This window comes from Pan troglodytes, chromosome 11 (assembly GCF_028858775.2).
Source record: "Pan troglodytes isolate AG18354 chromosome 11, NHGRI_mPanTro3-v2.0_pri, whole genome shotgun sequence".
In the NCBI taxonomy this organism is placed as follows: Eukaryota; Metazoa; Chordata; class Mammalia; order Primates; family Hominidae; genus Pan; species Pan troglodytes.
Genome location: NC_072409.2, coordinates 86,189,329 through 86,261,417, shown reverse-complemented (window position 1 = coordinate 86,261,417; position 72,089 = coordinate 86,189,329). Strand labels below are relative to the sequence as shown.

At 35.6% G+C, this 72,089-nt stretch overlaps 1 long non-coding RNA gene across 2 annotated transcripts; it reads right to left on the bottom strand.

The window, feature by feature from the left end:
- Nucleotides 1-41,933: 41,933 nt before the first annotated feature.
- Nucleotides 41,934-61,998, bottom strand: LOC107976850 (uncharacterized). 2 transcript variants are annotated; one of them, XR_010148496.1, is made up of 3 exons: nucleotides 61,910-61,998; nucleotides 43,524-43,621; nucleotides 41,934-43,362 (listed from the first exon to the last, which is right to left on the bottom strand). It is a non-coding gene; the product is annotated as an uncharacterized LOC107976850 (long non-coding RNA). The 2 variants fall into 2 exon arrangements; XR_001721134.3 differs by lacking the exon at nucleotides 61,910-61,998 and adding an exon at nucleotides 47,323-47,349.
- Nucleotides 61,999-72,089: the final 10,091 nt, after the last annotated feature.

Sequence of the window (72,089 nt, the reverse complement as noted above, 5' to 3'; positions counted from 1 at the left end):
ACTCCAAATGTACAGACTCCATTCTGGTGTCACCTAACTGTGCCCCTTTTCAGCAGGAATTAGCCAGGTTGACTGTGTTGCGCACCCTCCATAGAAATTGAATGGAATTTGACAGTGGGGAGTTGTAAACAAGTAGTTTAGCTTCAAAATGCATTTAAATGTTGTTTCCTTCTTTCTAGTCTTAGCCTTGAAATATACTTTGAAATTGTTTGTTTTCCTCTCTTCCCACTGGATACTCCTTGCACTGTGCCAGTTTATCTAGAATTGTGCTTGCTTATAAATTCCAAGGGCTATATTGAAACAAGCCAGACAGGGAGACCCAGCTGCAGAATCCTCCCCATCTAGAGATTATCTCAAGGCAGTTAAAGTACAACTCTGCTGGCTGGGCGCAGTGGCTCATGCCCGTAATCCCAACACTTTGGGAGGCTGAGGCGGGCAGTTCACGAGGTCAGGAGTTCGAGACCAGCCTGACCAACACGGTGAAACCTTGTCTCTACTAAAAATACAAAATTAGCTGGGCCCTGGTGGCGAGCGCCTATAATCCCAGGTATTCAGGAGGCTGAGGCAGGAGAATCGCTTGAACCTGGGAGGCAGACGTTGCAGTGAGCCGAGATCAGGCCATTGCACTCCAGCCTGGACAACAGAGTGAGACTCTGTCTCAAAAAAAAAAAAAAAAAGTACAACCCTGCTACCCCTGAGATGGCACTAGCTCACTAGCTTGCACCTCAGGTGGACAACAACTCAATGTAGCCATTGGAACAAGACACATAGACCCTGTACTCTGCACTACTCCCTCATATTTCTCATATACTACGTTTCCCTTCTTTAGCCACTTACTCAGCTCCAAATATGAAATTGTCTTTCAGAAGCATGAGCCTTGCCATTTCCCAAGTAGTAGCACTTGAATAAAGTTGCTTCTTTTTCATCACACCTTGTTTCTCAGGTTCTGTCCTCTCAGTGGCAAGCAGCTGAATTTGAGTTGGTTACAACATATTTAAATCCATCAATGGGCATAGATCAAGGGAAAATGTTGCAGAATGTTGAATATACAGGGAGCATGAATGACACCATGGCATATGATAGGAGACATATTAAAAGACATGGAGGGCCAGGCGTGGTGGCTCATGCCTGTAATCCCAGCACTTTGGGAGGCTGAAGTGGGGGGATCACAAGGTCAGTAGATCGAGACCATCCTGGCCAACATGGCGAAACCCCATTTCTACTAAAATACAAAAATTAGCTGGGTGTGGTGGTGTTTGCCTGTAGTCCCAGCTACTCGGGAGGCTGAGGCAGGGGAATCACTTCAACTTGGGAGACGGAGAGATTGCAGTGAGCTTAGATCACTCCACTGCCTTCCAGCCTGGTGACAGAGTGAGACTCCGTCTCAAAAAAAAAAAAAAAAAGACATGGAGAAAAGCTGGGCTGTTAAACAGACTGTGTTAATTCAACCGTATTTTTTCTTAAATACAGAATGAAGAAACAAAAACATATGTATTTTGAAGTGCTTGGTGGGGGGTGGGGAATGATGAAGGCTAAATTCTCACTTCCTGTATTAAGAAATAAAAAGATCTTGTATTGAAGTGACTAAAGGCAAGAAAATTTCTCAGGTAACATTTTTTTAAAACTGAAAATATTTGCCTCTAAATGTAAAAATCAGGGATAGGATGGAATGAAAGTGGGCCCTATATTTTATTATAATCTTACTTCAGTTTTCCAAATAATATGCATGGGTTGCTTTCTTGAATATGAATATTAATTTTTTAAAAAAACATTAGAGACTTTTGCTGTCGTTTGAAATTTCAAACTGGCATCTCATTTCCTATAAACATTTAGAAAAAATTAATGTATGTTGTGATGTTTAAAACACTTGCAGCACTGAGTACATGACACACATTTCATATAACTATGCCTGATGAACCTGAACTTTTATCAGGGCATTTAAAATCTACCAAGTTCATCCAGAATTATAAATGTAAAATCAGAGATAAATAATTGCTAAAACTTTTAAGGATAATGACTACGTATTGGGTCATATACATTAAGTCAAAATCATGCGTTACTATTAATTCAGAGACAATAGAGGGGTTGAGAAACCATAGTCTGTGGGCAATATCTATCCTCCTTGTTTTCATATGCTCTACAAGCTGAAAATGGCTCTTACATCTCTGAAAGACTATACAGGTGCTTAATGTTGTCAATCTTGCCTTTTGGCCCACAAAGGATAAAATATTTTCATTCTGACCCTTTAGAGAAAAATTTTGCCAACCTCCTGTCTATAGAATAATAAAACACATGTAAATTTGGTCAATTTTGAGAAAAAAAACTCATCAAATTGCTTGTTTAGCTAAATTTCCAACTGTTTTCAATAGTGCAATTAATTAAAAATAGCTGATCCAGGTGTTCCAAGTAAGCACAATCTGTAATTTGCCCCCCAATGCCTGAACTAAGAAATGCTGCTACTCAAACTATGTTAAAAAATGGATAAGTTCCAGCTTTGGAATGTACTAGCAAATATATTTTAGACAGGGACTATACAGATTTATCCAGAAGCAAGGTAAACATCTGTTCTATCAGTTGATACAAAGTTTATATACTTGGCAGATTCTGATGATCAACTCTGCTAATGCATATGTCATAGCTCTTGACTTCAGAGAGTTTATTAACTCATTTTTACTTGGGACACATCAATAGTCCAGATAATCACTTTATAGACACTACACTTAGGGTGGCTGTATAACTGGTTAATGGATAATACCCAAAGAATTATCAGTATAAAAATTCTGGCTTACAGAATGTAGTACACATTCAGCTTCATTTCTATTGTAAAAATTTGTGGAAGTAGAATTTGTATAAAATATTATTTGATACATCCAAAAATTAAACCAAAGGTGAAGAATATGATGTAGAACTGCATTGTTCAATAGGCAGCTACTAGCCAAGTACAGCTGTTTAAACTTAAACTCATTTTCTCAGTTGCAACAACTACATTTCAAGTATCAATAGCCACAGAAGTCTAGTGGCTACCATTTTGGACAGCAAAGACTTAGAACATTTTCATCATTACCCACATTTCTGTTAGATGGAGCAGATACAAAAGATAAAATGAAATTCAGACCAAACTCAATCATGTCTGGAAATGGTGAAAAAAAACCTCCATAGAATAGATACTTGCTTAGTCTGACTGGTAATATACATCTGACTCTGGATGTGAGGTAGTGAGTTTTAAATGTATTTAATTTGAGTATTTGTGGTATATATCCTAGTGGAGATGTCCAATAAACAAGTGAAAATATAGTCTGAAACTCAAATGTCTTTTTTTTCAAATAGAGAAAAAAAATTGGTGGTTATTAACTTATGGGTTTTAGCTGAATCTGTGATAAAGTTAATGGATATACCTTTGAGAGACACTGTCTCAGTCATAATAGTTACTAACAATAGAAACCATTGTAGCTAATTCATGTAGCTGAAAGCATATTTATGACTGCTAGAGATTCAGGCTTAGAGGCTATGCAGCCAAAATTCTCCCAACTATATCATAGAAATGCACCAGCAAAGACTCAGACATGCAACAGGCATCATTGGTGCTTGTCCCCACCCATGACCCTCACTGTGTTGTGCCTGTAGACTGCATACCTCCACCTTCATCCTCACCCACTTTTGTTCCTCCTTTCCCAAGTAAAGTCTCAGATAGGTGCACTTGATTGGCAGAACATAATTTCCATGCCTACACTCTATTAGCTATAAAAAAGCCAAAAGAGTAAGTTATCCAACTTCTCCCTTAGGGTTGCACAACTCAAATTTATAAGATGTCCTAAAACATAGACATCGTTTCCAAAAACTGCTAGAAATGTTGACAAAAATTCATGATAATATGGATGTCTGCATGCATATGCTTGATCAAGGAAGAATAAAAAACTAAGATATCAAAAATATTCACCACGAACAATACTGTGAAAGCCAGAAAACATCTGTATGAATGATGATGACATTGACCACTTGGGATGCAGCATTCTTTTTTTTAAGTTCTGGTATACATGTGCAGAACATGCAGGTTTGCTGCATGGGTATATATGTACCATGCGGTTTGCTCCACCTATCAACCTGTTATGCAGGTTTTAAGCCCCACATGCCTTAGGTATTTGTCCTAATGCTCTCCCTGCCCTTGCCCCCCACACCCCAACAGGCCCCAATTGTGTAATGTTCCCCTCCCTGTGTCTGTGTGTTCTCATTGTTCAACTCCCACTTATGAGTGAGAACACGCAGTGTTTGGTTTTCTGTTCCTGTGTTAGTTTGCTGAGAATGATGATTTCCAGCTTCATCCACGTCCCAGCAAAGATAGGAACTCATCCTTTTTTTATGGCTGCATAGTATTCCATGGTGTATATGTGCCACATTTTCTTTATCCAGTCTATCATTGATGGGCATTCAGGTTGGTTCCAAGACTTTGCTATTGTAAATTGTGCTACAATAAACATACATGTGCATGTGTCTTTATAGTAGAATGATTTATAATTCTTTGAGTATATACCCAGTAATGGGATTGCTGGGTCAAATGGTATTTCTGGTTCTAGATCCTTAAGGAATCACTACATTGTCTTCCACAGTGGTTGAACTAATTTATACTCCCACCAGCAGTGCAAAAGTGTTCCTGTGAAACCCCGTCTCTACTAAAAAAAATACCAAAAAAAAAAAAATTAGCCATGTGTTGTGGCAGGTGCCTGTAGCCCCAGCTACTCAGGAGAGGTTGAGGCAGGAGAATGGCCTGAACCCGGGAGGCGGAGCTTTCAGTGAGCGGAGATTGCGCCACTGCACTCCAGACTGGGCGACAGAGCAATACTCCGTCTCAAAAAAAAAAAAAAAAAAAAAAGTGTTCCTATTTCTCCACATCCTCTCCAGCATCTGTTGTTTCCTGACTTTTTAACGATCACCATTCTAACTGGCGTAAGATGGTATCTCATTGTGGTTTTGATTTTCATTTCTCTAATGACCAGTGATGATGAGCTTTTTTTTTCCATGTTTGTTGGCTCCATAAATGTCTTCTTAATCATGTAGTTGTTTTCATTTTTATTTCTCATACACTTATAATTATGTTATTTTTATTTATCTTATTTTCTTGGTCTAATGTCTTGACTTCAGTTACAGTTTTGGTTTAATTCCTAGCATTATCATTCAACCACAGATTGAATGAATAGCCTGTCAACTAATCAATGAACAGTTATTTACTGCCCATCATGTGTCAGGCATTTTGTTTCGTTCTATAAACATAAATAGTGAGCACGGTAGTCATGGGCCCTTTCTTCACAAAGCTTAAATCTCTAAAAGTAAAAATTAAACTCCACACTTAAAATTATACTGACAGTTAATAAATCAATGCATCTACAAGGTTAGCACAGAGGTGAGTGGCTGATTTATTTACTCACTGATGAATTTATTTAACCCATTTCAACTATTCATTCCTTATGGTCGTGATCTTATCTTGGCAATTTCTTCTGAACTAGGCTTTTGAAGTTCCTGGAGTTGTTTCTGAATCCCAGATTGGTCCAATTCCTGTGGATAAATACATTTGGTCCCTTATATCTACATGTTCTGTATCTGCAGATTTAACCAATCCTGGATCAAAAATATTCAATAAACAACTTTTTAAAATATATAGTATAACAATTATTTATGTAGTATTTACATTGCATTAGGTATTCTAGAGATTTTACTTATCCTAGATGCATAAGTAATTTAGTGATTATTTAAACTATATAAGAGGATGTGTATAGGTTGTATGCAAACACTTCTCTATTTTATATCAGGAACTTCAGTATCAGCGGATTTTGGTCCACAAGAAGTCCAGGAACCAATTCCCTGAGGATATCAAGGGACAGTTGCATTTCTGGCAAGCTACATGTCTAACATTCTGTTTTTGGTGTTCCCGTGATGTTCAGTCAACTATTATCTCCTCCCCTCTGGTGCTTTTGCTCTTTATCCCTTAATGAACTTCTTTGAAGGACTAGTATGTCTTCCTCTTGCCAAACAATAAAATATTTAGAATTATTTTCATCTTCTGATGGCCTAAATGCTCCCAGTTTTTTTTCTGTTGAGTCCTGTGGAGGCCATAGGCTATTGGCACCCTAAGAGTTTACTGAAAATTTACTGACATAAGGCAGGTTGATTGACAGAAGAAAAGGCATACAAATTTATGTAATATGTATACACGTGAGCCTTCAGAAGGAAGATCCAACTTTCTAATGAGTAACAGAAGCTTATATACCACCTTGAGGTTACAGAAAGAAGGAGGGCTTGTGATGATATAATTTTAGAAAACCCTAATGACTCCTCCAAATGATTCCTAGATCTGATAAATATACTGTATTTGGAGATAGGGCCCTTAAAGGGGTGATTAAATTAAAATGAAGCAAGTCGAGTGGGCACTAATTTAATATTATGGCCTGAGGGCTTAGGTGGGGCTCTAGATACTGATGAGACCCCAGCACCAGCTGCTGTTCCAAATTCTTAACACCATTGCAAGAAAGAATTCAGGGACAAGTCAGAATAAAGCAAATGGCAAGAAACTTTTTATTGCAAAGCCAAAGTACACACTCAAGAGCAGGAGCGTGGGCATACTCAGGAGAGTGAGCTGCAAATAGAGTTTGGTTTTCTAGTTTTATGGGCTCTTTTAATTAGGAGGTAGAATAATCATGAGGTTTTCTAGGATAAAAGGTAGAGATTTCTTAAAATTGAGGTGCCACCCATTTTTGTATTAAATATGGACATGCTCAGATCTGTCATGGCACTGGTTGGTGTGTGATTTAGTATGAAAATGAGCATATAATTAGGTCTGGGGCAGGGAATGAGTCCCATCCAACACTATGTTGGACCTAGATGGTTTTAAACCAGCTTAGCCCAGATCCTATTGGTTAGGGTCTTATCAGCCCAGGCTTATCCTTGTTTTTATAGCTAATTTTAACAGCTCCTTTCTTGCTATGTGAAATGGCTGTTTGATATTTTCCCACTTCTCCTGTGACCATTCAGTATTCCTATTTTTTGGATATTTCTTTAATTATGGAGTGGAATAATCACTAGGTATTCCAGAAAAGGAGGAGATTTTAGAGACCCCAAGTTACTGATCCCTTTCTCTGTTACTTGAGTTTGCCTGGAAGAGACAGAGACATGTCACTGTGACCAGGGGTTGGGCCATCTTATCTGTCTTATTTTGGATTTTCTCATCTTGTAGTTTCTTTGCTTAGTTTTTGTTTTAGCTGTTTAGGTTTTTCTACCTGCCTGCAACCAACCACCCAGTACTACTCTTGTCTCAATGTGACTGGCCATATAAAAAGAGGACATTTGAACCCATAGAGCCTCCAGTATACATACTAATAGAAAAAAAAACAAGAGAAGACACAGCAAACAGGCAGCTATCAGCAAGCCAAGGAGTGAGGCTTCAGAAGAAACCAAACTTTCTGATACTTTGATTTTGAACTTCTCACCTCTCTAAGTGTGAGAAAATAAATTTCTCTTATTTAAGTCACACATTCTCTAGTATTTGGTTATGGCTGTTCAAGTGAGCTAAAGCACTTGGTAAATGAAGCTGATAGTATCTGTGTTTTGTCCATGGTCAACCAACTCAGGGAGAAGTGGGGAACATGACTCAAACATAGATCTGTTTAATCTACGTAAATGCTCTTTCCTGTTTCACCACGTTGGCTCACAAAAACAGCAGCAGTAATATCTTTAGGGTATTATGAGGAACATTTTGTTGATGATGGAAGTTTTTATATATTCTCAAAGGAGAGCATAACATTTTCTCTATAGAATTTTGTAAGTCAAGGTTCAGTAAGGGTGGAGGAATTGACAAAATGGCCCACGTTTCAGCGCTCATTCATCTATGGTTCAATGTTTTCTTCCAATATCTACTGGACACATAGACTTTTTTCTTTCTTTAATTTTCCAACCGAGGGGATTATTTGTCAGTGAAGTAAGGCAGGAACTGATTTTTAAATATTAGTTTTTCTCTTTATTTCATTAGAAGGCAGAGAGCAGAACCAATATCATTTCTGTGATCTGTGCCACGTGTTTCACCTCCAAGTTTTCAGACACTATAAGCAGATAGTCAATCCACAATGTAAAGCTGGAAACTGATTACCAATAAGCAATTTTTTATTGTCACTCATCTAACCTTTACTATGTAAGAAAAACTCAACTCTGATTTCACTTATTTTTAATGTTTCTTGGGATTGTAGAAAAGTCCTTGAGCCTTGTCTATTTATGTGGGAGTCAGCATTTTCAGAAACATGATTCACATAGGGTAGAATCACTTTCAAGGAGTGTGACATTCTGAGTCCACAGTCTCATAATGCTAAGGTGAAGAAAAAGAGGAAAAAAAGATGTCATATCTATAATGAATTTCAGAAGGCAAATTATAAATAACTCAGAACTTTTACCAAGTTATTACATAAGCTTACATTTGCAGTTTGAATTCATAATCAAAATAATGAAGGTGAAACCTTCTATTAGAAAATGATACATTCTTTAGATTGAGACACTGAACTGTAACCAACTACGAAAACAGAATGTCCTAATGAAGCTGAAGTTGTAAGATTAATTGCTCCCTTATATTCACTGTTAATGAAGAATAACAATTGACTTGACAAGCTAATTATTATAATATTCTAGGTCCACAGTATGTAATAAGAGTTATAATGTACCAGTCAATCAAAATCATTAACTTCCGTTATTGGGCTTGAAATCCTCAACTTTGTTTGTCTTGTTAACTAAATGACATATGAAAGTTACTAAAGGTGTTATTCTTAAGAAAATAGAAGCATGAAATATTCTGCACATGGTTCTATTGCAATTGATGTTGTAAAATGGTTTTGGGTACATTGAACATGCATTCTTTCCAACTTTATATTAGCATGAGGCATATTGAAATGGAAATTTTGATAAGATACAATAAATCTTAGTGCATTCTTAATGTTAGACGGTATGGGCTTTTATAGACTCAAGGGAGATTAGATAAAATTTAAAATATAAACCTCTAATAAAATGTATGTTGGAGGGTATTATGATATATAGAAATCATTGCCGATGTTGCTGCATGCTTTTCATATAAATTTTTAGCAGCTCTCTGCTTTCACTTTAAAAAGTAGACAAGGTATATTTTCTAAGGAATTTATTTTTTTAAGAGCTTATATTTATAATTTATAAACTAAATGTGTACAAGCCTTCTTTCCATTGCAATTCCATTTTTCTGATGTATTTGCCCAGTCATGTTTCTACAACACCTTCGCATTTATTTTTCAAAGCTCCTGCCATAAAAACACAGAGAGGAAACTACAATAGAAAGAAGGAATATGAAGGAGTCAGTCCAGGAGTCCAGCATCTAAGAAGATGGAAATGTAAAAGCTTGTTTAGTAATACAATGTGAATAAGAATTCAAGAAAGATTTTCTAGATGTCAACAAGGTATTACTGAATAGAAAAGTGCTGATGTATTCCCAAGAGATATCTTCACATCATATCTGATGGGAAGAAGTAGAAATTTTGTATAGCTTCTCAATTAAAATACTATCCATTTTAAGTTACCACTACCAATTTTACTAACTCAGCACTTTCTAATCAATTGAAAATGTTACTTTATTATTATTAAAAAAGCCTTTTATTTTTGCATCTTTCTTTTATTTTCAAGGTTTATTTTAGATACCAGGGTATACGTGCATGCAGGTTAGTTACAAAGGTAATATTGTGTGATGCTAAGTTTTGGAGTATAATTAAACCTGTCACCCAGGGAGTAAGCACCATAACTAATAGGTAGTTTTTCAATGTGTGGCCCCCCTTCTCCCGTCCCTGTCCAGTGTCTACCGCTCCCAACTTTATATCCACGAGCATTCAATGTTTAGCTCCTACTTTTTTTTTGAGACAGGGTCTTGCTCTATTGCCCATGCTGGAGTACAGTGATGCAATCGTAGCTCACTGCAGCCTTGACTTCCCAGGCTGAAGCGATCCTCCCACCTCAGCCTCCTGAGTAGCTGGGACTACAGGCAGGTGCCACCACGCCTTGCTAATTTTTTATATATATTTTTAGAGACAGGGTTTCACCATGTTGCCCAGGCTGGTCTTGAACTCCTGAGCTCAAGAGATCCACCTACTTAGGCCTCCCAAAGTGCTAGGATTACAGGTGTGAGCCACCATGCTCAGCCTAGCTCCCACTAAGTACTTACACGCAAAATTTGGTTTTCTGTTTGTGCTTTAGTTTGATTAGGATAATGGTTTCCAGCTGCAACCATGTTGCTGCAAAGGACATGATTTTGTTCTTTGTCATGGCTGCATAGTATTCTGCAGTGTATACATATCACATTTTCTTTATCCAATCCACCACTGATGGGCAAACTGGGTTGATTCCCTGTCTTTGCTATTGTGAATAGTGCTGTAATGAACATATGGGTGCATGTTTCTTCTGGTAGAACAATTTTTCTTTAGTTATATACCCAGTAATGTGATTGCTGGATTAAATGCTAGTTCAAATCTTACTTCTTCGAGAAATCTCCAAACTACTCTCCACAGTGGCTGAGCTAATTTATATTCCCACCAACAGTCTATAAGTGTTTCCTTTTTTCCACATCCCCAGCAACACGTTATTCTTTGACTTTTTTTAAAAAGTCATTCTGACTGTTGAGAGATGATATCTCATTGAGTTGCATTTCTCTCATAATTAGTGGTCTTGAGCATTTTTTTTATATATTTGTTGGCTGCTTGTATGTTTTTCTTTGAGAAGTGTCTGTTTTTGTACATATTTTGGCAAATATATTTGTTGTATACCACTCTTGAACATATAAAAAGGAAATGTAAGAAAAATTAAGTAGTCAAATGATTCCTAAACTTTCTTCCTAATTCAAGTTTTCTGAAACATAGTTTGACTTGAAGTAAGAAATTTCTATAATTGCTGCACATTATTGTTCTCTAGGACATAAAGATAGTTGGTAATGCAGCATTCTTAAAACAATGCTTACTATTGTGTTTGTGTTTACATTGCTGGCATTTTTTTTTTTTTGGTATATTGGTGCTGTTTCTTTCTTCTCACTAAGAGATGTCAACAGAAGGTAATCAGACAACAAACAAAGCTCCTATAGGTTTCTGAATTGTATGTGTGGGCGTGTGGGCGTGTGTTTGACTGAAATATGGAAGAGTTCTATTTTTCTGCTCAGATAACCAGGAACAATAACCAAGTTTGTGCACATGCAAGGAATAAGTACATCATGTCCATGACCAGACCAAGAGTAACTATAACATGTAATCACATAGTAAGATGTAGGCCAATTTTAGATATATTAAAATAAGAAAAGCAATGTCATTTAAACTTGAAAAAATATAAATTCCACCAGGCTTATTCCATATGAGTTTAATACTTCTAAAAACATATCCTTATTCTATAAACAACTAAATAATATAATTATTTAATTTTACTTACTACTGAAATTTCTGCTCAAAATAAGAGATGAGAAAAGATGGGCTCTTTCCTTGAGTACCACATAAAACGTCATTTCCTACAACTTGTGGAGTTGCAGTCATTCTTCTATATACAAAGGAAATGATTACTCTTTTTCAAAATAGGGCTCTTTTAATTGGATCTCAAAATTTAATATAGTATCTGAAATTGATCCAATCATATTGTTTATACATGTATATTTATTAAATAAAGCAATCTTAAAATATGAACAAGGGTAATGCATTAGTTTGATTCTGATCGTGTTCCACTAACTTCGTCTCACTAAGCTGCTGTTAAATGTACACTAGCTATGAATAAATAAGAAAACATCCCAGGCCAAATCTTGGATATTATTCTTTTCAACTTTTCTCCATTTTTGGCTTTTTGGTATACCTTAAAGGGAGCAACAATCATTTTGCAATACAAATCTTATTCCAAAGTCTTTGCTCCACTAAACAAAGATAATTGCTTTGGTCCTGCTCTTGATTCAGATGTTTTTGCTGATCTCAAGACTACATTAAGTCTATTTTCCATGTGCTCTCTTATGATGCTTCATCCTTTACCCATCCATGGGCTATATTTTTTTGTACGTAGCTGGTTACTCTATATTTTCTCTACCGAGTTAGTCAACTGTGTCCCTTCCACTCAGTGCCTCTCTCTCTCTCTAGAAGTGTGTGTGTACTGCTCTACTAATTTTTCCTGATTGTTTTTTACCCAACCTTTGCTCATACATGAATAGATCATTAATCAACAAACCTATACTTAATAACATTACTAATAACATAGCAGAGAGTAGGAGGAAAACTTTCAATTATGCTTTTGTATTTTTATTTACTTGCTTTTATATTTTATTTTTCAATCCGTATGTCTTTAAAGGAATCATTTAAAACCATTATTCTGGCCAGGAATGGTGGCGCACACCTATAACCCCAGCACTTTGGGGGGCAGAGGAAGGTGTATCACCTGAGGTCAGGAGTTTGAGACCAGCCTGACTAACATGATGAAACCCCATCTCTACTAAATACAAACAATTAGCCAGGGGTTGTGGCGGGTGCCTGTAATCTCAGCTACTTAAGTGGCTGAGGCAGGAGAATCACTTTAACCCAGGAGGCAGAGGTTGCAGTGAGCCAAGATCGAGCCATTGCACTCCAGCCTGGGCAACAAGAGTGAAACTTCGTCTCAGAAAAAAAAAAAAAAAAAAAGAAAAGAAAAGTAAAAGAAAGCCATTATTTGGAGGGTAAATGTAGTTAAAACTAGATAAGATAGTCTAGAAATCCCTTTAAGATTTATAAGTTGTGATATCCCAATAACACTAAAAACTTATTAGTGAGTATGAGCCTCTGAAACTCTTGAGTTGTAGATCTTTCTTCTTTAATCAGAATTCCTCTCATCAGTGACATATTTGACACAGGATCATCTGACATAATAACTATGGGGGCTTTCAGTGTGAAGTCTTCTATTAATTATACATGAACTCTAACTTTTAAAAATACATATATAGACAGAGATATTGATATTGTATATTCTGTCCTCATTTCAGTGGACATTCTCATAGTCTCTAGAATGCACTGACTCCACGTGGAGAGCACTGCTCTAATGTAAGCTTCTTGGCCTTGTCACAAGGTCAGTGATGTGAATATTTATATCTTTCTTCAATTCTTCTGGGTTGATTGACCTCTGCATACGTAGACTTTACTAGTTGAAAAATTTTGGTATTTTGCAAAAAGCAAACCGAAGAGCAACAGAGAAAATTTTGTTTCTATGTTGCTTTCTTGTCCCTGGATAAATGTTACCCCTCGGGTAGTAAACAAGAAAAAATGATTAAAATATGCCAACTTGCTTTGAAATATTGCAATTGCTGATAGAATGTAATATCTTTGGCTTTTTTTCTTATCTGCTATGAATAAATTACATAAGCAAATTTCTCTTCCTGCATTTTTCTTTCTTTCTATGGGATGGATAACATCAGTAAAGAGGTTAAATCAGCCTGTTTCTTCTGGGTATTCTTTTCTTCTTTGCAATTTGTATGAACCTTTTTACAATTACATATTTTTGAAATAATTCTGGCTTTCCTATTTTGATAAGAAATTAGCCAACTCTCAATATTCAGTTACATAACCATTTATTGACTATTAACTCTGTGTGAAGCATATGTTAGAAATTAGAGATGAAAATGTGGTTGTAAAGCCCTTATAGAACTGAGTCTGGTGAGAAAGACAAGTGCACAAACATGTAATACTAATAAAATCTGCTATACGTATTCTACTATAAGAACAAAATCAAGGGAAGAATTAATTCTGCTTCAAAAGCAGAGAAAGCAGTTTTGTCTTGAATGATGAATAGCCATCTGCCTGGAAGACAAGAAAAGCAGGAGAAACTACATGGGGTATTAAAAATACTTGGTTCCATATTATGTTTAGTGAGTAAGGAAGGAAGAGAGAATGACTGAAAATGAAGTTCAATACATTTAGAAATTTTTTATTCAAGTGTAAAAAACTTATACTCATTTAAATTGAGATGATTTATAATTTTATGAATAAATTATTTTATAGTTTTGGAGATATAATACAAATATAAGCTAGAGCTTTTTTGATAAAGAACATACAAATATTTCTGATTAACTTATTTATAAAATAAATTTGAAGGCAACTGGGTAGCTAAAAAAAAAACTAAAGAGAATCATAAGATCTAAGAAAGGGCAGGCTGAAAACTTGTGTAGAAGGAAGTAATGTACATTTTCTTCAATATGTTTTCATTAGAATATCCCAGTTTCAAATAAGTTATATTGTTGTGTCTTTCTTGTAAAGTTTAACTTTCATGGGAGAAAGTGCCCAGTTGAATTAGCTTGGGTCATAGACTCACAATTTGACCAGGTAGAAACAGGGGCAGCCCACATGAGACTGGGCAGGGTAGTTTTCCAAAAGTCATTATTACCAAAAAAGGTTGGAAATAAAAATATACTTGGAAAAACAACACTTATTCACCCACTGCATTCCTTGGCTTCTCAACATAAACACAAAATCATTTTGTTTTATTTTAACAATTTAACTTACTTAGCATCCTTTCTATTTTATATATACATATGTGTATATATTTCATATTACTATATACTATTGTACTATCCTATGTCATATATGACAAATATATATTTCATATATATATATATTTCATATATATATATATATATTTCATATATATATATATATATTTCATATATATATATATATCCTCCTTCCCTCCCCAAAAGTCCGTCAACCCAAACTCCAAGTTTCTGCAGAAGCTTCATGATCTGTAAATGATGTGAATTCTTTTTGTTCTTTTTTAAAAAAATAATATTTTGAAGTTCCGGGGTACATGTGCAGGATGTGCAGATTTGTTATGTAGGTCAACACGTGCCATGGTGGTTTGCTGCATCTGTCAACACATCATCTAGGTATTATGTGAAAGATTGTATGGCGATTCCTTAAAGATCTAGGACCAGAAATACCATTTGACTCAGCAATCCCATTACTGGGTATACAGCCAAAGGAATATACATCATTCTATTACAAGCATACATGCACGTGAATGTTCATCGCAGCACTATTCACAATAGCCAAGACATGGAATCAACCCAAATGCCCATCAATGACAGACTGGATAAAGAAACTGTATACATAATCATCATGGAATACCATGCAGACATAAAAAGGAACGAGATCATGTCCTTTGCAGGGACATGGGTGGAGCTGGAAGCCATTAACCTCAGCAAACTAACCCAGGAACAGAAAACCAAACACCACATACTCTCACTTATAAGTAGGAGCTGAAGAATGAGAACACATGGACACAGGGAGAGGAACATCACACACTGGGGTCTGTTGGGGAGTGGGTGGGGAGAGGGTTCTTTATAGATATCTTACAGCCACATGTGTCTACAATCAGTGTTTCCTTTATTAGCAGTATAAAGAAGAGGAAATATACACTAATTTTAGTAGAACCTGATAAGGAAACACCATAATACTTCCACAATTGTACAAATCTATAACTTGTATTTACAGTGTTCCTGCCCTTACTTTCCTCTTCCTAGTGTCTAATAACTTAGCTGTTTGAAATACTTTGCCTAAAACTATTTGAAAAAACTTGAAATAATCCAGCCTAAATAACACTTTAGAATTTACAATCTTTTAAAATTTACAACTGCTATGTTAGTTTAAAATAGCATACCCCTAATCTTACATTTTTCTTTACTTCCTTTGTCTAACAGAAAAGCTATTTACCAGCAATTCAAATTATTTTTTGTCTATGGATCTGGTACCATGAAATGCCTAAAACGGCCACATAGCATTATCAACTTCCAATGTAATGTAACCATGTTTGTTTGCCCTATTGGAAGCCGACTCTAGAGTGGCAAAGATGGGATTTACTTTAGAGAAGAACAAGGAATGTACTTTACAGTCACCATTCCCACGTTCCCATATCCATTTCTCGGCTCCTGGTCTTATATAATCTGGCTTTAAGAGAAACAGCACCATACAGATAAATGGTTTAGAAAATACAGCATATCCTCCATAACAGTACCCAAACCAAAAGGTGTTGATAACAGTGTCTGGTATCACACCATCATTTGTTAAACTTTTATAAGAGTCTAGTAGCACATCAAGAGATATTTCTCTGAGGTTAACTACGAAAAGGATGGCTTTTCTTTCTCAACGTGGGATCCTACTCTCCAACTGTGAGAGCAACGCTTCTCAAAGACTATCTCCAGTTGGCCATAGATACTTTGAGAATCACTGCCTCCGTCGTGTCTTCAGACTAGTTGAAAAACCATCAGCAATGTAACCTGATATTGCTTTGTCTAACTGTGTGACCCACAATTTTCACAGTTTTTTATTGCACCAGATAAATGGGTTATAGCAGGACATCTTGTTGTATTTAAAACCCTAAGTAGCTTTCCAAATATTAGGCTTTTTAATTTGAGATGGAGCCTCTGTTGCCAGGCTGGAGTGCAGTGGCATGATCTCTGCTCACTGCAACCTCTGCCTGCTGGGTTCAAGCGATTCTCCTGCCTCAGCCTCCTGAGTAGCTGGAACTACAGGCACGTGCCACCATGCCCACCTAATTTTTTATTTTTAGTAGAGATGGGGTTTCACCATGTTGGCCAGGATGGTCTCGATCTCTTGACCTCATGATCTGCCCACCTGGGCCTCCCAAAGTGCTGGGATTATAGCATTTCACTTACTACAGAGGTCATATCTTGATCAGCCTACCGAACATTCAAACTCCAGAAATTTTCCTGAAATAAAATACTTTTAAGATCTTCTGTTTCGCTGGGTTATCTCCCACCCTATAATACTCTTGTTTGTACACATCTATATGTAACATAAAATACTCCTCTAGGATTAACATCATAATATTCTCATTGTTATATGATGGTTACTGTAAGAGTAAGGCCACACTAGGAATGAAATTGTGATACAGAGCAAGGATACAGGAGCGTGAGAGGCTGACAGCTCCAAAATACATCCACACTGTAATCCCTATAACCTGGAAATACATTTTTTACATACAAAAAAGTCTTTGCAGAGATGATTAAATTCAGGATTTTGAGATGGAGAGATTACCCTATATTAACCCAGTGCACAGAAGGTCATCACTAGGGTGCTTATAAGAGGATACCAGGAATTTCAGAGTCAGACAGAAGATATGATGAGGGAAGCAGAGGTTGGAATGATACATTGCCACTAGCTAAGGAATTCAGACAGCCTTTAGAATGTGGAAAAGACAAACGAAATGATTTTCTTCAGAAAGAATGTAGCCTTGCTTATCCATTTTAGACTTGACATCCGGGACTTTAATACTTTTTTTTGTTTTAAACCACCACATTTGTGGTAATTTATTAAAGTAGCAGTAGAAAACTAATACAAAGGGTAAAAGGATACTGTTGGTTTTACTGGGAAAAATTAAGTTATTAAATAGCCAATACCAATAACAAGGAGCTGTCTTAGTTTATCCCAGTAAGGCAACAGCATTAGCGATAGTGGATATAGTTGGAGCATTCTTTATTAAGTTTCTAGAATCCAATAATTTTTCTAAGATTAGAAATTTTTCAAGACAAATGAAAGATTTGTATATAGATGATTTGGAGGTATTCACCCTGATGTACTTTAGGTCTTTTATGGTGGCTCTGATATCTTCAAATAACCCAAGAATGCGTTGTTGCTTTTGTAGGAAGAGGTGTCTCCAGTGGCTTCCTCCTGACCATTCCTTCAATAATAATTCTTACTATATCGTCAATGGAGGATTCTGCCATTTCCTGATAATTTGTATTTAGATTATTACTGTCAGGAAAATGAGAAAACCAGAACAAAACGAAACACAGATCGGTTTGGGGTCAGAATCAGGCATTCTCTATCTGCTGAACCCCATTAGCCAGTACCACTTTTACCTGCAGGCCACAGTGATATTCTGGACCTTTATGTACCCAGTGTTCTCTGAAACTTTCAGGTATTTCTTATTATCCAGTATAAGGTTGTTATGGATATTGATACAGGTTTCTTTACAGAGGGCTAACAAAGGATTCAAAGTATATATTTCTGGATGTAAAGTATATATAGTTTTCTTTTTCTTCAAGAGACAATAATTTTATTTCTAGTAGTCTACTGGCTCTTTGTCACAGATGTATGCAGATCTTAACCATCCATGTGATCTGGTTATCTTTCAATCTATTGTGTTCAAAATGAAAACTACAGTGAGTAAATGGATACACATAAAAGATTCCATCCAGTCTTCCAGCATCTCAAAGTTTGTGACAATACCTCCTCTAAACACGAAGAGAGATTTTTGGTCTTCCAATGTCAGCTAGCAAATTGGATCCAGATTTGCTTTATCTAAACCAGATCAGCAGCTGGCTACTTGAACTAGCTCACTGAATGCAAGAACTCTTCTGAGAGTAACTACTGTGATAAATCCAGTCTGATCCAAAATCATAATCCCCAGACCCCTCCTTGACATTGCTTACATTCTCAAAATCCAATCTTACAAATAATTTCCGGGCTTTAAGTATAGAAATTAACAAATTCCCATAAATCCTTCTGGGACTATTAGCTTCACTATTTGAATTCTGTATTTCAGTATCTGTATATATTCCTGATTTTGGCTACAAGGTTCTCCATACAAAGATTATTTGATGTCTCTTGCAAGAGAAGATGGATTCTTTCTATAAGGGGATATATCACAAGGATTTGAGGGATCAGAGTTCTCCAACTGATCTTATTTTCCCATATATTGCACTCTAATGCTTCCAATTGTTGGGGCTATATTAGTTCTAGAGCTGTGCCTGAACTTTACATGAGAGAGCTAAAAAGGTTGTAAATTTGACTGACTTAATTCAGCACAGTACAAAATTAATCTCTGAAGTTGTTTTTTTCAGTGATCTTAGCCCTAAAGCTATAAGACAGAAGAGGTTCTTTCAACACAGTCACAGAAAGACCCTGAGTTTCAGTCCATGCCTTGAGGCAAGAATTTTAAGATTTGAGCTTGTCATTCATTTGCTTTGCTTTTAAAATATCTAATACTGTCAGAAACAACTCTCCTTACCCATGCTTGCAGAATTATTCAACCTCTCTAAGCTTTTCTGACAGCAGTTAGTAACCCAACGCTGTGCTTTTGTTGGACGCATGGTTCCAGGTGACCACAGGGAAATACTTAATTAGTTATTTCACTGCTGATTACCTTGGGGCAGTTAATTTTCATTTCTGGAATGCTGATGGAAATCTCAAAAGTCATTTCTTGCATTTCAATGCCATAAACCATTATAAATACCCCAAATTTCACTGAGGATCTGTTGTTTGAATTTCATTCTGAGTTTTCATATCAGTAATTTTGAATACTTCCTCTAGGTAAATTTACTATGGGTAACTTAAACTTTCATAATCAAAGATAAAATTAAAGAAATACATTTAAGAAAGATAAGTACCAGGAAAGCTCATATGATTTATGTAGAGGGCACTAACTGGCAGTCTCTTTGCTTTATAGACATTAAGATGATATAATTCCAACAGTTTTTTATTATTGGGTAGCTTTCCTTAAAATTCAAATATGTCAGTGTGCTTTGTCTAGTTTGTGTCATTGCTTGCCACCATGACTAGGTGTTGATGGTGGGGGCTGACATCTTGATTTATAATACCAGCAAGGGGAAAGCAGTGTGCTATGAAGAGTGAATAGAAAGAAAGGGATGCTGATCAGGCAAAAATCAATAAATATTCAATGAAGTTTTGGATATGTGAGCTAATTTTTGAAATTTTAAATACAGCTTAAAATAGCTCTTAGATATAAACTCCATTTAAATAATGGGAGAATTATTTCTTCTATTGATATTAGCTTTTACACAGACATATAAATACTAAAAGCTTCCCCAGGATGCCATCTAATAAATAGCCTACAACTGGTAGATACCTTATTTAAATTTTTCTCATATCACATAAATATCACATTTATTTATATATGTGAGAATCTATTTATAATTTAATTGTAGTACATGCAAAATGAATAACTTCATTTACATGTTCCAAATTAGAGTGAACAAAACCTCCAATCTGGATAGTTAAAATCTAAAATGAATATGAAAGCAATGTATTACTTAAAAAAAAAGAAGAAATAATCTGGAAACTAAAGATTAGAACTACTATCGGGCTTCTTCACTTCTCAAAACTTGTATAAATCTTTGAAACTCATTTTTAAGTTTACATTAAATAATTACTTTCAAATATGGCCAAACCAAGACTAATCTCCTATCCACTGGTTAAAGATTGATACCTCCTTAGTGAGAAGGGGCTAGAGAGTAATATCAGAAACTAAACTTTCTCCGATTATTTGGTGTGTACAATGCAATGATTAAGTATGTAGGCCAAATCAGGCTGAATGGGATCAAACCCTGACTCCATCGTTTGCTGGCTTTATGATTTTAGGAGACAATACACCTTTAAATTTCAGTTTCTTAATTTGTAAGGTGCCAATTATGATACTGCATATAACAATTTTGAGGGTTAAATAAACTAATATACTTAACATAGATATTATGTTAAATATGCTCAAAACATGCAGATGATCTATCTATTCATTTATGTTTACATGTGTATATGTAGCTAGCTGGATATATAACCAGATGTGTGTTCTATACCATCATTCTAACGCATGTTATCCTTTAGTCTAAATATAATTAATAAAATTACATAAGGACTGAATAATATAAAAGAAAAATCTCAATGTCTTCCTAGCTTTTCTATGACTTCTCAATTAACTAGAGATGAAAAGAACCAGATCAGCAATTTTCAACACTCTAGGGAATTTTTAAATAAATTTTTCTTTCTTCTTTTATGGTTTCTCTTATTAATCTGTCAACAGATGCATACATTGGTATTGAGTCAGGTCTGTGAAGCAGAAGAAGAATTTACCCTCTATCCTCCAGAAGTTTTCTGTGATTCTGATAAACAATTGTTATTTCTTTTTTCCCTCCCAGGTAAAGAACTGGAGGACCAATAGGAATTGAGAAACTCAACTATCATGGAAGACAGTATGGCAATTCCTCAAAGATCTAGAGGCAGAAATACCATTTGACCTAGCAATTCCATTACTGGGTATATAACCAAAAGGAATATAAATAATTCTGTTATAAAGATACATGCACGCTTATGTTCATTGCAGCACTATTCACAATAGCAAAGACATGGAATCAACCTAAACGCCCATCAATGATAGACTGCATAAAGAAAATGTGGCACATATACACCATGGAATACTATGCAGCCATAAAAAGGAATGAGATCATGTCCTTTGCAGGGACATGGGTGGAGCTGGAAGCCATTATCCTCAGCAAGCTAATGCAGGAACAGAAAACCAAACACTGCATGTTCTCACTTATACCTGGGAGCTGAATGATGAGAACATATGGACACACGGGGGGAACAAAACACACTGGGGTCAGCTGGGGAGGTGGGGGGATGGAGAGGATCAAGAAGAATCGCTAATGAATTCTGGGCTTAATACCTAGGTGATGGGGTGATCTGTGTAGCAAACTACCAAGGCACATGTTTATCTATGTAACAAATCTGCACATCCTGCACATGCACCCATGAACTTAAAAGTTAAAGATAAAAAAATCAGCACAATAGAGACCAAACACATACAGACATGGTATTCAGATTTTTTATTTATCTTTCCATGTACCCAGTGACAAGTTGATTAGTTTCCACTGGCATGCTGAATTTTCGGACAAAGTAATATAAAAAGTCTCAGACAAGGACCATCCTCCTGAAAAAAAAAGAATTAAATGAAAAAATGTCCAGCATTTGAAGATAAGTGGGTTCTAATTCACCAACAAGTTTAAAAGATTAAACTTAAATTCCAACTTATTTTGAAACTACCAAATACAAGACTAGAAACAATCAGATGATATATAAAGAAGTAGCTACCTTTAGTAATTCATCTAACATTTGAGTCACTTGGGATGCTTTTTTGGCTAGTAATAGAAAACCCAACTGAAAATTGATTAAACCATAAGCACTATTATGACTCAGGACATTAGAAGGCAGGTAATCCAAAAGTTTCTTCAGTAACTAGAGAATGACAGCAGGGACCCAATGTTTTCTGATTCTTTTGTTTAATCTTATTCTGTTTGATGCAATGTCTCTCTAAGCACCACATGTTCACGGGGCAATGTAGCAAAGCAGGAAAAAAATGGGCTTGGAAACTGCAGGTAAAGATCTTTGCCCTGCAGCTCCAGAAGATTTCCTTTGTGGTTCACTGGCCACGTCTAGGCCATGTTCTTAGTTAAGAAAGAGGTTGGGAAAGCTGACACTTTTAATCTCTATTGTGGGAGACATACATGGAAAAAAATTATTTGGGAATGGCTGTGTAGTAGATAATCACAGCACTACCACAAATGTATTTTGTATGGCATTTCCTGATAGAAAAAAATTCTGACAGAAGACTGTATTAGGCAGCTTGGGCTTCCACACCCAAGTAGGACAGACTAAGTGTCTTAACGAAATGAAATTTTGTCACAGTCTTGGAAGCTAGAGGTCCAAGATCAAGTTTCTACTGATGAGGCTTCTAGTGAGAGTTCTCTTCTTGGCTCACAAATGATAGCCTTCTTGCTATGCTTTCACACCTTTTCAAGGTGCAAGGGGCAGGTGGGTGGGGGGGGCATGGGGAGAATGAGCTCTCTGGTTTTTTTAATGTGGATTTGAATCCTCTCAGATCAGGGCTTTGCCGCCTTAGGATTTTGATTAAATTTAATTACTCCCTTAGAGGCCCTATCTCCCAATAGAGCCACATTAGCATTTAGGGTTTTATAAGCATTTTAAAACCATAAAACTTAGAGGGATATAAACATTTAGTCCCTAACAAAGACCTTGTGTCACTTCATTCATTGAAGTCAAATATTTTGAAATATGATAAAAAATAGGCTGTAAATGAATAAACAAATGGGGTCTATTAATTCACTCATTTATTTTTATTTACCAAGTATGTCTTGAAGGGCTTCCTCTCCTCTCCTCCCTTTCTCTTTTCTTTCTGTCTTTCTTGGTTGCTTTTTCTTCTTCCCCCACCCCCCCGCGAGACAGGATCTTGATTTGTCACCCAAGGTAGAGTGCAGTGGTATTATCATAGCTAACTGTAACCTCAAATTTCTGGGCTCAAGCAATCCTCCCCAGCCTCAGCCTCTCCAGTAGTTAGGACTACAGGCTTGCAACCACCATGCCCAGCTAAATTTTTTTTTTTTAGTCTTTTAGAGACAGGGTCTATGTTGCCCAAGCTAGTCTGAAACTCCTGGCCTCAGGCCATTTTTCTGTTTCAGCTTCCCAGGTCACTGAGATTACAGGTGTGAGCCACCATGCCCAGCCTGAATGCCCTCTTATAGTCAAGAAATTGTGCTGAGTTCCGAGACTACAAAGATGATTACAATCTAGTTGTTTTCTTAAAGAAACCTATAGACTCACACAGTAGAGTGAAATGTAAACCAATTAAAATGATAATAAAAATGCCATAATAGTTTTGATATAAGCATGCCCACCAAGTTAATAAAACAAGGAAAAATACATCAAACAATTTGACCACAGTCAGGAAGTCTTCATAGATAAAAACAAGGGACAGAAACAAACCTAAAACCAAACACATGGAAATTACATAAGTTTTACAAAATAAACAGCTATACTATTTATAGTAGAGTAAATAAGTTGTAGCAAGTAAGATGGCTGGGGAGATTTATATTTCTTAGGTATGACAGAACAAATGAAATCTAGACTGACACTCAGGTTTCAAATTTGGATAAACTGGCTGGATGATAGTAGTTCTACTCAAGATTGGGAGAATCTATTTCATGTGGAATGGAGGAAGATATCTGTATTCTCCTTGATATATGAGTTTGAAACACATCCAAGTGAAGATTACAGTAGGCATTTAATATAAGTGTGGAAAATAGTTTCGAATAAAAAAATTTCTTAGAATTAGGCTTACGTGACTAATAAAATGACAAGCACAAAAGACTTCTCTCAGGGAAAGAACATGACATAAGAAAAGAAAAGAGCAGGATCCCATGGAACTGCAATATTAAGAAGTTGGTGGAGGAAAGTTGTGAAGGAGACTGAAAGGTAGCCTAGAAAAAACAGATTTTTTATTTAACTGAGCAATATTTTGAGTAATGACAGACAACTGGACTTGACTTAGAGCTATATCTGTTGACCAAGTCAGAAATTATGGCTTTCACATATTTGTTACTATTTGGCCTTCTGTAGGACCTGCTAGTAGGTAACACACAGGTTTTGCTTTATAAACACAAACACAAAGTTGTGTTAGAGGCTTTTAAAAACGTGCAAACGTGCTCTATAGCCACTGAAGTGTACTACCCCTGTCTTTCAACTTAATCCTTAAGTAAAACATCAGCATCAATTATTACTATCGTGAAAAACAACATATATGGCCCTTTCAACAGAGAGTTTGGGCTGATTTTGTTTAAGTACCAGGCACTAATTCCAAGAGAGATTTTAAGTTCATTTTCTTTAGACATTTGAAGAATTCAGCATAACCTTGCCCATAAACAGCATTAAGAGGCATCCGTTAGATTACATAAAATAACTGTAATAATGATAGTTTGTTGAATTAAAACTATGTAAATACTGTCATCTGTCACTATGACTCTACCCATAAGGGATTGGTCTCAGGACCCTCCGTAGATAACAAAATCAATGATCAGGTGATCTAGATTCCCAATATAAAATGGCATAGTGTTCGCACATAAACTCTGCATATCCTCCCTTTTACTTTAAATCACCTCTAGATTGCTTGTAATACATTGTATTTTGTAAATGCTATGTAAATAGGTACTATTTTGTATCGTTTTTTTAAAAAAAAGGAAAAAGTATCTGTTCATGTTCAGGACAGAGGCAATTTTTTCCCCAAATAATTTGATCAGCAATTGGTTGAATCCAAAGATGCAAAACTCATGGATATGGAAGTTCAATTATGTATCACATGCTCCTTTGACAAAAAGGAATTGTCTCAAGCTTGCTAAACCATTTTCTCGGTTACTGCTCAGTGCATTGTGACCCTGTAAGCAAGCCTAAGCAATATCTAAAATCTCAGAAAATATTTTGGCACTGCTTAAGCATTGCAATGCCCACTTGGTTTCCCATTCACTAACATACTTTTGTCAAAGTTTTAATTTTGACATATTTCACCCAACAACAGTAACAGTAAAAAAAAATTCTGCTTGTGTTTCTGCTTCCAAAGCTGAAGTCTGATTGAAAGAGAACATTTTTCTATTTTATGTCCCCACTCTCTACTAAGTAAAATTTTAAGCAAATGCAAAAATAACTTAGTGAATTCTGTCCAATTTTCCTGTGGTCTCAATTCTTTAGGGTAGAAAAACACCCCAGAATTAAACCCCCTGTTTTACATCCTCTACTCTCCTACTATTCTCTTCTTTTTCTTTTCTACTTTTACCATAACTCAGGAGGGTAGATAGATATGCGTTAGAAATAACTTGTCAAGTTTAAAGGATATTAACTATAGTATTGTGGGGATAAAATATTAATTTTTTAGCAGAACTCTTTGTAATACAACTTTTTAAATTAGAGCAGAAGTCTCTGCAGTTTACATTTTATAATACATTTTATGACTTGAAGGTATAGTAATAGAGATTCTTTCAGTTATACTATTAAAACATTTTTCAATTTATCATGCATTACATATGTTGCCATTTCACAGCTACTAGAAATTTATAACTAGAACATACAAAATTCTTAATATAAATTCAGAGATATTTTTGGCAGCATGGGTGAATTTGAGAAAAAAATAAATATTTCATATTTGAGAAAAACCTGTGTAGTTTAGGATGGTTTCCTGTTTAATGTAGGTGCTTCCTTTCTAACCCATTTGCCCTTTCTGACATATCTTTTGTAGACAACCTTGCCTGTGGATTTCAGGTGCATTAAACTCTCAACGTGTGTTCAATATTCCCCTGAATGGGGGAAGACATTTGATGTGACCCAAATGTATTATTAAATTCACTGTCAGAGGAATAGTTGAAGAAAACACAAAGTGTCGTATTTTCTTTTAGCACTCAGAGCTAGTGCAATACTTTGTTTTATTCTCCCATAAGGTCCCTGAATTCATAACTACTTAGGTGGGGGGTGGCAATCATGAATTGTTAACATCAAGATCTGTAGTGGTCCAAGCCCGCAAGTGTCACAGGTAATCAGAGCACTGCCACTATCCTTCTGCCTGTAGCTTTGGGGCCCAACCTCATTTCTTTGATCTTTGGACAAATGCAACATTGACAGGGGCCAGACCACACATCTCAGGTGCAGACGGTTTGTGCAAGGTAACCATTCGCTCCAATTTAAGCAAATAAAAAAGACTTCAACCTTACTAAAATCTTTAAAACCTCAAGGGATGGGTGAAAGAGAGGTCACAGTAGTCCCTGTTGTGAGTGTGCTTGCTAAACTTAACCACTAGAAGCAAATTTTATGTGGGGACAATTCCAGACTAAAGCTAGGCCAAACTTTTGGGAGTCTTCTCCTGACCGAGACTGGCAAATGTACTTCCTCGGTTTAAGTAATGAAACCTGTATAGGAATGCATCTAGGGCCCATGTGGGTACTCAAACACTGAAACATGAATGAAAGTTGACTCACTCTAAGTTCTATAAATTGTGACTATAGGAAATTTCCTTCCAAAGTTTTGTTTCATTTTTTTGCTCAGGTAGTATCAGATTTCTCAAAACGGAGTACATCCCAAACTAACCCGTTTTTCCTTTTAAAAAATCTGTTTCTTCTTTGGTTACTGTCTTGGTAAATGATAACATCTATGCAATCATCCAAAACAAAAGCATAAATCACTTTACATTTTAATTCATTCAGTAACAGTCCTTTTGATTCTTGCCCTTCAACATGTTTTGTATTCATACCCTTTATTCTATCTTCTCCTGCTGCAGTTTAAGGATGCATTGTATTTTACATTGGCAATTGAAATAGTATTTTAAAATGTTGGTTGTTTTATAGTCCCATAGCTCTCCAACACTTTCTCTGCAATATCTAAAGATAACTAAATAAAATGTGAATCTGATCCCATCCCTTCCTCTCTTGCTTAAATGTTTTAAATATCATCATTGCTAATCAGATATAACCCACATTTATTAGCATTATGAATAGCTATATATTTTTCAGGAATTTGGTCAAGCTCTAACTTCTTTAGGAATACATTTTCTGTTACCTGATTCATAAGTACACCTGACACTGCTCTACCCAGAGTAAAATGTCCCAGTGCATAAGAGATGCTCAATACGTGACGAAAAATAAATACACATTACATTAAACTGAAATAAACACTTTCTTACAGTTTCTTTCCTTTTATCCCAGATATTTTTATAGCACCTTAAAACTCTAACATCATCTTTTAGAATGTTTGGTCCATGACAACTTTCCAATAATTTCCAGAATATATTCCTTCAGAGGTTTTTCAAACTTCACTGAGAATCATTTCTTCTCTGTGCTGATCTTTTCTAATTATTAATTCCCTTTTGAATTACATCTTTTACATTTTTATTTTAACTAAAAACTATCAAAACACACGAAAAACAAGAGAGAATAATATATTGGGGCCCAAAAAGCTAGCTTCAACAATTAACAAAGCATGGATGATATTGCTAAATAAATATTATCACCACCGGCGAGGGAATCATCATGGCAGATGGGAGGCAGGACTAGATTGCAGCTCTGACTCGGATGGACAGAGCAGTGTGCGGAGGCTCGCGTTGTGAATTTGGGACCAGATCGACTGCGATAACAAACCAGCAATCCTGAGAGGACTCACAGACCATCTGAGGGAAGTGGACTGCTCCTGCAGGACTCAGGAGACACCCCAAATACTGTTAAGTGGCCCAACTGCGGAAGTGGGAAAGGGAGATCCTCCTCTTCCAAATACATACTCCCACTGGAGAAACTGAAGACCTGTTTGAGGGAGAAGTTTCCGACCTTACCAGGAGCTGAGTCAATTTAGACAGCCGAGCAAAATACAGGGGTACAAAAAGCAGCAGAAAGGCCCTGGGAGCTCACTGGATCCCCAAGCAGGCCATTCTTGACTGGCACCACAGGGATCCATCAGGAGGGCAGCCAGAGGAGTGTGGGGGGAAAACACCACAGGGAAAAGGAAATCTTCAGCTGAACTCTAACAATTTGAAAGGGGTGAGAAGCCTCCTGGCCAGAACTTGGGGGAGGCCATGAATCGACTGTGCAGACTCCACAGGCTGGGGAAGAACCAAGCCCTTTTCTTTTGCAGCTTGGAGATGGGTAGCCTGGGGCAAGCTCTCAAGTCCAGCTTGCCCACTGCCTGAAAACAGACTCCGCGCTGTTAGGGAGAAAATGGTGGGAGTAAGACCGACCCTTCAGTTTGCATGGGAGCTGGGTGAGGCCTGTGACTGCCAGCTTTCCCCCACTTCCTTGACAACCTGCAGGGCTCAGCAGAGGCAGCCAAAATCCTCCTAAGAACATACCACTATTGACCTGGGAATCCCACCTCCATCCCCCACAGCAGCTTCGGCAAGACCCACTCAAGGAGATTCTGAGCTCAGACACGCCTTGTACTACCCCACCTGATGGTCCTTCCCTGCCTACCCTGATAGCTGAAGACAAAGGGTATATCATCTTGGGAGTTCTAGGGCCCTGTCCACTGTCAGTTCCTCTCCATACTACCACAGCTGATGCGCTCTGGAAAGAGCCACCTCCCAGCAGGAGGCCAACCAGCACAAAAGTAAAGCATTAAACCACCAAAGCTAAGAACCCTCATGGAGTTCACTTCAGGCCCCTGCCACCTCCACCAGAACAGGTGGTGATATATCCATGGCTGAGAGACTGATAGACAGGTCACATCACAGTACTCTGTGCGGACACCCCCAGTACACCAGCCTGGAGCCAGGCAGACTTACTTGGTGGATAGACCCAGAAGAGAGACAACAATCACTGCAGCTCAGCTCAGAGGAAGCCACATGCATAGGAAAAGGGGGCAAGTGCTACATCAAAGGTACATGCTATGGGACAAAAGAATCTGAACAACAGCCTTTAGCCATAGATCTTTTCTCTCTGACAGAGTCTACCCAAATGAGAAAGAGCCAGAAAACCAAATCTGGTGATATGACAAAAAAAGGCTCTTCGATACCCTCCAAAATTCACACTAGTTCACCAGCAATGGATCTAAACCAAGAATAAATGCCTGATTTACCTGAAAAATAATTCAGGAGATTAGTTTTAAGCTAATCAGGGAGGCACCAGAGAAAGGGAAAGCACAGTGCAAGGAAATCCAACAAATGATAATGGAAGTGAAGGGAGAAATACTCAAGGAAATAAAGAAAAAACAATCCAAAATTCAGGAAATATTGGACAAACTTATAGAAATGCAAAATGCTATGGAAAGTCTCAACAATAGAATTAAACAAGTTGAAGAAATAAATTCAAAGCTGGAAGACAAGGTCTTCAAATTACCCCTATCCAACAAAGATAAAGAAAAAATAATGAGAAAATATGAACAAAGCCTCCAAGAAGTCTGGGATTATGTTAAATGACCTAATCTAAGAATAATCGGTGTTCCTGAGTAAGAGGAGAAATCTAAAAGTTTGAAAAACATATTTGGGGGAATAATCAAGGAAAACTTCCCTGGCCTTGTTAGAGACCAAGACATCCAAATACAAAAAGCACAAAGAACACTTGGGAAATTCATCGCAAAAAGATCATCACCTAGGCATATTGTCATCAGGTTATCTAGAGTTAAGATGAAGGAAAGATTCTAAAGAGCTGTGCGACAGAAGCACCAGGTAACCTATAAAGGAAAACCTGTCAGATTCACGGCAGATTTCTCAGCAGAAACCCTACAAACTAGAAAGGATCGGGGACCTATCTTCAGTCTCTTCAAACAAAACAATTTTCAGCCAAGAATTTTGTATCCAGCAAAACTAAGCATCATATATGAAGGAAAGATAGAATCTATTACAGACAAATGCTGAGAGAATTTGCCATTACCAAGTCTTCACTACAAGAATTGCTAAAAGGAGCTCCAAATCTTGAAACAAATCCTGAAAACACATCAAAACAGAACCTCTTTAAAGCATAAATCACACAGGACCTATAAAACAAAAATGCAAGTTAAAAAGCAAAAACAAAAACCAAAGTACACAGGCAACAAATATGAGGAATGCAATGGTACCTCACATCTCAATATTAACATTGAATTTAAATGGCCTAAATGCTCTACTTAAAATATACAGAACTGCAGAATGAATAAGAATTCACCAACCAACTATCTGCTGCCTTCAGGAGACTCACCTAACACATAAGGACTCACATAAACTTAGAGTAAAGGGGTGGAAAAGGCATTTCATGCAAGTGAACACCAAAATCAAGCAGAAGTAGCTATTCTTACATTAGACAAAACAAACTTTAAAGCAATGGTGGTTAAAGAGACAAAGAGGGACATTATATAGTGGTAAAAGGTCTTGTCCAACAGAAAAATATCACAATCCTAAACATATGCACCTAATACTGGAGTTTCCAAACTTATAAAACAATTATTAATAGACCTAAGAAATCAGATAGGCAACAACAGAATAATAGTGGGGGACTTCAATACTCCACTGACAGCTCTAGACAGGTCATCAAGACAGAAAGTGAACAAACAGATTTAAACCATACTTTGGAACAAATGGACTTAACAGATACATACAGAATATTTCATCCAGCAACCACAGAATACACATTCTATTCCACAGTGTCTGGAACTCCATGATAAACCATATGAAAGGCCATAAAATGAGTCTCAACAAATTTAAAAAAATTGAAATAATATCAAGCTCTTTCAGACCACAGTGGAATAAAACTGGAAATCAACCCCAAAAGGAAACTTCAAAACCATACAAATCCATGGATATTAAATAACCTGCTCCTGAATAAGCACTGGGTCAAAAACAAAATCAAGATGGAAGTTAAGGAATTTTTGAAACTGAAGGACAATAACAACACAACCTATTCAAAACCTCTGGGATACAACAAAGGCGGTGCCAGAAGGAAAGTTCATAGCCCCAAACGCCTACATCAAAAAGACTAAAAGAGCACAAACTGACATTCTACAGTCACACCTCAAGGAACTAGAGAAACAAGAACAAATCAAACTCAAACCCATACCCAGCAGAAGAATGGAAATAACCAAGATCAGAGCAGAACTAAATGAAATTGAAGCAAACAAACATAAAATACAAAAGACAAATGAAACAAAAAGCTGGTTCTCTGAAGATAAAATTGATACTCCATTAGCAAGACCAAGAAGAGAGAAAATTCTAATAACCTCATTAATATATTGATGTAACAAAACTGCCCTTGTGTCCCTTAAATTTATACAGATAAAATTAAAAAAAGAAAATTAAAGAGATAGTTTTTTTTCCTGTCAATGCTTATGGTTACTTTTCCCCCTTAGAAAAGATATTTGAAAGAGAATGGCAGAGTAGAAAAATATTTCCATCAAATATACTAGAATTTTAATATACAAGAACAAATAAAGATTGCAGTTGAAAAATGAGCAAGGAATTTGAATCAATAATTCATCAAAAAAGAAATGCAAATAAGTTTTTTTAATGAGAAAACTTCATCCTTACTAACAATCAAATGCAAATTAAACTGATCTGGAGGTATCATTTTGAGTATCTATAAAATTAGTGAAAATGAAAAATCCTAATACCCAGTGCTGACAAGATTTCAGTGAAAGTGACATACACTATTGGTGGCATTATAAATTACAACAATAAATTTTGAGGGGATTAAAAAAGTGAAAACAAAACAAAACAAAATGAACAGGCGATATTACAACTGATAACACAAATACAAAAGATCATAAAGGCTACTATGAACACCTTTATGTGCATAAACTAGAAAACTTAGAAGAGAGGGATAAATTTCTAGAAAAATATAATCCTCCTACACTAAATCAAGAATTAGATACCCTGAACAGACCAATAACAAACAGTGAGATTGAAATGGTAATTAAAAATTACCAAAAAAAAAAAAGTTCAAGATGAGACGAATTCACAGCAGAATTCTACCAGACATTCAAATAAGTATTGGTACCAATCGTTTTGACACTATTCCACAAGATAGAGAAAAAAGGAACCTTCCCCAATTCATTCTGTAAAGCCACTATCACCTTAATACCAAAACCAGGAATGGACATAACCAAAAAAGAAAACTACACACAAATATCCTTGATGAGCATAGATGCTAAAATCATTAACAAAATAACTAGCTAACTGAATCCAACAACATTTCAAAATGATAATCCACCATGATAAAGTGGGTTTCATACCAGGGATGCAGGGGTTCTTTAACATACACAAGGCAATAATTGTGATATACCACATAAACAGAATTAGAAACAAAAATCACATGATCATCTCAATAGATGCAGTAAAAGGACTGGACAAAATCCAGCATTTCTTTATGGTTAAAACTCTCAGCAAAATTGGCATACAAGGAACATACCTCAATGTAATAAAAGCCATCTATGGAAAACCCACACCCAACATGATACTGAATGGGGAAACGTTGAAAGCATTCCCTCTGAGAATTGGAACAAGACAGGGATGCCCACTCTCACCATTCCTCTTTAACATGGTACTGGAAGTCCTAGCCAAAGCAATCGGACAAGAAAAAGAAATAAAGGGCATCCAAATCAGTAAAGAGGAAGTCAAACTGTCACTGTTTGCTGACGATATGATTGTTTACCTTGAAAACCCTAAAGACTCTTCCAGAAAGCTCCTGGAACTCACAGAAGAATTCAGCAAAGTTTCTGGATACAAGATTAATGAACACAAATCAGTAGCTCTTCTATACACCAACAGCAACCAAGCAGGGAATCAAATTAAAGACTCAACCCCTTTTATAATAGCTGCAAAAAAATGATAAAAAAAAATACTTAGGAATGTACCTAACCAAGGAGGTGAAAGACCTATCCAAGGAAAACTACAAAACGCTGCTGAAAGAAATCATAGATGACACAAACAAATGGAAACACATCCCATGCTCCTGGGTGGGTAGAATCAATATTGTAAAAATGAGCATACTGCCAAAAGCAATCTACAAATTCAGTGCAATCTCCATCAAAATACCACCATCATTTTTCACAGAATTATAAAAAACAATTCTAAAATTTATATGGAACCAAAAAAGAGCCCACAGAGCAAAAGCAACACTAAGTGAAAAGAACAAATCTTGAGGCATCACACTACCCAATTTCAAACCATACTATAAAGCCACGGACACCAAAACAGCATGGTACTGGTATAATAGGCACATAGATCAATGGAACAGAATAGAGAACTCAGAAATAAATCCCAATACTTACAGCCCACTGTTTTTGTTTTGTTTGTCAAAGATCAAAGTGGGCAAAGGCCATCCTTTTCAACAAATGCTGCTGGGATAATTGGCCAGCCACATGTAGGAGAATGAAACTGATTTCTCATCTCTCACCTTATACAAAAATCAACTCAAGATGGATCAAGGACTTAAACCTAAGACCTGAAACTATAAAAATTCTAGAAGATAACATTGGAAAAACCCTTCTAGACATTGACTTAGGCAAGGATTTCATGACCAAGAACCCAAAAGCAAATGCAATACAAACAAAAATAAATACCTGGGACTTAATTAAACTAAAGACCTTTTGCATGGGCAAAAGGAACAGTCAGCAGAGTAAACAGACAACCCACAGAGTGGGAGAAAATCTTCACAATCTATACATCTGACAAAGGACCAATATCCAGAATCTACAAAAAACTCAAACAAATCAGCGAAAAAAAAATCTCATCAAAAAGTGGACAATTCTCAAAAGAAGATATACAAATGGCCAATCAACATATGAAAAAATGTTCATCATCACTAATGATCATGGAAACGAAAATCAAAACCGCAGTGCAATACCCCCCTACTCCTGCAAGAATGGCCATAATCAAAAAATCAAAAAACGGTAGATGTTGGCATGGATGCAGTGAACAGGAAACACTTCTACTCTGCTGGTGGGTATGTAAACTACCACAACCACTGTGGACAACAGTGCAGAGATTCCTTAAGGAACTAAAAGTGGAACTGCCATTTGATCCAGCAGTCCCACTACTAGGTGTCTACCCAGAGGAAAATTATACGAAAAAGATACTTGCACACATGTTTATAGCAGCAAAATGCATAATTGTGAAATCGTGAAACCAACCCAAATGCCCCTCAATCAATGAGTGGATAAAGAAACTGTGGTATATTTATACAATTAAATATTACTCAGCCATAAAAAGGAATGAATTAATGGCATTCACAGTGACCTAGATGAGACTGTTGACTATTATTTAAAGTGAAGTAACTCAGGAATGGAAAACCCAACATTGTGTATTCTCACTGATATGTGGGAGGTAAGCTATGAGGACGCAAAGGCATAAGAATGATACAATGGGCTTTGAGGACTTAGGGGGAGAAGTAGGAGAGGGGCTAGGGATAAAAGAATACAAATATGGTGCAGTATATAATGTTCAGGTGATGGGTATGCCAAAATCGTACAAATCCCCACTAAAGAACTTACTCATGTTACCAAATATCACCCATACCCCAATAACTTATGGAAAAAATTTTAAAAATATTATCACCAACATTAAGCAACTTTGATTTTTGTAAATTGCAGACGTGATTTATTTCATCAGTAATGTTCGATATTTAATCTCCAAAAGATAAGTTTCTTATATTAACCTGGTTTCATGATCTTTTAAAACTGTTCACTGTCCTCTGAACATATTTTAGTCTCCTTGTATTTCTCTATCTGTGACATCCAGAACCATACTTCAATAAGCAGAATGAAATTAATCTACAGAGAAAAGTTATCATCACCATTCTGACTGCACATATACACTTCTAGATAACTACCTGTTTAATTGCTGAATAAAAGAATCTATTTGCTCCTTTGTAGCTATCTTCCAAATCTATTTGCTCTTTTGTAGCTATCTTCCAATGTTGATTCATTTTAATTTACCAATCAGGATACTTCTGACATTTTCTTATGTTCTACGTGTTCTCAGAGCCTCTACTCATATATTTTTATACACAAGCATAGAAATAAAGAAACAATTTACATTTTATTTTTGGAGAATTTTAAAGAGAATCACATAAAAATGTGAATGGCTTTGGTGTCTTAAATAGCTTATAAATTGCTCTAAATAGGCAGTAAAATGGGATGAAATGGGATAAAAGAAGAGAGAAGAGGTAGTGAAAAAAGTAGTACTTTCAAGATTCCTCAATACTGAGAAAATATTTAAATTATCACTTATTGGTCACAAACTTTTATTTTAGTTTAAAATTGATGCAATTTTAACTGTGTATGGTATTATAGATCCACTCCAAAGACACTCTGTCAAAAACTGCACTCTATTTACAGGGGGCATCTCAATCCCGGCGACAATTTTGTGACTCAGGAAACAATTATTATTTGTCAGTTAAAAAAATTGTATTTATTTATAGGGTACAATATGTTTCAATATTTATTTTTATTATGAAATGATTAAATCAGGCTATTCAACAAATCCATCACCTCAAATGCAGTCTAATATAGAATTAAACTGAGTCTCATAAAATGGAGTAAGTTCCAATGGTCATTCACTAGTGAAACCAGTTTTCAATCCAGGCCATCTTTACTCTAAAACCCATGCTTTTTCACTCAATTATGGATAAATTCTCTGGTAAAGGTGGACATTTATGATGAAAAACACACACTGTATACAAGATACTTGCTTTTAACTCCCTCTTTCCTAATCACACTAGCTCTAGAGAAGTTATAAGTGCAAATTCCCCCTACCCAGGAAGTCAATCCAACTTTCTCTCTCCAATGTGACAATGGTTGTCACTCACTCAAAAATGTTCTGATTACATACTGTGTTTTGTTTGTTCTTAATTTAGAGACAGGGTCTCACTGTCATCCAGGCTGTAGTACAGTGGCACTATAATAACTCACTGTAACCTCAAACTCCTGGGCTCCAGCAAACCTCCCACATCAGCCTCCAAGTAGCTAGGGCTACAGGCATGCATCAGCAAGCCCAGCTTAAAAATAAAAAAAAATGCTGTAGAGATAAGGCTGCCTAGGCTGGTCTTGAACTCCTAGCCTCAAGTGATCCTCTTGCCTTGGCATCCAAGAGAACTGGGATTATAGATGTGAGTCACCATGCCCAATTCATACTATGTTTTAACTTCATTAAAATAAATATGTCATATAAGTCATGATTTAGTACTCAAATGTTGTCAGAATGTCCAAATATTCACACAGTTACATTTATATTTTTACTCATACTCTTGATAAATGAAGATAAGTATTTGAGTAATTCTAACATATGAGTGCTAGTCAATGTACAGGGAAAAAATAAAAGTCACCAATTTCTAAACTATTATCAGTTAATATGATTACTCTGGTATCAAGGTTTCTAATGCAATTATAGACTAGTAGACACATTATGTGGGAAAGAAAAAAACTGCAGAGGCCAAGGAACAAATTCAAACAGCTATGAATAATAATCTGAATGCAATGTGTGCAACCGCTTGAGTGGGCTAATTTAGCAGCAAAACCAGCAGTGAGAAAGAAAAAGTACTGAAAATATATCTAATAGATCTTCTCAAGTTTAGCTCACTCAGGAAAATAGGTGTTTTTACAAAAGGAAATCTTAGGCAATAATATTAATAAGATATGAGACGGAAATCAAAATGATATGCATAACATGTAATCTGTTGAATTACATAATTAGACTTCCTGGAAAGTTACCTTTTTAAACTGATTCTATCACATTTGATGTATAAGTGAAATATCTCAAATACCATAGAGTGTATTTGCTAGTGTAATGAAGATTTATAAGAATTCATTCTCACTGTCCTTCATCTACTTTGATATAGTGGTAAAACTTCAAAAGTTTCTCCAGTTTGTTTCATAGAGTTTCTTACTCTCCATCTTTTTAGCTGTAAGATAGTTTCTAAATGCTTACACTTAAAATGAGCTCTTTATTGAAAGCTGCAACCTTTAGTTGAATGACCTAAGACTATGCAATAAGTCCTCATAGATCCTCATTTTACTTTTACAGCAGCTGAAATAAGATTGAGCATGATTTACTCAGATGAATTCATTGACTTTGCTTCATTCTGTATTGTAACTGTTAGTGTAGTCAGATAAATTCAAAATGAAGTACCGAGGAGACTCAAAGTTCCAATAAAACAGACAGAAAAGCCAGGCACAGTGGCTTACACCTGTAATACCAGCACTTTGGGAGGCCGAGGTGGGCAGATCACGAGGTCAAGAGATCAAGACAATTCCGGCCAACATGTTGAAACCCCATCTCTACTAAATATACAAAAATTAGACAGGCATGGTGGTGCATGCCTGTAGTCCCAGCTACTCGGGAGGCTGAGGCAGGAGAATCACTTGAACCCTGGAGGCAGAAGTTGCAGTGAGCCAAGATCACACCACTGCACTCCAGCCTGGCAACAGACTGAGACAAAAGAAAGGGAGAAGGGGAGTGGGGGGAGAGGAGTGGAGAGTGGGGGAGAGGGGAAGAGAGGAAGAGGGAGAATTTGTAGAACCAGGTGGTAGTATTAGCAATTAACCTTTTCTTGTCATTAGCACATAAAATATGTAACCACATGAAAACATGGAAACTGAGCAATTGTGGATTGCTTGTTATCAAAGAGTGAAAATATGAAATGCACAATAGGGCAAGTCCATGTGGAATCAGTAGCACCTAAGCCATAGCTTGCAAATATGTAACACATTTGCGACCACTTCCGGCTTTATTATCTATCATGGAAATTGCTAATCAAAGACAGAACTCTTTATCTCTGGGTCCAGAGGTAGTCCAGAACTTTTCAAGGCAATAAACCACATGGTTGCTAGCAATCAGGTAAAAGATATGCTATGAAACTTAGCTTCCATTCCTTGTCTGATGAAAACCTCTGATACGATAGAATACCATTTAGCAATACAAATGAATAAAGTACTAATACACTCAATGATATAAATGAATCAGTTACTATCCTAGGTGGAATAATTTAGATGCAAAAGCATACATACTGTACAATTCCATGTTTATAAAATTCTTGAAAGCATCTTGAGTGACAGGGACAAAATATAGATTATTGATTGTCTGGGACCAGCATGGTTGAAAGGGGTAATGAACTACAAAGAGGCAGGAGGAAACTTTTGGCATGATAGAAATGTTTGGTGTCCTGACTGTAGTAGTAATTTCATGTTGACTCATCAAATTATAGACTTGAAATGGATACTATTTATTTTATGTAAATTATAACACAGTAGCAGAGACCGCAAATAGACAAAGGAAAAAATAAAAACAAAAAAAACACGACATAAAACGAGTTAAGAAATAAGACAAAACACAGTATTACAAAGATTATCAGGATATGGAGGAAAGAACACTTTCAACTACTCAGTGCTGTGTGTATGTGTTTTCTGATCAGATAAAGTAGATGCAGAAAATAATTTACCAATCCTGACATCAAATACAATGATTGTTATCCCATCAAAAAACTTAAGCCAAGATTATTTCTGGAATTAAATTTGTATTAAAAGGGGATTTTTGACAGGCTAGTTTCCAATTAATTCCAAAATTGGTGAGTAGGTGAATTGTATGTGAAACTAAGATGAGACTAAATTTTAGCATGACATGACAAGAAAAATGATATTGAAACAGTAGGTGCAAGGAAAATGTCAGTCTGTTTGAGCAAATCAGTCTTGAGAATTACATGATTTATAATATCAAAGTTTCCTTCATTGCACCTTTATATAGGATGATGCCTATGCCTGAAAAATGCTTTTCTCCTTAGTCATTTGATAAACTCCTATTCAATCATCAAACTGTAGCTGAAGTGCCAGCTCCTTTACTAAGCCTTATTCCTTCTGTCACTTGATGTCAGGTGGACACTTTCTTCCATCAGGACACAATGAGTTGTATTATTTCCCTATTTCTTCTATGTGAAAAAAATGCATTAGATCATAAGTATATTGAGAAATGGATTTGTCATTTTATTTCACATTACATGGGAGCTGAATAAATTGTGTATGTGTAAATGAATGAATAAAATCCACTAAATTGGGTGATACCTCTACAAGATGATTATAAGTTATATCAGGCACTTATTTAACTTTTAGAAAATCAATTAAAATGTGTGTCTTTTCAAAACATATTGGGGTTTTACAAAAGTGATTCAGAAAATATATGCTCTATTTTCCAGTAACTTACCCAATACAAACTATGGGTGTCTAACAAACATCTAGCCCAAGAATATTTATATGCTATATAACAAATACACAAAGAAATTCCACATAGGCTAACTATTGCCTGTGGGTTAACTCTGCTCTGTTGTCCATTTTGGTAAATAAAGTTTCATTGGAATGTGGCTATGACCATTCACTTACAAATTGTTCATTGCTGCTTTCATGCTACAACAGCAGAGTTGAGTAGTGGTGACTGAGACCATGTGGCCCGCAAAGACACAAATATTTACTATCTGGGCCCTTAGGGGGAAAAAAGTGCTGACAGCCCTTCAATATAAATATGTCACAGAGGTGTAAATCCATTTGGAGATGAGAGGAATAGGGGATTTGTTAAGAATGTATGTTGCAGAGCAAACACTCTGCTCCCGTTACCCCCAGATCCCATCTTTATTTGGTAAGTTTTAGAAGGAGTTTCACAGTTATCATGGCTTTTTCCCCAAGCCACCACTTGATGAACTGCCTCAAAATTACATAAATTGAAGTTATGAAATGCCACGTATTTCTGGATTCTAGGTCTTCCTGCCAGCCTTGCTACCAAGGTAATCATTAGTAAACCCATTCTCTATGGAGTTCATGTCTCTCACTTGTAAAGTGAGAGGTTTGGATAGCATACTATTTTTCCCTCTTAAGGCAGGCCTGATTTCCTGTATATGTGATCTGTGCAGTCTCAGTTTCATTAAAACTCTCACCTATAGAATTCACTAACATTGCTTCACAGTCTGAAGCAATTTTGGTTCTGCACCTGGGCTCCAAGAGGTATGAGAACATTGAGAAGTAGCTGAAGCTAAAGTGTTTTGATCGATTGGTTTCTCCACCACTTTACTCCTTTCCCATTACCTATGTTTATTCTCGAGGTGTCCAATGCTCTTGTATTTTCTGAGATCTCACCAGTGATGGACAAGAGGTGGAATCACTATGTTTTGCATTCAAGGAATATTTGTGTCTATTAAATAAAAGAATCTTGGAAAATGTTAAATAAAAAGGATATTAGATTGTCTAGGAACCTGGTTGTTTCATTTTATAGATGAAAAAGCTGAGAAGCAGAGAAGTCCCGGGACTTTCCCAAGTAAATGACAAAGCCCAGACAAGAGCACATGACCTGAATCACTCTCAACTGATTATTTCATTACTTCAAGGAAGAGGCAAGCCATTTCCAAATTTTTCTTCAAAGTACTGCAAATAGCAGGGGAACATCCTCTAGTTATTTTAATAATTCAAGGGAGGTACAACGTTTTCCACTTTTTCTCCCCTGCAAAGCACTCTCTAAATTGCAGCCTGATGTACAACTACCACTTCAAGCTTCCAATTTGAATAATGATAGTCATAATAATGGCTTAAAATGTACCATGTAACTTATGTGTCAAGTATTGTGCTGAGAATTTTATGTGACTCACCCCATTGGTTCCTTTTACTATCATAGCTGTGAGACTTTGGGGAAGTAAATTTACCTCTTTGTGTCTCAGCTTCCTCATATGTAAATTGGAGAGTACAGCTGGTACATAACCAAAGTGAAAGTAAAGGTTATATCCAAGCATGGTGGAAAGCTCTGGAGATTATATATTAAAGCATAAAGCAATATCCCAAAATGTAGAGACATAAAATAACATTAGGGACATCATTTCACGGGTCGGGACTTCAGGAGGGTTGCAGATTACTTGGTATCTTTTCCGTAGTTGTGTTCAGTTGTTGGGTAGGACTGCAGTCATCTGAAGGCTTGTCTGGATGGAATGCTCAAGATAATTCCCTCACATATAGCTCACAGCTAAGGCTGGCTCTTGCTTAGGCATTCACTGGGTAATACTGATAAGAAAACCAGTACAAGGTGTTTTTACCAGTTCTGTCTCAAAGCAATCAAACTTCTTGCATAGCAGCTGTATTCACCAAGGGCAAGAATCTCAAGAGAAGCAGGCTAAAGCTGCATGACCTTTGATATCAAAAGTGTAACTTTTAACTTTATTCCTTTATTCGAAGTTCTCACAAGCCCAATCATTGTCAAGGATGAGTATAGACCTCACTTTTTGATTAATTCTTCTTTGCCAAAAGGGAGGAAAGACCATATCAACAGAGTTTCATATGATCTCCACTTTTTATTGTTCAAGTCTGCTAATGGATGGCGGAAGCTTATTTTTTAAATGTATAGTAAAAATATCTAAGCTGTAACTTGGCACATGTTTCAGTAGAAACGTAAATGTTATAACCTTTATAAAAGTTATGGCTTGATTCATGCAAACAGATTTGGGCTTGTTATTTTTAAGACTTTTATGTAAATTTATACTTAATATACACAATTGGCTCTTGGTATGTTCTGTAAATGTGAGTAGACACCTAGATTCATCCTGAGGCAGGTCCACATTATGTAGGCATTAGAGAGCAAGTATATATCAGTCACTCAAAACAAATACACCTTAACCAGCTTTGAAGAGAATACTATTGTTTAACAGCTGATAGGGTTATAACAAAAAACATTTTTTTCTCTTGAGTAGCTTATATCTTAGTTTTGTGGAAGAAAATGTAAAAAGTCAAAGATATATAAAGCAAATGACAGGCAATCATTTCTGTAGGGGATCAGTGTAGAGAAAAAGGTCCTTTTGGTAAAAAATGTAATAGGTGATTCAAATTCCTAATGTTAGATGCTGTAAACGTGAAGAAAATTTCCTAAAGAACTGCATGGAACATGTTTCTTTACTTTTATGTTGAGAGTCCCTCATCAGCTTGTGACCCAGAACAGCTTTTAAAATAATCTCTATGAGAAAGCCAAGGTTTACATCCTTCTCATCTGAGAGGTAAGTAATGCATTATCCATCACAACCCTATATAGTGCTTGGTGGTCATTGGAGATATAGTGAAGGCAAAGGTCCATTTGCCTAGCTGAATTTTACAATGTTCCACATGCCTTGTGACACAAGTTTTCTTGAAACTCAGCACAAAGAATAAACACAGTATTGCAATTCCTTTGGTTTCCAATGTCAATATCATTGTAATAACCTAAGGTTTATAATGAGCAAGTGTGACAATCAGCAAATCATTTAAATGTGCTATCAATTATTACATAATATTGAGAGTTAGAGAATAACTATAAATTTGTTGGGGTGATGAGACCCAACATCAGGTCGTGGGGGTAACAAAGTCCAGCAGAGTCAAAGGATTGAGAAAAAGACAGTGAGAGAAAAAAAAAGGTGGCACACCAGGGGGCCATCACTATTGTATGGAGGCTGCGGAGGCTACAAGCTCTGAGCCAATGGTATTTATTGGTAATCCGACAAACAGGTGGTGAGAATGTGGAGGTCAAAAGGACACGTTGCATTAAGCACATGATTTACAGCTGTGACGGTTTAGCATTATAAGGAACATGTTCTGCTACTTGAGATAATGGGAATACGAGTCTAGAAGGGCTAGAAGCAAGGAGCCAGCAAGTCTAGACACATTCCAGAGGACATATGCAAGCCCTGCCTCAGTTTCCCTCCCAACACTCAGCTTTTTCCCCAACATGCCCCCCCTTTCTTTTTAGTAAAAGAGAAGGTATTATTGCTATCATTATTACTAGCATAAGAGGTGGCCTCTTTTAATTGAACAAGGCAATTGCAGGCTGTGCAGTCCTTAATTGCCAGTTGGTGATCCAGCTTCATTTTTCTTAGCGCTTATTCAGACTGGAGTCACCTCTGGTTCGAATGCTTCCCACATATTTCCCCTTTTCCTTTTACAAGAGGACTCTTAATCCTAGGGGTTGCAGAAGGATGAAGGTCCGTCTTCTGTAACTTCATGCTGAATAGGGGCGATGATACTCCTGCCTAACTATTAGGGTCTCTTGTATTCAGGGTAGAGAGGAGCTGAGTTAGAAAGCATTGATCCATTAAGCATTGTTGACTCTGGTTAGTCCTCCTTCCATCTTCGCATTCAGATTCAACTGGCTCATGGCTCATACTGGGGGAACCTGGTGCATGGTTGGGATCCACGGATCCCTCCAGTCTCCCGTTCCATGGTCATACACATCTTGAGGGTATCCACACAGTTCATTAATCTCCTGCAAAAACACAAGCATACCCTTATATGCCCACGTTAGTAAATCTACCAAAACAGAAGCAAAAAAACTTGTAGCTGTAGCCAGGAGTCCACCAATAATGAGAAACAGGTCTTTTCTGATTAACAGAAGGCGTAGAGAAAGCAAACTGAGGCTTTTCAAACCTTCAATTCGCACTGTACAGGTGGTTCCACTAGATGCTGTGGCTCATGATAGATCTTCAGATGTTTGGTGGGCACCCACATAGGCACCTGATTGTCACCTGGGGAGACACAAGCAAATCCTCTTTCCCATAAAATTGTCTTTAGGCAGGGATCGGAGGAAGTAGACTCAGAGGTAAGGAGAATTTGGGGGCCTAATGGCTTCCTGATTTTGATAGAGAATTCCTAACTTTCGAGGGAATGCCTTTCTCTCCATATTGTTATGTGAGCATGGAGGACTAGGAAAGCATGGTTAGAGCTGTATATATATTTACCCTTTTTCCTTCTAATTCAAGTGTATAATGGCCCCTGCTTTTGCTAGGATGTCTTTCCCTAACAAAGGAGTGGGGCTTTCAAGGCATAATTAGAAAGGCATGTGAAAAGAGTAAAGTTTCCCCAGTCACAACTTAGTGGCTGGGAGAAGTATCTAGTGACTGCCTGTCCTAGGACCCCTCAGATAGTGACAAATCTGGAGGACAGTTGTCTGGGACAGGAGAGTAAGACTGAGAAGCCCGCACCAGTGTCTAGGGAATAGTTAACCTCCTGGCCCTCAATGGTCAAGCATACCTGGGGCTCTGTGGGTGATGGCATGGGCTGGAGTTTGCCCTGGACACCCTCAGTCCTGCTGCTGGATCATCCGGTTAGTGACTTCTGACTCTAAGGACCTTCATCCCCTGGGGCAGTGGGCCTTCCAGTGATTCCCTTGACATAAGGGGCATGGACAAGGGGGAGACTTATTTCTATTCAGTCTTTTTTAAAGTGTCCTTGTAGACCGCACTGGAAGCAAGCCCTATTAGCCATTTGATTTGCCCAGCCTTTCCCTTTTCCAGAGCCTCCAAAGTCCGCTTGCCTGAGGGTCATGACTAAAGCAGTGGCTTTTTAAATCTCATTTGTCCCATTCTGCCTGCTCCTGATCTCAAAAAAACAAACAAACAACAACAACAACAACAACAACAAAACCACACACATGAGGTTGCCAAGTTCAACAGGGTTTTTAAGTTTTAGCTCCAGGCCTAAGGTGGACTTTTGAAGTTTTTTCTAATGTCTGCAGCTGACTGAGTGATAAACTTCAAGATTAGTTGGCCTTCAATAAAGTCAGGTGACAGAGAGGTATGCTTCTTCAATGCCTCCCCCCTTTGTCTCTCCAGAAAGGCAGTAGGGATTTCTTCCTTTCCCTGTGTTATAGTGGACATCATTAATTTATAGGCTTTTTCCTAGTTTTCCTTAGTCCTTCTAGCACACAAGTTAGCAAATGTCTGCTGCACCAATCTCCATATTCTGATTCTGTGTCCCAGTGAGGGTCTACACTGGGAACTGCCTGCTGGCCTGTGGGGAATTGTTCTCTTTCCTCTGTTGTCAGCCTATCATTGACCTGAGATACCAAAGATCGCCAAACTCTCAGGATGCAGTTATGGCGGCACTTCTCTCATTTGGGGTTAGTGTCTGATCTAGCAGTAACATTGTATCTCTCCATGTCAGATCAAAGGATTGTCCTAACCCTTGTAAAACATCAGTATAGCCATCAGGATTATCTGATAATTTACCTAGGTCTATTTTAATTTGCTTCAAGTCTGAGAGGGAAAAAGGTTCATGCATTCTGGACCGAATTCTCCAGAATACATCTTAGAGGGGGTTTTGCCTTGGGGGAAACATTTCCCATCTGAAACAAGAACATAGGGATGCCAGCACCTCTAGTCATTTTCTGATGAGCATTAGTTCCACAGCGTCCTCTATGGTCCTAATGCTTATTCTTTTCCAGGGTGCGTCACCACCCGTGGACCTCTGCTTATCGGATTAGTTATGCTCACCAATGTAGCAGTCCTGCACCTGTTTTCCCGCCTTTCTTGACCACAACGAAAGGGGTCCGGGCTGCTAGATTCTAGTGGTCCTTTACCAGCGTGCCCAACATTGCCTTTGCACTCAGAGGTGAATTATAGAGCTGAGCTGGGTTCCTATCTCATAACCCAGCTGCCCCATTAAGACACATTCCCATAAACAGTTCTTACACAAATTCATTTCAGAGAGAGTGTAGGTAACATCTTGAGTCAGGATTGAGATAGAGTTTTTTGATTCTGTAAATACTTTAAGGCTTGGCTGAGTGCTAACAGCTCACATGTTTGTTTGAGCAGACCAAGTATTAGGCAATTCTTCTAACTCTGCTTCTACAAGAGTTTCCCTATCAATTACTGAATACCCATTGTATTTTTTCCCCCTCAATCACCTGGGAGGAACCATCTATCATCCTGTTCTGAAGGGGGTTTCTCCTAGGTCTGGACAGACCTTTGTATGGTAATTAAGATTTAAATCCCTCATTAGGAAAACCTGCTGGGTTAAGGGAATTTTTCAGTGGTTAATGTTAAAAGAAGGAAAAAAGTTGATTTAATATATATGTATTTTTATTATACTTTAAGTTCTAGGGTACATGTGCACAAACCTGCACGTTAAATCGACTTTTTGTAATAGAGTAGCCCCATACTTTGAGTTAGTAAGCTACCTTTTTGCTTTTAATTTAGGATAGTTCTGAACTGGCGAGGTGTGCTCACAACAAGGTTTCCTCTACAAGTTATTTTTCTACTTTCTTCTGCTAGCAAAGAAGTTGCCGCTACTGATGGAATGCATTTTGGCCATTCGCGGGTTACTGGGTAAGGATTTTTCTTAGGAAGGCTACTGGTTGTCAGTGGTCTCAGTGCTTTCGGGCTACGCTCTTGTTTACACTGACAACAAGGCAGTATTGGAGTGTTACAGGGTCACGGAGAAGACCTTCGATCGTAAATTATAGGTTTTAAATTTACCCTGGCTTTTAAAAGGAATAGGGTACACTTAAGAAAAAAAAAACTACTTGTATATCTTTCTCCTTTATAGGTGGATTTTGGAAACACAGCGGGAGGACGTTTGCTGTCCTCCCTGCTGGATTATAGTTATGGGAAATTGCCATGCTTCAACATCTCCCTGGACTCTAGCCTTTTGAATAGAATTTTGTATAGCACCACCAATTGCGCCAGGTTTTAATGTTGCAACTACGGGAGCAGTACGTTTTGTAGCTAATTCATCTTCTTGCCCATTAAGAGGCGAAAGAGGAGTTGGCCTTTCACTTAGTTCAGCAGGTGGAGCTAACGGGCTAGTAAAACATGCTTTTTTCAGTTTCTCTTTTAATTTCCTCTGGTTTCTGTTCCTCACATTTAGAATCTGAGGTTAGTTTTCTACACTCGTCTTCCTCTTCCTCATTTGAACCTGCATCTGTTTGAAATGGCTCAAGAGCTGCTTTTATTAGCACCCACACTGACCAAACCAAGACTGGACTTTCTGTTCCATCTTTATACACTTTTAGAAAATCTGCCAATTATCTCCCATTCATCCAACTCCGTAGTCCCTTGCTCCGGGAACCATGGGCAAAACTACTTTACTACACTAAACAGTGAGTGATAAATTGAGTACTAACTTTCAGTCCCCCTCTTCATAATAAATGCCTTACGAAATTTAAGTAAGCAGAATGCTTTCACTTTGTCCCATTGTTACCCTGGTTCCTCCCAGCGCTCAGCTTTCCCACCGAGCTTCGTTTTAGACTTCCTCGGGTGTCCTTTGATAACGCATCCCCCACTTTCACACGCTCTGGCGTTCTTTCGCCAGGGTCTTTGTCGCCCCAAGTTGGGCAGCCAGGAATGTTAGAGTGATCAGACCCAACACCAGGTAGGTCGATGGGTGTGACAAAGTCCAGCAGAGTCAAAGGATTAGAGAAAAAGACAGAGAGAAAAAGGTGGTATACCAGAGGCCATGGCTATTGTACGGAGGCTGCGAAGGCCCCATGCTCTGGGAGCCCGCGGTATTTATTGGTAATCCAACAAAGAAACAGGTGGGCAGAATGTGGAGGTCAAAAGGACACGTTGCATCAAGCACATGATTTACAGCTGTGACGGTTTAACATTTATATGAAACATATTCTGCTACCTGAGATAATGGGAATAGGAGCCTAGGAGGCTAGAAGCAAGGAGCCAGGAAGTCTAGACACATTTCAGAGGACATTATGCAAGCCCTGCCTCAGTTTCCCTCCCAACACTCAGCTTTTTCCCGAAAAATTTCCTATTTACCCACATGTATGGGTATTCATTTGACACTTAGACCATGATATTGTGATATATATTTGGTGGTATGCTTTCCTGTGGGATTACTCAGTGAATATTTTATATTGTTATCATTAGCATTTACCTAGTTCTTCTCCTTCCCCTTCCATACAAATATCTGCTGCATCCTACCTCAATCATGCATTCTCACTTTTCATTTTACTTTTTAAAAATATTTTATTCTTTAATCTCAGCTGGGAGATAATAAGACATGAGGAGTAGAGCCGTTACCTGGAGCAGTAACACAGACAATCAGTTACTAACAATTTGTTGGAAAAATCTCCTGAGTTTTTTTTTTTTTTTTTTACTACAGCAAAAGTGATTTGATAAACTGAGCAATTGGTCACATGAACTTAACTTGAATTGATAAGCAGAAACAGAAAGTTTGTCATTCATTGTCTTTAAGGGTAAAGGGGAATTGGGTAAATATTTGCCTTATTTTTTATGCCATCTATATTACTATTTCCAGAATGCAGTTTTAAGATAGGGTCATTAAGTTAGTAAACTTTGCCTAGGATAATATAAACTACCTTTAGATTTCTGAGATGAAAAAGCATTTTTAAATACTTTTACGGATCTAAGATTTATGTGTTTTATGATTTAGCTAAAATTTCAGATATATTTTTCAGTCCTATAATTTCAATTTTTAAATTTTTGCCGAGATGATCTATAGTTTCATTTATCACAAGCATATTTTACCTTATGATATTGAACATAGTTATAGCAGCTGCCTTAAAATCCTTGTCAGCCTACTCTAATATCTGCTTTATCTGGAAGTTGGTCTCTGTTGAGTGTGTTTTCTCTTGTAAATAGGTCATGCTTCCTGTTTTTTCTTTTCTTTTTCCCCTGTATATTGAGTAGCTTTGTACAGTATCTTGCACACTGCGAATTTTGTGTTGTAGAAAATCTGGATTCTGTTATCATTTTTCTAAGACTAGTCTCCCTTGATTTTTAAGCAGGCTGAAATCAACCTACAAAACTTGTCTCCCCCATGAAGGATGGATTTCAAATTTCAATTCAGTTCTTTTATCTGAACTGCTTGATGTCAGCTCCATTCATGTATGGTCCAGGGCTGTGCGAGACTTCTGAGCAGTGATTAGACACAGAACTTGGTACTTTCACTATCTGGCTTTTCCATTTCTGGGACTTCATCTTTTTGAAATTCCTCCTTTACTTTTCTATAGCTGTAGTTGCTCTACACTCGATTCCCTGATTCTTCAAACCAGCACAGCTGTTTTGTGGCATATATTGGAGTTTTAAGTGCCCTGAATGTTGCAGACTTGAGCCTACCCTCAGTCTAAAAACAATAAAATATGAGAAATTTACATTTACCCAGTGCCATTCTCTTTTTCTGTAATAAGAGCTAACTCCCTTCCAGTTTCTGGCTGTGCTCCCCAAACCCCCCTCTAGTGTCTTCAAATAGGCCCCCTGTCCTCTAATTTACAGTCATCTTTAGGAGGTTTGTTTTGATAGGAGCTACTCAGCCAAATCTGAAGCAAAATTCTCAGATAATATGTGAAATGCAGGTGGAGGTTTGTTATCTACAATTAATATCCATAATTGAATTAAAAACTTATTTTTAATCATATCGAATATATTATTCCCCATATTCCAGTCCTCCCACACTCTATTGATAGACTTTAAAAGATTGTTTTTAAACAAAATACTCTTTATAAACTAATTTCTAGAACACTAATTAAAAGATAATGTTCATAATTATAATTTAAATGATTTATGATTTGCTTCATTTGTAATCTACTGAGTATAAAAAAGATTTAAAATCCTTTAAAGTATTCTTCTATTTTAATAGGTATGGAATTTGAATTCTTTTGTGATAACTCTTGATGTGGCCCCTCTTACAAGGAATTACATTTTTAAATGACTGTTTAAAAATAAGAGTGAATAGGGCCACATGTACTACAAGGAAGTAAAGAGGAAAAGAATCACAATATTTTAAAAGTAATTATTTCTTGATTAGCATGTCTTACATAAGTTATACAAATCAGTCTCCTACCATGTGTCATAAAATAAGTTCTGATTAATTTATTTTATATTAGTTTATTTCTTTTTTATGATGAGAGAAATACTTGTTTTCAGAAAAAAATGTATTTCAGTGTTGGCCACAGATGATTAGAATAGAAAGTTTTAACTCTAAATTTAAATTCTGACAAACACAGCTACTCTGTTTCTCTTCCAGACTAATAAAGTCTTTGCATAAACCAAGCATATTCTGGTGAGTCAATATGACAAATAAATTGAATTCATGCCCAAACTAATAAATTGCATACATTTACCAACAGTGCATGTTCTGTTTCATTTCTCTTGATACATAATCACTATAAATATAGGCTATTTGCAATACAAAACATAAGTTATCTACAAAACCATTACTTATTCACACTGATATCATTTATATGTAAGATATTCTGTTCAGTTTGAACAGACCAATTTATTCTTATATACAGAAAAGCTAGTCATAAATCCTATCTGGTTTTGCTTTCATGTTGAATCATATTTCTTGTACTCCTTAATTTAAATCTAGTTTCATTCACAAAAATCATTGTGTGGCATATATCATTGTCTTATTTACTATTTTGGTGATATAAAATAAAATATTATCATGTTCTTGAAAAAGCAAATATCACATAACAGCAAAGTAGAAGGTAATCACCAATAATATTTATATATTTATTTCTATGATCTCTTTAAAGTTAAATGTTAATACAATTTGAATGTATGTCCCTGTCAAGTGTCATGTTGAACTTGAACTAATCCCCAATGTTTGCAAGTGGGGCCTGGGAGGTGTTTGGGCTCTGGGGATGGCTTGGGCCATCCTTTTGGTGATAAGTGAACTCTCACTCTGAGTTCACATGGGATTCAATCATTAAATAGTGTGGGCACCTTGCCTGCCACTCTCTCTCTCTCTTCTTCCTGCATTGCCCTTGGCTATGTGATGTGCTTGTTTCTGCTTTGTCTTCTACCATGAGTAAAATTTTCCCGAAGTCTCCCCAGAAGCAGATGTCTGCACTGTGCTTCTTGTACAGCCTGAAGAACCATGAGCCAAGTAAGCCACTTTTCTTTATAAATTACTTAGTCTGAGGGATTTCTTTATAGCAATGCAAGAATGGCCATTTGTATTAATGAATATATATTTCTTTGTTAAATGTACACAAAATATGTTGCATGTAGTTCATCTTTGTGTATATTTTAAATATATTTGGGTTAAAATCAAATAGGAGGGAGCCATAGTTTGTTTGCTTGTAGTAAGCACATTCTGTTCCTAATATATTTTTTCCAAGAATTTGTATGTATATTAACTTACAGTTGTGAACCCATGAGCACTGTTGCAGTAACAATTTTATTTCTTAAATATTTGTAAGTCAAAGAGATGTTGAAAACTGGAAGAGAACCAAACATAGCCATTCATTTTTGTTGTATGAAAGCTAGTTTTTGTGAAGAATTGTATCTAAAATGACTATATAAAAGACACAAGTAATGACAGGTCTTAAATAATGACACAGATTTTCTAGTACATTTATCAACAAGTTAGAAGTATTATACTAGCCCAGAAGTCAAAGAAAATTCCATTATCTTTTATACAGTATATATAGTAACTAACCATATGTATTTTCATTTTATACTCCAATCAGCATTATCCTATTGGGTTTGACAAGAATTGTAGGATTGCATTTTCAAACAAAGATATGACTTACTCTTATTTATTTATTTACTGGAAAATAGGTATTTTAATATGTAAAAGAAGAGACATTGTTAAAATAAATTCTTAAAATAATTCTTACTCTCACATAATTAGTCTTTGAATAAGAATTCTGAACTTCGTAGTTTAATAATTAAGCATATGACTGGCATCTTTAAATTTTTTCTTAGCAAAAAAACGCATATTTGCTGTATTTTATTCCATTTTTTCAGTTTGAAGATTACCATGAAGCTTGCAAATACTATTTTATAACTCGTTATTTTAACCTGATAACAACTTAACACTTTTTGAATAAACAAATAAGCAAAAAGAAAATGAATAAAAACTCTATGTCCTAACTCTGTCCCCCCACTTTTTAAATTTTGTTGTTTCTATTTATATCTTACTGTACTGACAGTGTCTTGAAAAGTTATTGTAGTTATTATTTTTGATTGATTCATTGTTTAGTCTTTATACTTAGAATAAAAGTAGTTGACACAAATCAGAGCAGCAATAAATGAGACCGAAATGGAAAAAAAATCAATAAAACAAAATGTTGGGTTTTTGTAAAAGTTAAATAAAATGATACATCTTTAGTCAGAATTAGAAAGTGAGAGAGAAGATCCAAATAAGAAATATCAGAAATGAAAAAGGAGACATTATAACTTATATGGCAGAAATTTAAAGAATCATTAGTGGCTACTATGTGTAATTATATGCCAATAGGATTGAAAATCTAGAAGAAATGGACAAATTCCTAGGTACATGCAACCTACTAAGATTGAACTAGGAAGAAATCCATAACACGAACAGACCAACGACAAGTAATGAGATTGAAGCCATAATAAAAACTCTCCCAATAAAAAAAATGCCTGGGGCCTGATTACTTCACTGCTGAATTCTACCAAACATTTAAAAAATAATTAATACAAATTTTATTCAAACTTTTCCAAAATATAGAGGAGGAGGGAATACTTCCAAATATTTTATGAGGCCAGAATTACCCTAATACCTAAACCAGACAAAGACACATAAAAAAAAAAAACTACAGGCCAATATCTCTGATGAATATTGATGCAAAATGCTAGCAAAGTAAATTCAACAATAGGTAAGAAAGATCATTCATCATAACCAGTGGGATTTATCCCTGGGATGCAAGGATGGTTCAACATATGTAAATCAATCAATGTAATTCATCATATCAAGAGAATGAAAGATAAAAACCTTATAATCATTTCAACTGATACTGAAAATGTATTTAATAAAATTCAACAATCTGTCATGATAAAAATTCTCAAGAAAACTGGGGATAGAAGGAGCATACCTCAACATAATAAAAGCCATATATGACAGATCCACAGCTAGAATAATAAAGAATGGGGAAAAACTGGAAGCCTTTCCTCTAAGATCTAGAACATGACAAAGATGCCCACTGTCACTACTGTTATTCAACCTAGTATTGGAAGTCCTAACTAAAGCAATCAGAAAAGAGACTGGTATAAATGGCATTCAAATTGAAAATCAAGAAGTCAAATTATCCTTGTTTTCAGATGATATGACCTTATATTTGGAAAACTCTAAACTCCACCAAAAAACTATTAGAACAGATAAACAAATTCAGTGAAGTTGCAGGATACAAAATCAACATAAAAAATTTAATAGCATCTCTTATGCCAAAAGTAAATCATCTGAAAAATAAATAAAAAAGTAATCACATTTACAATAGCCACACATAAAATTAACTACCTAGGAATTAACCAAAGAAGTAAAAGAGCTCTATAATAAAAACTAACAAGCATTGATTAAAGAAATTAAAGAGGACACCATAAAATGGGAAAATATTTCATGTTCATGGTTTGGAAGAATCATTGTTGTTAAAATGTTCATATTACCCAGTTATCTACAGAGTCAATGTAATCTTTATCAAAATACCAATGCCATTCTTCACAGAAACAGAAAAAAAAATCCTAAAATGTATATGGGACCACAAAAGAACAAGAATAGCCAAAGTTATCCTAAGCAAAAATAAAAAAACTGGAGGAATCACACTACCTGACTTCAAATTATTCTACAGAGTAATAGTAACCAAAACAGCATAGTACTGGCATAAAACAGACACATTGACCGATGGAACAAAATAGAAAACCCAGAAACAAATCCACACACCTCTAGTGAGCTGATTTTTGACAAAGTTTCCAAGAACATACACTAGGGAAAAGGCAGACTCTTCAATAAATTATGCTGGAAAACTGGATATCCATACGCAAAAGAATGAAACTAGACCCTTGTCTTTCATCATATACAAAAATCAAACCAAAATGAATTAAAGACCTAAAAGTCCTAAATCTAAGACCACAAACAATGAAACTACTTCAAGATAACCTTGGGGGAAATCTTCAGGACATTGGTCTGGGCAAATATTTCCTGAGCAATACCCCACAAGCACAGGCAAGCAAAGGAAAAATGGACCAATGGGATCACATAAATTTTAAAAGCTTCTATACCACAAAGGGTGGAAGAAAATATTTACAAGCTACCCACCTGACAAGGGATTAATAACCAGACTATATAAGGAGCTCAAAAAACTCTCTAGGAAAAATTCTAATAATCCTATCAAAAAATGAGCAAAAGATTTGAATACACATTTCTCAAAAGAAGTCATAAAAATGGCAGACAGGCATATGAAAAGGGACTCAATACCATTGATAATCAGAGAAAGCAAATCAAAACTACAATGAAATATCATCTCACCCCAGCTAAAATAGTTTATATCCAAAAGACAGGCAATAACAAATGCTGGCAAGAATATGGAGAAAAGGGAACCCTCATATACTGTTGATAGAAATGTAAATTAGTGCAGTCACCATGGAGAACAGTTTGGAGATTTCTCAAAAAAGTAAAAATTGAGCTATCATATGATCCAGCAAGCCTACTGCTGGATATATACCCACAAGAAAGGAAATCAGTATCTTGAAGGGATATCTGTACTCACATGTTTTTTTTTTTTCAGCACTGTTTACAATAGCTAAGATTTGGAAGCAACCTAAGTGTCCATAAAAAGATGAATGGATAAAGAAAGCATGGTACATAAACACAATGGAGTACTATTCAACCATAAAAAGTAAGGAGATTCAGTCATTTTCAACAACATGGATGAAACTGAAGATCATTATGTTAGGGAAATAAGCCAGGCACAGAAAGAAAAACATATTTATTTGTGGGATCCAAAAATCAAAACAATTGAACTCATGGACATAGAGAGTAAAAGCATGGTTACCAGAAGCTGGGAAGGGTAGTGGGTGTTGGCAGGAAGGTGGGGATGGTTAATGGGTACACAAAAAAATAGAAACAATGAATAAGACCTACTGCTTTATAGCACAAAAGGGTGACTGTAGTCAATAATAACTTGATTGTACCTTTGTAAGTAATTTAAAGAATGTAATTGGATCGTTTGTAACTCAAACGATAAATGTTTGAGGGGATGGATACCTCATTCTCCATGATGTGCTTATTTCACATTGCAGGCCTGTGTGAAAATATCTCATGTATTTATATATATACTATGTACCCACATACATTTAAAAAAAAAGAAAATTAGATTCATCCTAGCTTGTGGCAAACGAAGAATGTGATCTATCTTGAGTGAGCAGTGCAAGCAGAGGGGATTAAACCTTTTACATATAGAGAGTGAATAACATCATGAAAACAATGTTTTAAAAGATTTGCCTTCTCTGGAAGTATAGTGAAAATTATCATGGAGAGAAATTAGAGATGAAGAGTTAGGAGATACTCTACATATGTGGTTATGAGAGCCTGAAGAATCATGAATATATGTAATACAGTACAGAGAAATATTTAAAAGATATTTGACAAAATAATTGACAGAACTCAGTGGATCTTTTGAACTAAAAAGATAAAAAGGGGTAGATAATAATCATAGCCAAGTTTTCTGAGCCCAGAATACTAAGTAATTGATAAGGCCCCTAAAAAAAAAATTAAAACTGCTAGAATTTGAAAGAATATGTAAACCAAAATTGTAAAATTACTTTTATCTTAACAATATTCCTTAATTAAAAATTAAATAATCCTGAAGAATGCTTAAAAATTTTTCAATAATTGATTCTGTTCTGCAGAGACTGACATTTTATCAAGTTAGGAGTATAAGGAAACCCAAGAAGATTCTAATTCATAGCAATGGTTTAAACCCTATTACCCTAAATTATCTTCCTGTTCAAAAAAAATAATCAGAGGCAAAATATCAATTATAATATTGCCACTTGGCTAAAATTTTCTTTGGATATATGTTCTTTGAGAAATAAAGATGAGTATCAACTTCTATATAGAGTCATTAGATTACTTGTAAATTATCAAAGTGATCTCTATGCTGAGTGAAAGTGGTCCATTTCTTGCCATATATGCTAGTGTCAAACCATGAATAGTGCATTTTATTGTGACTCAACTTATTTGTTTTGAAAGAGTGGCCCCCTGTAGGTAGATTCAGTTTGAGGCATGAGCACAGATTATATAAGGTAATTATTTTAAATAATTAATAGTACTCTATTATTTATAATAATTGATTATACCAAGTAATAATATGATAAACAATTCAATTTGGTCTAGCTCTTGAAAATTGCTAAGACACAATTAACTGTGAAAAATTAATTGGAGATTAACACATGCAAATTATTAGAAGAAAAAACAAAAGGCCCTCTGATGTTACAAACCACTGGTGAGAATTTCAATTTTTACAGATTAAATGAAGTGGTTTTTATATTAACTATGACAGAAGGGGGGTATAAATGGCAGGAAATAAACATAATCACTTTCAAGGAATAAAGAAGAATAGGAAAAGGGAAGGCTCTATTCAGTGTTTTGGTAGAAAACAAGTAAGTTTCACGTTACTAAAAGTAATTGGAATAGGGAGAAGAAAAGCAGAGTCTCTGGCATTTTCATTTAAATTTCAATTGCATATCTTTTTATCATATCACCTTTAAAAATGACCAAGCAATTAATAATAATCCATTATAAAAAATTCCAATGAGATAAAGTAATATTCCTTTATGCCATAATTTATAGGTTTTATTTATTTACATTTGTTTTGTTATTTACATTTTAGAATCCATCTTTATCTTTTTCAGTCATTGTTTTGAAAAAGCTTTCATGTGAAAGCATGGATTATAATCATGAGACATGAAACACCTTCTTCAGTATTTCACACTCTATTGGGATGAAACATACAGGCATGCAAGAAATAATGTGCATCATGGTAAAATCTAGACATACACATAATTCTACAGTGACCATTATTTCACTGTTGTATTAGCAGCGTTCTTCACAATGAAGATACTCAGGCATAATAGGCTATCAGTGTATATTTGGTGAAATAATGTATAAGGGTAAAGATGAAGTGGAATTGATAAGGAAGCATTCTTTCTTTAATTCACATAAAAAACAAGAGTCTAAAGTAATGGCTTAACAAAGAAATACAGACACAAGAAAGGATATTTGCTTTTACCACTTTCGTTTGGCATTGTATTTTCAGATCCAACCAGTATAAGGCAAGATAAGAAAGTATAAGGGCTTTGGGAGCCCAAGGCCAGCGAATAGCTTGACCCCAGGAGTTGGAGAATAACCTGGGCAACATGGCAAAACTTCATTTCTACAAAATCTTTTAAAACTGCCAAAAAATTAGCCAGGTGTGGTGGCACACACCTGTAGTACCAGTTACCCAGGAGGCTGAGGTCTGAGGATCACCTGAGCCCAGGAGGTTGAAGCTACAGTGAGTAAAAAAAAGAAACAGTGAAGAACATCTAGATCTTTGAGTGAAAAAGAATGAAATCCAGCCTCTATCTTATACTGTACAAAAGCATTTGTTTAGATGAATCATGGGTCTAAATGTGAAAGCTAAAGTAATAAAAACTTTAGAAGAAAATATTGGAAAATATCTGTATAATCTTGGTGTAGTCAGGAGCTTCTGAAGCACGCATAAAGTACTAGCAATAAACTGGAAAATTTAAATTGGTCAAAATTAAAAATTTTTACTATTTGAAAGATATCATTAAGTCAATGAAAAGCCAAACTGAGAGAAATTGATACACACACACAAACACACACATATGGCAGGATTTTTATCCAAAATATATAAAGAGCTTCTGTAATTCAATAATTAAAAGATTTTTCAGGAGAGTTTAAAACGTACAAATAATTTGAACAGAAACTTCACAAAAAGATGTTATACAAATGACCAATAAGCATACAAGATGATGCTTAATATATTTATCCATCACAGAAATGCAAATTAAATCATAACTAGATGTCACTTATATCAGGAGGGTGTCTTTTAAAAGACTAACAATACAGTGATTGTGACGGTGTGATTGCTGGTGAGGAAGGAAAATGGTAAAACCACTTTGAGAAACAATTTGGCAATTCTTATAAAATTAAACATAAACTTCCACGAAGATACGGCTATTTCCCTTTTAGATATTTATCTAAGAGAAAAGCAAACATATGCTTACAAAAAAAACAAAACTTATATAACAATGTTTATACTGCGGCAGCTTTCCTCCTAATAGACTAAAGGAAGAACCCAGCCAGGTGCACATCACTGGATAATTATTAAACAAATTGATTTACTATTGCAATGAAGTACTGCTGAGCTATGAAAAGAAATAAACTACTGATATACAAAACAGTATTTTTAGTAAACTAATCCTAACACACACAAAAATATGTTATTACTGTGTTAAGATATTCTAAACATGCAAAACTATGCTATCATGAAATATGATCAGTAGTTACCATTAATGAGGGTGTGGAATTCCTGGGGAAATACAACTAACTTTCTGCAATAATAGAAATCCTCCATATTTTATTTTTGCTGTTTTAACTAGATGTTCATATACCTTGTCAAAGCCCCCTGAAATAAAAGTTGTGCATTTTACTTTGTGTATATTATACCTCAAGTAAAAAGGTATATAACTCTACCTGGGAGAAGGAATAATAAAAAGGAGATGCAGATATTAGAAAGATTTTACTGGACAAATTAGAGAACTTAGGACAGGAGGAATATAGGAGAAAAAGAAGAGAGTTTCCATTGACTCTAATTCTACTACATTGCTCTTACCTTCAAAATGTCTAGAATTAAGCAGACATTCATCATTGTAAGTAGAGTATATGCAACCTTTATATGGCCCTGATATTTAATTATGCTTTATTAAATATGTTAAAATATTAGTTCATGAGAAGCAGCTACAATATACCATATGCCATTTTCTATTTTTACTTAATGCATTCTACCAGTTATTCAAATATCTACATGAAACTCCCTTTTCTCCTTTTGATTTGCTTCTCATCTGCTGGAACCTGTTTTGACTTACAGTGTTCCTGAAAGGTTAGTTCTCTCAAAAAATAAGGTTTCTGGCCTTGAAAACTTAAGTAGAAATGAAGAATAGTTTCTGTCTCACTACCTGTTGCTATATCTTCAGTTTTAGTTTCTATGTATAAATATTTTTTATCTAAATACCATTTGTAATAGAACATTTTGAAATAAAAGCACATCCATTGAAATAATATATTCATTATTATATCTCTATGAAGAATCTAAGCAAAAAAATTTCCAAAGAACTCTAAATAAATTATATTCAAGTTATTCTTGAACAGATTTATCCTATTGCTCTGGTGACAGTAAGCTTAGAAAGCCAAATTTATTTTCATACTAATTCAGAATCTTGATATATTAATAAAAAGTCAAAACTCTTTAAAAATGTATTAAAAGGAATAATATTTTCTTTATTCTGGTATGTCCAAAGTATATGATAAATTTTAGGTGTTCAACATCCCTTATGTAACTGGTAAAATTTATCTGAATATATCAATATATACTTTAAATTTCATTTATGATATTTGCTTCACTTTATTGTCCATTATGTTTCTAATCTCATTTTGAATTCTCTATGCTATATACTGATCATTTGTTTTTAATTGTTTTATTAACTTTTAGTCATCTTCTGTATTTGGCCATTTGAGAACTAAATTTTAGATTAATTCTACTTAGCTTAGGATTTTCTATAGACGTATAAAATTTCTATAAAAATTATATACATTGTTTTCTATAAATTGTTCTTAATACATTGAGAAATGTTATTACTGGCAGAATACTCAATATATCTGTTTTATGAACATCCTTTCAATTTCTATACTGGAAGTAACTTGTCTTCACTGAAATATTGATATTTATTCAGTATTTTTATTGTCTGTATTTAGTAACTGTCTGTGTATGTGTGTTTGTGTAAATTTGGCAATATTCTTCGTTCCCTAGTTTTTAAAAATATGAGTGATAACCTCTTGAATGGTTTTCAATTTCTTTTTATATTTCAAGCTTTATTTTCATGGGTTCTTTTTTATTATTTACTGTATGTTCTATTCACTGACTTAAGTGCACTTGCTGCTGAAACACTTCTCATGTTCTGAATCCGTGTCTGTCTCTACAGCAGTGGAACAATCCACAAAACTAGAGGCCACTCAATTTCAGACACCCTTTATTTTGAAGATATGGAGCCTGAGGTATGAAGTGGTTCTCTGATGCCTGAACTGTGCTACTAAGAATATATATTTAGAATTACAGTTTGCTGTGTGTAAGTACTAACTTTCAAATTCCAAGTAATAAGTGTCTTAACATAGGATGTGTGCATGTATGTGAATGTGTGTATGTAACATTTGGGGGTCAGTTGAAGTGTAGGACTATGCGAGTGGCTTTTATTGCCCAGGGTTAAGTGTGATACTGTTTTTGGATAGAACCATCTGGTGATATTCTGCATTTTGTTCACTTTAAATATTCTTAGTCTCCTATTTATAATAGGGATATTGTGAGATTTCTGAGTAGGGAAATTTGGTATTTATAAAACGAGGATAATAGATGTTGGAGAGGGTAGTTATGAAACTAGTATTTTTTTATGAAGAGATTGGGGTTTCTGGGATTCTTCTGATGTATTCCTAGTGCAAATAAATTGATCCCATACATCGCAAATGTCCAATGTCTTATAAGAAGTGAGTAAGATCACTAGAGGGGACCCTGAGGTCAAACAAATGTGGCAAGTAAGACTTTCTCTCCCTCTTAATAATCCCACAGTGTATTATGGATTTGGGCTGTTAACACGACTGAAAAGAAAGATTAATATCCTTTGAGATCAAAAAAATATTTGAGCCAATATTATTTTCACTATCATTATTTATTAAGCCATTTCATTTTCTTTCAAATTGCAAGACAGAAGTGAAAGTACGCAGCAATATAACTATGACAATATGATCAAGAAAAGGTAGAAAGAGAAGAACAGTGCTATGCATAGAGTAAAGGCAATGCATTTTCTTACTGGCAGGGTAACAACATATAATTTTTAAAAATATTTAGGAGTGATTCTGTGTATATATAAGCAGTTCATGCTGAATCATTTAGATTCCAGGAACAGCAAAACAGATTTGACATTTTTAAATAATATATCGTAGAAAAGATAAAGGGGCTTTCAAACATGCCCAGTATATGAGCTTCGTGCTGGAGAATGAGTTAAAAGAATCCCCAACAAGTGAATCAATGTGAGTTCTCTGTGTTCTGGTGAGAAATGCCATTCAAAATTGATGACAAGATTTCTGACCAAGATCTATTTTGGGCTAGCTTTCTTCATAACCATCTCTGACCTTACACTCAATGTCTCCTTGACTTATGTTACTGACATCTGAAATTAGAAATGAAATGTTAATTGCTAAGCTATACACATAGGTTGTTTCTTCACTCAGTAGCAGTCAACCTAGAGGTAGCCAGGAAGAATGTAGATGTTTCTTTCAAAACTAGCTCTGAAAAACAAAACCTCAGCAGGCATAAACTATTATTAAACTATGACTTATGTAGTCCTCTGCTCCCTACTTTCCTGATGATAATCAGACAGATATTAATTACAGTTACACAACACTGATGATTGGGATCAGCCCATCGGGTTAGAAAAAATAAAGATCTAGTCCTAACATTTTTTTTTCCCAACTCACTACTCATAACAGAGTGTGAAAATAATGTTCATTACCTTGTTTTAATTGGGAAAAAAAAAGCCTTCTCTCAAATGCTTTGGTGTTTTATTATTTCAGTAAGAAAAATATAGGTGATTTTTAAATGTCTTAGAAATAGTGTTATTGTTGCACTTTGGACAATTTATGAACAAACAAATACACGGAATCAACGATAATGCTTAAATATATATGATCACATGCAAGGCAGAGGAAACATTCCTAAATAACCGACTTAACTATCACAGCAATTTATATTATAGACTGACTCAGGTACTCAAATATACCAAAATTAGGTCAACACACTCTCATTCAATAAAAATGCATTTATTTGCTTTCAATCCTGTTTTCTTTAGCACTTCTATGTTAACCTGGTCATGAAAGATTAGGGTTCTAACAGAAAAAGGTAAAAAAATAACTTTTAAATTTCAAATCATCTTCATAATAGCCCAGTCACAAATGGGGAACAGAATTCTTCTTACCTTTAGGATCTTGACATTATTGGGTTTTGCTATCATGATCCTTACTTTACTTTTCTTTGCTGTATCTTCCTACATTTTTAATCACTGATGCCCTGTTCTTTTGGGGGTTTATTTTAATGAAAAGAGCTTTCTCAGTTCTCCTCTTGACTTAGGCTTTGGTTCTGTTTTGTTTCAAGATTTTCAGTGTACTGACATTTGAAAGTTTCTTGGTGCTTTAGTCTCAATTTCATACTATAATTATTACTACGTATGTTCCCTGGTCAATTTCATTTCTTCTGTCATCTGACTTCCTTTATATTCTTTTGAGTCCTCAATTCATCATTGCAACACTCTACAACGCATCCAATGTTTCTTCAGTATTCTTTGTTAATTGTAAATACGACCGGCTATACAGTTTCTCAATCCATAAATATATACCTTTTATTATTTTCTTTCACTGAATATCTGTATCTACTTGATTGGTAATTAATTAGGAAAAAGTATCCACTCAATATTGTCACAGAATTAATTTATAGTATCAGAATTAATTATAATCCTGATTCACAGGAAAATACTCAAATCTATTTCTGTAGGCAAATTTGGGTGTTTAGATGATTTAAAAAGTTTTGTTCCGAGTTTTATTTTTCAGAAAATTTTTTATTTTTATTTCAGGCAGGCAGGCAAGAGTATTAAGATTTGAGCTCTAGCTTTAGGTCAAATTGGCCCTACAATTCTACTGTTATTATATTTTTATGATACTTTAAGTTCTGAGATACATGTGCAGAACACGCAGTTTTGTTACATAGGTATACACATGCCATGGTGGTTTGCTGCACCCATCAACCCGTCATCTACATTAGGTATTTCTCCTAATGCTATCCCTCCCCTAGCCCCCCACCCCCCAGCAGGCCCCGGTGTGTGATGTTCCCTTCCTGTGTCCATGTGTTCTCATTGTTCAACTCCTACTCATGAGTGAGAACATGCAGTGTTTGGTTTTTCTGCTCCTGTGTTAGTTTGGTGAGAATGATGGTTTCCACCTCCCTGATTCATCCATGATGAACATCGATGCATTCTGAGCTTTTGTAAATGCTTTCATCAGAACTGTAGACTGAGTCTGAGAACTTGCAAAACATCTATTTTACATCTGTCTATATAAAATATATATGACAAATATAGTTGAAATACATAAAACTAACAGAGTTTATATCCAGAATATGTACCGAGGGTCTACAAATCAATTTAAAAAACGATAGGAATCCTAAAAGAAATATGGACGAAAGACTTGAGCACTATTTTTAAAGAAAGAAATGAGGATACCCAGTCATTAAATATATGAAAAGTGGTTCAACTTCATTATTATATAGATAAATATAAATTAAAACTACAGTGTGATATCCCTATGGATAAACCAGAAGTTGATTTTTTTTAAAGAAGAAAAAAATAATAAAAAGAACAGCAACAAAAAATAAACCACAAGTTTTGGTATGTGAAGAAACAGGAGCTCATAAACAGCTTGTGGGGGAGTGATTTGGTTAACCACTTTCAATACCAGTTTCACATTATTTACAGACTCTAAAGACAGGTGTTGCATATCAAGAACTGTTCTGGTATTTGTTCTGAGTTCTTGGAATAAAGCTTCTAAAATTTTTGGAATACTCCAAGTGACAGGAGTGTCTTTATTATTCATTGGCTTCTTGGGATACACCTTAGTTTAGCTGGACAATTTAGGATGGGAGCTGGTCATTGGAAAGATTAACCATATGATTAGGAGGTTGAGGCTTTGAGCCAGTTCAACCTCCAGGCAGGGGAGGATGTCTGGGTGATTGACTTCAGTCAGATGGTCAATGATTCAATCAATCATAAGTGTGTAATAAATCTCCAAATAAAAACCCTGGACACTGGAGTTTGGTGGACCTCCTGCTTACTGGACACATGAATGTTGTGGGAAGGTGATGCACCCTGATTCCATGGGGAGAAGGCACAGAACATCTGCATTTGGGAACTTACCATATCTTGTCCTAGAAATCTCTTCATTTGACTGATCCTGATTTGTATCAGGATAAATAAACTGTCAGTATAGAACTTTCCTGAGTTCTGCAAGTTGTTCTGGTGAATTTTCAAAACTGAATAATTCATGGGAACACCCCTGGATTTGTAGCAAGCAAGTCAGAAATGTGGTTCAACTTCATTATTGAAACAGGGGAGACTAGGGAACCCCTAAACTTGCTGCTGGCATCTGATGTGGTAACATTCCTAATGGTGATAATGCCATGAGCTCCTGGGATTTGCATTCAATCCAGATAGTTAGAATTATAATTGTATTTCAGTACAATAGGCATATACTAAAATCCAACAATTATACTCCTAAGCATATTCCCTAGAAAAATGTGTCCATGTGTGCACCAGAAAACATGTATAAGATGTGTTATTAGCAGCATTATTCATAAGTCAAAACCTGAATAAGCCATAATCCCAAATGCATTTTAACAATACAAGGAATAAAATTGTTTATCTTCATAAAAAGAGTACTAAGCAATGAAAATTACTGAACTAGAACTACATGCAAAAATATGCTTGAGTTTTAAAAAAATTTTTTTTGAATGAAAGCAGCTTATAACAAAAGAATGTAGAATTGCAATTTCCCTTATGAATAATACCCATATAAGAAAACCTAAACAAGATTGTTTATAAAACCTTATATAGAGAGTTAATATATACATAAAATAAGAAATATACAGAAATACAAGGAAGTGATTACCATAAAATTCAGAATAGTGATATTCTTTAGAGGGAAGGAAGAATGTTATTACTAGGATGGGCCAATTAAAGAATCTAAGATGCTGACAAACATTTCATTTGTTGTTGCAAGTGGTGGTTACATAAGTGTTTGTTTTGTGGAAATATTTTGCTAAATATTTGATTTATGCATATTTATATATGTAGGCTATATTTCGCTACACAAAAATCAGTATCATTTTTTGTTTCATAATTTTGGAAACTGTGAAAATTTTCCCACTTCATTTCAACTAGTTTTGACCCATATTGATAACAATTCCATCGTGGTTTTCACATAAAAGTTTGATTTGAAAATAATGATTGAAGACAGTTATTATGTGACAGGAGATATGCTTCCTAAAATTATTTTCATAATTTATTTGATGAGGATACCATTAATACATTAGCAAAGTAGAACTGGGCTTCAGCTAAGCTCCTTACAAAATGTAAATAAAACATTAGAAAGTAGAGTCCGAATAAATGACATTTTAGGAATGTAAATTTTTCTTGTCATAAGACAAGCTTTACTTTAGCCAGGGTCTGGGAAATTAACTAATGTTCTATAGCTCAAATTTGAAACTGCCAAGTAAACACATACTGTTATAAAAATATATGATGTTTGAAATCAGAGCAAATCAATGTTTTGCCAAATAAAGTAAAATAATTTTAAAATAACCTACATATTATTTTTGAGTAAATGCTGAAAGGTAGAGATAAATAAATGGAAATTCTTCAAAACAGCTTTTGGTATAGCTTATCACACATTCTGCAATCATTATACTTTTTTAACAAAATATTTAAAATATTCTAGGCAATAAGTTGTGAGCTTTGATTTCATTGCTTTCTCCAAACCTCCCCAACATTTATTTTAAAATAAACTATTTTCTTAAAATATGACAATAATATAAATTTGATGTGAAAATGACTGCTTACTATTTTTATTTATTTTGTATTCCTATTACTCAAATTGTTGTATAATGAATGCATTAAAATAACTTTTTTTTTGTATTTTTGAAGAGCAGCAGTTTATTGCCTAGAGCAGTATTTCTGAAATGTGGTTGCACACAGTAATTAATAGTAGATGAAAATTCTGACTCAGTAGGTTTGGGGTGTGGCCCAAGTATTTGTGTTTTTGAAAAACTCTATGAAAAAACAGATATGCAATACAATATGAGAATAAATAGATGCTATATAAATTCCTATTTATTAGTATCATTTTCTCCTTTTGGAAGTGTGTATAATTATCTCCAGTAAGAACGGTTCAGTTCTTATGATATGTGATTTTTCCCTATTCATTCTTAATTTTTATGATGATTGTTAACTTGTTGCAGAATACAAAAACTGGGGAATTGTAGTTTTTCTTTTCGATTTAGGATAATAATTAGTATAAAGAATATCTCTCCTTTTCCATACTCTTGACTTACATGGGACCAATGGAAAATTATGGCTGGCCTTTTTTATTAATAGGAAGTCTTATTTAAACAATTTCCAAAGTGGTTCCACATTTTTATTAAAACCTGAACTACTGTTTGAACATATGCATCCCTAATTTATTTCCAAACCTTGATCTTCTGAACCATTTAAATCAACTACCTACCCCATTACATTAAAGCAAATATACAACACAAATGTTAACATTTACTCACCTTGGTTTCAACATCATTGTCTGAAAAGGGGTGGGACTCTCTAGAAAAGGCTTCCAGGAATGAGGTATTTTGGGACACAACAAGCCTAAACTAGCCTGTTGGGCTGCCTGACAATGCATACAGCTAAGCCATCCCTTCATCTGTTTGTATGTGTGGGAGTAGCAGAACTTTTTGTAATTATGTATTGACAGCCTTAGAAGTAATTGAAAAGTACAGAATTTCAAAGTCAGGCCCACATTTAAACTGACAAATACACTTAACCACTCCGCTTCATTTTTCTCATCGTTAATAGAAATAATTATGCTTTTGAGGTGAAAAGTATTGATCAGTGGAAGATTTTCTTGTATAAGAGGAAGGGAAAGCCATAAAGAGTAACTAGAAGAAATAGATCACGTTAACTTAAATTCAAGAGAGACTGGAAACACAGCAAGATCATGGGGCGAGAATGACATTCTGAGGAGAGAAGAGCTTTAAAAAATGGACAAAAAACCCGAGAAAAAAAATCATGAAATGGTTTTTATTTCACTAATCAGAAAAGTGACAGAAGTCCAGATCATAGCAGGACTCTAACCAGGTAAATTCAAAGAACATTCTCAAAACTGCCCTGTAAATTCCTAATTTCAGGCACAGAGGTATATGTGCCTTACGATTAGAGAAAAATAGTTAAATAAAGTAAACAACTTTTAGAGTACAGGGCAACAAATGTCTTTTTAGATTTGTACTAGAGAACCATTTGGAGAAGATTTTCGCTAATATTTGGGCCACAAAGAGTATTCTCCATATTGTAATATCTGATATTTACTGAATACTTATCATATGTCAGGGACAGTTAGCTCTAAGTTATTTGCATGTGTTAAGTTATTTAATTCTAATAATAACCCCATGAATAAATATAATCCCCCTTTTGCATACGAGGAATCTGAGATAAAGAGAAACTAAGTAAATTGTCCAAGGTCACCTAGCCTGTCTGTGGATACTTAATATTTGATGAAAATAATATTGATGTATACAGAATATAAAAGAAAATTTTTCTAAACTGTAAGTTTTTCTATAATCTACCAAGTCATTTTCCTTTTGGTTTCCTTAGGAAAAAAAATCATTAATGATCATCTCTATGTGAAATTTGAGCTATCTTTTACAGAAAATGTATTTTTATTGAAATTTCTATTACTTGTAAAAATGAATTATACATGTACTGACAGAAAATGGGCCTTTCAATCCTCTTAATAAAAATAAAATAAAGTAGTAGAAACATTCCATTCTTCAAAACCAATAGCCAGCATCATTTTACCTTATAAATAAACTCAATCTTTGCAATTAATTTTTCCTCAGGTGGAAAACATTTCCAACTTTTTGACCCCAAGTACTTTAATAAAGTGTCTAGCTTTCCCTCTTTTCCTCCCCATTTTTTCTTCCTAACTTCACAGACTAGTCTAGGACAGGAATCATGGTAAACATGTTGGTATTGCTATCAAAAAAGACCATGAACCATAAGGTGAACAGACATTCTTTTTGTTTTACCAATTAGCTAGGATTTTTAGGATTTTCAACTAGTTAGAATGTATAAAAGGCAAACTAATTTACACAGCTTTCTATTTATAGTTTTTATATATCAGCATATTATAGAACATCACTACACAGATATAGACATACTGCAGATGGAGTTCCATCTGTTTAGCCTAATTTTGGTACATGCTTAAGAACAAAGCCCAGGCATCAACCCTCTACATTGCTGCTGCCTTAAAAACTCACTGCATTTCAACATTATAGACTATGAATGTTTTCCTTGCCTTGAATATCATTTTCTTTTCCTGAAAATTGATTGTTTTGCTGGAAGATTTGCCTGTAATGCAATGTGTTATTTTTGACAAGTATTGCCTGTTACATCTTGTATATTAATTTTAATTGTAAATTTATTCATTAAAATGCTTCTTGTTTGCACTAAAATTCCAAAAAAATATATTGTTTTAAGTCAACACAATGAATGCATAAATGTTGTCTTACTAATACTTTTGTTACTTTAACTATCTTTTTTACCAAGAGCCTTTTAGTACTGACTAAATTGACATGGCATTGCCTTAAAAATACAATGGCAAAAAGGTAGCTTAAATCTACGGGACGCATTAGCACAAACTATGCAAGCAGGACACACGTGTCATGCTCTATTGTCTTGAGAAGCAGAACCTAATGTCAGGATGGATGATTTATAGGCTCCCTCTGCAATCTCTTCCACCATCTTTTCAAAGTGGGTTAGAACAACAACAAACAAAACAAAACATAAATGACAGATGAAATTAAGAAAATGCTGCCATCATTGCCTCCACTGGAATGCCTACAGTTTAGGGGAATAAACTCATGGTTCAGAAATGAAGTCTCTGTATCACCTATGTCCCTCCTAGTAGTACATTTACAGCAACACACCAGTTATCTGTTGTGCAATAAAATATGCTATATTGGAGGAGAGGGAGTATAAGAACATATATAATATAGGTCTGCAATTGCTTTTACATAGAATAAACAATGTTTAACTTTTCCAGCCTACAGCGTTCTTACTTTATGAGTAATAATTCTACAGACACACTTCTGTTCATCTGAGAATAGTCTGTTCTAAAGTATTCTTTACTTGAATTGATGAGAATTATAATCTCTTTCAATCTTTCCTTCCATCTTTCTGCCTCAATCTCTTTTAACCCATACTCTTCCTCATATAGAGAATCTTTTGAGTACTTTTGCCTCGCCAATGAAGAAACAGTTATTTGATATTCCCAGCTGTGGAAAGATTATCAATTTCCTCCTCCCATCACACAGCCATATGTACACACACACATGCATGTACAGTATTCTTTTTGAGCTACCATTTGGAAGAAATTTCAGAGTCATTAAATCCCTCCTCCTTTTTTCCCGCCCTTATCTTGCAAGGTATATGAAAAGGTCTGAGTTTAAAAGCTTCAGTCAGGGAGATTTAATTTTGAGTGAGATAGCTGAAACTCTCAAAGGAGCCACCAGCCAAGCAGCTGTAACAAATCAGCGTTACAGGTGGTGATCTACACTTAGAACTTCCTGGTGGAGTTGATCACTGTCCTCACAGGTATACATCTCTCTAACAGCCTTGCACCCAACAATTTCAGTCAAACAGTACAGGGCCATAAAAACAGAATGGAATTTGAGATCACAGAATCCTGTTTTGAATCCTGGGTTTGAGAAGTGTCTGTTCTGTTTTGTTAACCTGCTTAGATATGTAAACCCTGTTTTTGCTCATGTCTAAACTTGATTCCCCTACTTTCTGCAACACCCTTCCTGTTGTCTTTGCACCTTTATTTCCGGAGCTAACTCTTAATCATGCTGTGTGTTGTATAACGTTAGTACATACACAAACACATGGTATATTAGTCAGGGTTCTCCAGATGGACACAACTAATAGGATAGATACACATATCTATAAAGGGGAGTTTATTAAGTATTAACTTACATGATTGCAAGGTCCCACAATGGTCTGTATGCAAGCTTGAGGAGCAAGGAGAGACAGTCTGAGTCTCAAAACTGAAGAACTTGGAGTCTGATGTTCAAGGGCCGGAAGCATCCAGCACAGGAGAAAAGATGTAGGCCGGGGGGCTAGGCCAGTCTCTGCATTTCACATTTTTCTGCCTGCTTTATATTCTCTGGCAACTGATTAGATTGTGCCCACCAGATCAAGGGTGGACCTGTCTTCCTCAGCCCACTGACTCAAATGTGAATCCCTTCACTGACTCAAATGTTAATCTCTTTCGGCAACACCCTCACAGACACACACAGCATCAATGCTTTGTATCCTTCAATCCAGTCAAGTTGACACTCAGTATCAACCATCACACATGGGATTTTAAACAAATACAAAGTTATGTTTATGTCACATTTAGTAGATTTTTACAGTACTTTCTCTCTACTTCCCATTTTTCTCCTATATATGGCTTTCACAGTAAGGGTTCCAGGTTTTTGTTTGTCCGTTTTTTCACCAGTATATTAACCAAACACTTCATATTTACTTAAATAATTAAATTAATAACTTTATTATATATTCTTCACATATGGTGATGTTATTTCTAAATTACCTATTATGCTTTGCTGATATATACTTTTCTTTTATCAATAATATGGTACATTTTCTAAAGCCTCAGTTTAATGAGATTAACAAATATATGTCAAGCATTTCATCCAATTTCTCAATGAAGTAGTAATTTATCTTAAAATCTAAATATAGTTGTATTATTGTATATAGTTACATAAAATATATAAAGAAAATCACCAATAGGAATTAAAAAGAAGGAAAGAAATTACTGTGCAAAAGTAGCATGTTTATAAACATTTTTGATAGACTGAATAGACATATATAAACAAGAATGCTTCTACTGTTAATGCAAAAATATATATAATTTCTTTAACCTAACAAACATAACAAGGTAGATAACCAAAACAATATTAATTGTATTTAAATTTCTGAAAGCTTTAAGAATTTAAACAAACTTAAACAAATTAAAATCCAGAAAATGATCCCCTTCTAGGGCAGAAGAGACCCACTGCTGCTTTTTCCCTGGGCAGAACAGTGAAAAAGGAAGAAGTTGTCATTATTAGGAACGAGGAGAAACCAGCTGAATATTTTCTATAACTTTTTAAGACTATGTGTGGACTAGCATGAGTGTTAACATTCTAGGGAAGTCTGAAAGGCAAAAGAAATTTCTACCCACCCATCACCAATTTCCCACAGTCCTTCCTCATGTACTCATAAGGAAAATAAGAAGGGTTCATCAAGGTAGGCAAGAAAGACCCATCCAAGCACCGCAGGTCCTGGAAAGTAGAAAGAGGCCATGAATGCCTAGGAGAGAAATGCATCATTTATATAATTGCTATACTATGTATAATTTATATGAACATAACATTTATATGTACATATATCTGTGTGTGTGTAAAAAATGCAAAATAATTGCTTCTAATCACAAGCAACCTGATTGCCTACAGAAAAATCCTAAGAGATCTACAGAAAGTATTTTAATACTAGCAGTATTAATTAGTAGCAAGTGGTATTCTAGCAGTAGAACTGAGGTAATTAAGGAAAGTGCAAGGTACAAAGTCAGTACAAATGGAGTAGAAAATTTTCCCTGATCCCTTTTCAGGTGGAAACTGGAGTGCAGGCACTGGGGCTAGCCAGCTGCTTTGGTGCTGACAGGGGCAAACTCCACTTATTGGAACCCATTGTGCTCAACCTCTCATGGGAGAGAGGATGCAGGTGAGTGGGAAAAACCAGGTCACAAGAACAAATTGAAAGGTGGTGAATTTGGAGAAATTCATTTCCAATGAAAGTGGCTCTCAGCAGGCATGACAGCTGAAAGGTGATGGAGTGGGAAGTCACACCGTCAAGCCATCCCTCTGAAGTCAAGCTGCTTCTCTCTGACATTAAGCCATGGTCTCCCACATCCATCTGCTTCTCCTCTTCTCTTTCTCTCCTGTCTCTGTGAGCAGAGCCTGGGGGTTTTATGGGCACAGGAAGAAGGAGCAAGGCAGACCAAGGGGGTTTTCAAAAAGGCAAAATTCAAGCAGGAAAACAGGAATGTATGTTCTCTCTTTCAGCCTCAGTTCATGGCTTGAAGGTGAGACCCTTGCTGGGGACCTGCCCTTTTCTGCCCTGAATTTCCCTTCCTCCTGTTCCTATTACTAAGAGTCAGATGTGTATTTATATGTTGATAGCAAACAAATGGAGAATAAAACAAATTTTAAATACTAGTAACAAGTAAATAAAAAACAGTATC